Source organism: Mytilus californianus, unplaced genomic scaffold (genome assembly GCF_021869535.1).
Source record: "Mytilus californianus isolate M0D057914Y unplaced genomic scaffold, xbMytCali1.0.p SCAF_5, whole genome shotgun sequence".
NCBI lineage: Eukaryota > Metazoa > Mollusca > Bivalvia > Mytilida > Mytilidae > Mytilus > Mytilus californianus.
In genome coordinates this window covers 36,034,235-36,095,182 of record NW_026262701.1, presented here as the reverse complement: position 1 = coordinate 36,095,182, position 60,948 = coordinate 36,034,235, and the positions used below count along the sequence as shown (strand labels likewise).

Genomic DNA, 60,948 nt, shown 5'->3' with positions numbered 1-60,948 from the left:
TTTATTGTAATAAAAAAATATTCTTATAAATCATGGTTTGATATTGTCAATAAATATGCTATCGTTTTTTTTTTCCATTTAATAATCAATGTCAACAAATATAGGGTTTAGAATGGGGTGTAAGTTAGTTATACACCTCGGGATACGGCGTGTCTGGATAAGAAACCCCTCCGGCCTCCGGCCGACGGGGTTTCTTATCCAGACACACCTATCCCTCGGTGTATAACTATTACTTATATATGAATTCGTCTTAATCGCGTTTAATATTTATCTGGAAACAATTATTTTCACAATTATTGCAGCTACTCGTGTAAATTCAATTGAAACTCCAAGTCCTCAACATATTGTTTTCTGGCACAGGGTTATGTACCTTACATCAGCCTGAGGGTGAAAATATTTACAATATACTCAAAACCCCCCAATCAAAAAAAATTAGATGACCCTCCAATAATACGCCAGTTATTTCATTATTGACAACAATGAAAATTATTGTGTGTAGATGTCAATTTGTTTCAACTATGCAGCAATGACGTTTCTCACCATTCATTAATGTTTCCAAATTAATATTAAAAATATACATTTGTGAAAAAAAATCACCTTTACAGTGTAATAAATCCAAAAACGATTCATCTCGCAAATTAAATAAATAAGTTTTTCAATGGATCTTGACTATCCTCGTATTTTTGCCTTAGTTATCCCTATCTACTATATTTAGTCAAGGCGGCGATATGGATGGATAGATCGAAAATAAGTTAAAATTAAAAAAAAATAGACAATCAATTTAAAAGGTCATTCACGTCAAAATCTCTGTCACGTGACTTATTCGTTTGTCTGACCGACGGAAATTGAGTGAAGAAGACAGAATTCCTAATTTCAAGGTTTTTAATTTTTTTTTTAATGTAATTGTAATCTGAGAGGTTACTACAAACACGCACATATCGAACCAACTTAGAAATGTAAACTCCATAAGAAAGAGCCATGCAACGGATCATCATCGTCTCAAAGAAAGGAAAAGTACTAGTAAACGATCGAAAAGTTGTCCCGTTTATCAAAATTATAATACTATGGTCTGAAACAGGACATCGCCCATTAATAACGTTGACTTTAATGGTTTCATTTGAATATTTGGAAAACCTTCATTGAAGAAAATATATCATCCTATTGTATCACAAATACTAGTATAGACATTCACTTTCATTGAACTTGAGTATATATATATATATATATATCAAGAGTCTATCCTAAATTGAGGTAAATTATGTGGCCTTCCAATAAACGTTTCGATTCCTAACATCACTGAAGAGACATTAATTGTCGAAATCCGGATATGGTGTACAAAAAATCTTTGCACCTTTGTTTGCGGTATACCATCTTTGCCGCAAGTTTATTGTTTTCTGTTTGGTATTAAATTTATAGTTAAGATCCATTTATTTCACCTTGTGATCCGTTTATTTGGCAATCGCCAATGGCAGTCAGCAGGGTTTAAGAACATTTGTTCTTCGACCTGTTAGTCAAATGCGTTTTGTTAAAATATACTTTTTCACTTTTTTGGTCTTTTGGAAAATGTTGTTTGTGCTGTATTTAGACCCCTCTACCAATATTTTTTTTTGCATGCACACGTATAAAAATTGCGGTTTTTATCAAACGCAATCATAGGTTTGAACGTTGTTTTCAATTTAGACTTGTTTATATATTTTTCGTTTGGGCTTGTATTATATTTTCCTTCGGGTTTATATGATCCGTTCATCCTATTTCGACTCTTCAAAATTCAAGAGTCTATCCTAAATTCGGGTAAATTATATGGCCTTCCAGATACCGTTTCGATCCCTAACATCACTGAAGAGACATCAATTGTCGAAATCCGGATATGGTGTACAAATTTTTGCACCTCATGTTTGTGGTATACCATCTTTTCCACAAGTTCATTGTTTTCTGTTTGATATTGAATTAATATTAAGATCCATTTCGTTAGATCTGGTGATCAATTTATTTGGCAATCGCCAATGGCAGTCAGCAGGGTTTAAGAACATCAGTTGTTCGACCTGTTAGTCAAATGCGTTTTGTTAAAATAGACTTTTTCTTTTTCACTTTTTTTGGTCTTTTGGAAATTGTTGTTTGTGCTGTATATGTATATATATATATATAAACGAAATCCTTGAATCAATAATTTACCAGTACATTAATACATATTATAGATTACGTTCAATGAAATCCAAAACGTCACGACAGACACTGGCATAACGAACGAGTTGGGATATATCAACACCATGCGATGGTGCCTAAGGAACATCACCGTCCAAAAAAGGAAAATTAACATTGTCCATCTTGTAGTAAAATTAAGTGTAGACTTTCCCGTGTAAAACTGAAAATAACTAAATCTAGGAAAAGACAGTTATTATCGCTTATATTTGATTTATTTAAAGTAATTTCCTTTGTGTAAATTTTGGCAGTATAAAAGTATAACAAAAATACCGAACCCCAAGGCAAATTCAAAAAGGGACGTCCATAAAAACTGACAAAATCAAAAGCTATCAATCAACGGAACAAGTGAAAGACAACTGCTACATTTCTGACTTGGTACAGGAATTTTCATAAGAAAATAGTGGGTTTACCCTGTTTTATAGCTAGCTAAACTTTTTGAGAAAAATGACGAGACGTTCTTTGACAACACCCGACTAATTTTTTTTTTTGCCCAGACACCAATGACGTTTCACAAATTATGAGTAGCAGATGCAAGCTCTTGGATATCGGATGAGACAGTGTTGAGAATTGTATATTTCATACGCTGGTAAAATCGGTATATTGCTGCTAAGATGAGGAAAATTTATAATTCAAAATTGAAATCGTCTCTTTTATCGTAAATTCTAGGACTGAGATGACCGCTGTTGTCAAATTTGAGGTAAATGTTTAAATATGATGCGGAGGAAGCTGTACCTGTGGTTTCTTTAATCTCTAGTTCCAGATGATATATTAATGAGACCCAATCAAAAAAGTTTGGATTGTTAATGGAAAGAACATCATCAATATAACTATATGTGCAAATTAAATAATCTAGCTTCTTTAATCTTTTTGTTTTTTATAAGTGTCTGAGGGAACTTCGACTCATATGAAAATAAGAAAAAGGCCGGCCAGCAGAGGTACAGGTGGTTCTCATAGGAATGCAGAAAACCTGCTGGAAAATTCTACCTCCAAATTCAACAAATATTGATACTGTTCACATGTTCTTATGTGTAGCATGTTTTTATTTTCGGGCTCATATTAAAAAAAAATATATGTAGAATTATATCTCAAAACAATAAATTTGAAGCGTATGGTACCATTTTTATGGAGGAAAGCATTGTGGATTATTTCTTTAAGACTGGGTTTTAATTTTTCATGTGGTATGATGATGTCCAGGGTGGAAAATCGAAGGTTTTGATAGAATTTATTTCAGAAAATGACAGAGATTTTAAATTTACTAAAAATTCTGTTGAGGTCTTAAGAATCCTTATATGGTTAATGCCACCACGCGAGTAAACAGTATCAGAGTATTTCTGTAATCCCTCTTAAAGTGCGCGGACAACAATTTTGGTTAATATAATGGACAATTCTTTTGTAAAACATGCAGATGTGCCGGCAATGTATCGTTGTTTGTACGGAGCCTAGGGAAGTTGAGGTATCCAGTACAAACAAGGTAAGTCCTCGGATTTGTTGTTCATTAAAATATTCAACGAGGCCATGGAGGACTTGTGGTTTGCCAAGATCTCATCCTTGTCAAAGGTTAATTTTTGTACGTGGGATTATTCGAGTGTTCATTTGTTCCTAGATTTAGACTTATTTATATATAATATATAAATATAAATAAATTTAGACGAATTATATATATATATAAACAAGTCAAAATTGAAAACAACGTTCAAACCTGTGATTGCGTTGGATAAAAACCGCAATTTTTATACGTGTGCATGCAAAACAAATTTCTTGGTAGAGGGGTCTAAATACAGCTCAAACAACATTTTCTAAAGGACCAAAAAAGTGAAAAAGTATATTTTAACAAAACGCATTTGACTAACAGGTCGAACAACGGATGGTCTTAAACCCTGCTGACTGCCATGGCGATTGCCAAATAAACGTATCACCAGATGTAACAAAGTGGATCTTAATTATAAATTTAATATCAAACAGAAAACAATAAACTTGCGGAAAAGATGGTATACTGCAAACATGAGGTGCAAAAATTTGTACACCATATCCGGATTTCGACAATTGATGTCTCTTCAGTGATGTTAGGAATCGAAACGGTATTTGGAAGGCCTTATAATTTACCTCAATTTAGGATGACTCTTGAATTTTGAAGAGTCGAAATAGGATGAACGGATTATATAAATCCGAAGGCAAATATAATACAAGCCCAAAAGAAAAAATATAAACAAGTAAAAATTGAAAACAACGTTCAAACCTATGATTGCGCTGGATAAAAACCGCAATTTTTATACGTGTGCATGCAAAACAAATTTCTTGGTAGAGGGGTCTAAATACAGCACAAACAACATTTTCTAAAGGACCAAATAGTGATACTTTTTAACAAAACGCATTTGACTAGCAGGGTCTATATGTATCCTTTTCCATAAATCATTTTTATAGACAACAGAAACCTAGATCTATGACAAACGCGATGCTTTTAGTTATCTTTTTGTCATTTTTCTTATTCTTAAGTAACAGCATACCATCTGCGAAGGCTTATAGCTTTTACAGATCGGTCTAATTTTGGTTCATAGCTTAAAGTCAATATTAATGTTAGTATTAATAAAAGGTGCTTGGGACAAAAGTTGATAAGACAATTTAGCCACGCAATAAAATCGTAAAAGACATCGTCAACAATAGAAAAGCATATCTTTGCCATGTCAAGCTCTATATTTGTCAATAAAGCAAAGAACTAATTGTTTTAAAGTTGTCAAAATGTCCTTTTCACATAAAAAAAACATTGAAATTTTTAAACCGTTATTTAATTATTACATGTACACAAACACAGAAAGAGTATCGACGGTTCTGAGCGATGTTTTACTACATAGTTATATTAGATACTCAATTTAACAGCGTAGATTTTGGCGCCAGATTTGTCTTGTGGGAAGGTAGAACATCCAATCCAAAGGTATCCCCAATAGTCAAAACAAAGTGATTTTGGTAATGTTATTCCTATCTCATCCAAAAGTTTGCATGCAATTAATTCCCCAGCGCCATTTAATAGATGAATCGCGTGATTATTTTTGTCGGCAACAACTATGTATCCTTCTGGTGACGATACAATGTCGTAGGGTCTAAATTTACTTTTGTCCGAATTTATTTTCGAATTACCATTGTATATCCATTCTAGATCACCGTTACGGTTAAGAACAACCAACCTTCCTTCGATATGAGTTATCCAATCACCGACAATGATTACATCTCCGTCAGATATTGTAGTTATTCTGCAAGGACTGGTAAATAGTCTCTGCTTGCTCTGGTCATATTCGTAAGAGACATTTGACGTAAGAGACGATTGTTTTCCATCTGAACTTTTGTATACAAGAATTTTTCTGCAGCTTGATTCTGTTAATTCAAAAGGGTCTCCGCTTTCCCGTACACCTACATAAAATTCGCCATTCTTAGTCACGTGAATTGCTTTCACTATTAAGGGAGACACATCCAGCAACGACTCAAGCTCACAATTAAAAGAAACGCGCATAATCTCTGATGTTGATTGAATGGAAATTAAAAGATCATTGTTTTCAGTAAATGCCATGTCGAATGCATGCAAAGTTAGTTGCTTCAATGTTTCAAACATCTCTGTCAAATGCATTTTCTGAACGGAAGCTTCGTTGTTTTCAAATGTACTCACCCAAGCAGTTTCACCATCAGAAACGACTAAGTTTTCAATATTACTGAAATTGGTCGTTAAACTTCTATCGATTGTAATATTCATCGTATAAGGTACACCCAGAAGGTACATTGAACCAAACAATGCCGATATAGTTTCTTCAGATGTTGATCTTTCAAGATATTTAATCTCATTTCTCGGGATGATATTTTCACTTATACCCGATGTTGGATAGTTCATGACTTGCTGTTCAAATGCAAAAATTTCTCCTCTAGCAGATGATTGCATGGTTTTTAATATTTCTAGTTTGCTATTCAATTTATGCTCCATTTCTTTAAATCGTTTTTGTTTTATCAAAATATATTCAATTCCATTCCGTCTTTTCTCTGTTAAATCATCTCTAAGCTTGGCTGCATTTTTTGTCACAGCTTCCTTCAGTTCATCTTCTTTGTCATCAATCTTACTTCTGATGTCGTCCAAACTGTTTTCCCATTTGGTTTTTGCGATGGCGAGATCACTGTATGATTTTTGTAAACTTACAACATCTTTTCCTATTTCAGCTTTATATCGCTCAAGTTTGCTTAGTTTTTCTTCACAGGTCTTTTCAAGAGATTCCAAACAATGTTTTTGATGGAAATTAGAAATACATTCAGAACAAACTAGAACTTCACAATCTTTACAAAACATACATTGAAATTTTTTGTGATAATTACATAGTATATTATCCATTCTCACTTTTGTAATTACCGGACATAAAAGCTCCGATTTCAAGTCACATATATCATGTAATGACAGTGTAGGTACATTTTTATGTATTCCTTTACATCTTTCACATAAAAACTTATTGCAATCCATGCATTTGTATCTGATATCCGTGTCTTTTTCACATAGATCACAAGTTTTTAGGACCTGTGCCCCTCCTTCATCGTTAGACGCCATTTAAATTCAATCAATCTTTATAATTTCAAATTCATTCACATGTAATTATTATGCCAGAAGAAAGTCAAGTAAACTGGACGTATACTTATATGTCTATATATACATGTATATATTATTAAATACATATGTAAAACTGGATTATTTAACAAATTTGTTTGGTTCAACTACAAATTGATTTACAGGAAATTGTCTTTTAAATTAACCGACTTTTCAGTAGTGTATAGTTACTTTTAAAAAACTGATGTATCATGCAGTTTGAGGGTAAAGCAAAGTTCAAGTGTCCTATTCCTTCCTATTTCAATATAAAATATTATTAACTTAGCTTTTAACAAACTTATATCATAATCGGTATGTTTATTTGGTTTCATGTGAAAATCTACATACATTCTTTCTTTTAAATTAAGTTTGAGTTTAATAAAAAGAGGCTCTCAAGAGCCTGAATCGCTCACCTTTAATTTTTTGCTTAAATCTTTCATCAATGATTATTTTTGCTTTTCAATATATATTGATGAATGGCTTAAAACTTCCATTGAAATGTTCTTTGTATGTCATATTTTCTTCAAAATCAAAGAAATGCATTTTACCCCTATGTTTCATTTTAGCCATAGTGGCTATGTTTCTTGACGTACAAGGAAATAAAATACAAAATTTATACTAGATACTCTTAATCTCATTCAGCCCAAGTTTGGCTGAAATTGATTCAGCAGTTTCAAAGGAGAAGATTTTTTAAAGTAAGCAAACTAAATGAACAAATTGTGAAAAATTGATTTTAAAAGGCAACAACTCCTCAAGGGGACAATTGACAATTTTGGTCATTCGAACTTACTTGTAGATCTTACTTTGACGAACATTTTGCTGTTCACAGTTTATCTTTATCATTAATAATATTCAAGATTCAAGATAACCAAAAACTGCAAAATTTCCTTAAAATTACCAATTTAGTGGCAGCAACCCAACAATGGGTTATCAGATTCAACTGAAAATTTCAGGGCTGATAGAATTTCACCTAATGAAAATTTTAACCCCATGTCAGATTGCTATAAATGCTTTGGTTTTTGAGATATAAGCCAAAAACTGCATTTTACCCCAATGTTCTATTTTCAGCCATGGCGGCCATGTTATTTGACGAAACAGTAAATAAAACACAAACTTTATTCAAGATACCCTAAGCATCATTCAGCTTAAGTTTAGTTGGAATTGGTTTAGTAGTTTCAGAGAAGAAGATGTTTGAAATAGTTTACACCAGACGGACGACGACGGACAACGGACGACGACGGACGCCAAGTTATGGCAAAAGCTCACAGTTCCTTTGGAACGGTGAGCTAAAAAAAATAAATGTGGATAGTGTCTACATGTGGACACAGATGATGCCCCCGCTTGCAGAGCATAATAGTTATAAAGGGACATAACTGAAGAACGATAAAAGTGACACTATCCAAATTTGAACTTGATCTGAGTTATGTGGTAATAAGCATTGTGTGTAAGTCTCATAACATTTGGTTGAGGCTAACTTAAGTAGAGAACAGAAACTAAAAATTCAGCAATTTTTCTATTTGTAAACCATATAACTCTAGAACGGTTGTGTATAAGTTTTATAACATTTGGTTGAGACAAACTAAAGTTAGAGAACGGAAACGAAAAATTCAGCAATTATTATGTTTATAAAGGGACATAACTCAAGAATGGTAAAAGTCGCCACCAAATTTCGTACTTAATCTGTATTATGTAGTAATAAGCATTATGTATAAGTTTCATAACATTTGGTTGAGGAAAACTAAAGTTGGAAAACGGAAACAAAAAATTTGTACTTGATCTTAGTTTTGTGGTAATGAATATTGTGTATAGGTTTCATAATGTTTGGTTGGGGCAAACTTAAGTTACAGAATGGAAACTAAAAATTTTGCAATCTTTCGATTTATAAAGGGGCATAACTCAATAATGGTTAAAGTGACAATACCAAAATTCAACTTGATCTGTGTTTTATCAGTGGAAGTCAAAATTAAACATTGCATTGTATAAAGCATTGATTGTAGTTGATTCAACTATAATCATGATCAAAGGATGATAACTCCAATTTTAAAAATTACTTGATATTTAGAAGAAAATAAAAATTTTGCAATTTTTCCATATATAAAGGGGCATAACTCTAGAACGGTTAAAGTGAAGCCACCAAAATTCTAACTTGATCTGTGTTTTGTGGTAATAAGCATTTTTTTTTAAGTTTCATAACATTTGGTTGAGGCAAATTTAAGTTAGAGAACCAAAACAAAAAATTTTGCAATTTTTCCATTTATAAAGGGGCATAACTCTAGAACAGTTAAAGTGACGCCACCAAAATTCAAACTAGATCTGTGTTTTGTGGTAATACGCATTGTGTATAAGTTTCATAACATTTTGTAGAGGCAAACTTAAGTTAGAGAATGGAAACCAATTTTGGGACGTACGTTCGAACGTATAGACAAACAGACAAGGGTAAAACTTAATGCCCCCACCGCTACGACGGGGGCATAAAAAAACGGCTGTGTGTAATGGTATGATTATGATATCAGTGTTCTCACTGGCTGAACTTCATATACTGTTTGTCTAATGTATTTTCATTCTTTTGGTTTTATGCTATAATTTTTTGAGCTTCTCCTATAAGCTGTGCATAAAAAATACCAAAAAAGTTCGGATGCTTAAATGCCAATTTTAAATTCTGCTTTCTTTTTATATAGAGGTTCCAGATCACATAAGGTACATACATTTTTTAAATGAAATTGAAGTCATCAGGAAGACAAGGGAGTTAGATGTAATATTAACCAGTAGACTTAGCCTTAAATGGCCCAAGAAATACTTCTGTAACAAAGCCATTTTTATAATTTTTTATCTAAAATTCAAGTAAGTAGGTTAAAAACCATTTTGATAACAAAATCAATAAATATTTAAAACCGTGACTATTCTTACTCAAAACAATTGTACACAGTATTATCATTGTTTCAAACTGTTCCCAGACAAAGTTTATCTTTACAGAACAATTGTCATAAAATTCAAAATATTTATGACATCCACATTCAATCATGAGGTATAACACATACATACAGCTTAAATTCATGTACAATCTTATAATAAACTTACAAATGAATCACACATTCAACTGATAATCTATACCTTACAATTCAAATGGACACATATAAATATTATTGAAATCAATGTTAAATACTGTATACCAGACAGTGATCCTCTTTTTTAATCAGAATATGAATACACAGATATTATCATGCGTAACAATCACTAAATGAACTACTTGTAATCTAAATGGCCAAAGCTGAGATTCAACTGCCTATCTAAATGATAGTAATTGAAGTTAAATCAACATAAAAAAGATGAATGCATATAATGTATCTTTCCATCCGAGTGCAGTGAGTGGAATTATCACACCACAACTTATAAAAAACGGAAATACATAGAAATTTGTGTTTACTTAAAACATCTGAATTAAAAAAATATTAAATCTTTATACAAATAATATGTTTAAATTTTTAAAAGTATGAACAGCAAAATTTAACCATTTAAATTACAGTCTGTTCGAAATCCTGAACAACATTTTGATTGAACATTTTTCATTAGATTTTATTGTTTTTTAATTACTTAGATCTTGTTTTTTTAACTTTACAAATCACACAATGGTCTTTCTGTTTAAAGACTGTAACAAAGAAAGACTTGATTACATCAGAACCATAAATTATCAAAACACTGATTACATACGAACCATAAATAACTTATGGAATCTAAAATATAGTTTGTCATTGACATAACCGTGTCAACTATGCTAATAACTCGATAAGCCTTAAATAGTAAGACGAGTGTACAACTGCATTATTGGAAATATTATGAGAAATGTGTTATATAAACTGAATAAAAGACAGGATCAGGTTTATTAAAAGTGTGTATCCTTGGTGGCAAAAAGTCCCAATAAATCAACTGGACAACTCATTGCCATAGTTACAGGATACACAAATTAACCTCATCCTCCTCCACCACTCCTCCTTGGTGGTCTAAATGATGAACCACCATTGTCTCCCATTAATGGACTATAATCTGTAAAAGACAAGTATTGTCAATTATAACAAATGTATAACAAGAGTGCACACGCTGAAATGTCTCGCCTTCTTTACTAATCATTGATATTATGTTGATAGTCCTAAATATAAAGCTTTATTACAACTGTCACATAAACTTAACATTAACCAAGTAAACTAAATATTGACCAATGAACCATGAAAATGAGGTCAAGGTCAGATGAACCATGCTAGGCAGGCATGTACAGCTAACAATTCTTCCATACAACAAATATAGTTGACCTATTGCTTATAGTTTAAGAAAAACAGACGAAAACACAAAAACTTAACACTGAGCAATGAACCTTGAAAATGAGGTCAAGGTCAAATAAAACCTGGGTGACTGACATATAGATCATAAAATATTTCCATACACCAAATATAGTTGAACTATTGCATATAGTATTAGAAAAAAAGACCAAAACTCAAAAACTTAACTTTGACCACTGAACCATGAAAATGAGGTCAAGGTAAGATGACACCTGCCAGCTAGACATGTACACCTTACAATCATTCCATACACCAAATATAGCTGACCTATTGCATGCAGTATTAGAAAAAAAGACCAAAACTCAAAAACTTAACTTTGACCACTGAACCATGAAAATGAGGTCAAGGTCAGATGACACCTGCCAGCTAGACATGTACACCTTACAATCATTCCATACACCAAATATAGTAGACCTATTGCATACAGTATAAGAAAAACAGACCAAAACACAAAAACTTAACTATAACCACTGAACCATGAAAATGAGGTCAAGGTCAGATGACACCTGCCAGTTGGACATGTACACCTTACAGTCCTTCCATACACCGAATATACTAGACCTATTGCTTATAGTATCTGAGATATGGACTTGACCACGAAAACTTAACCTTGTTCACTGATCCATGAAATGAGGTCGAGGTCAAGTGAAAACTGTCTGACGGGCATGAGGACCTTGCAAGGTACGCACATACCAAATATTGTTATCCTATTACTTATAATAAGAGAGAATTTAACATTACAAAAAATCTGAACTTTTTTTTCAAGTAGTCACTGAACCATGAAAATGAGGTCAAGGACATTGGACATGTGACTGACGGAAACTTCGTAACATGAGGCATCCATATACAAAGTATGAAGCATCCAGGTCTTCCATCTTCTAAAATATAAAGCTTTTAAGAAGTTAGCTAACGCCGCCGCCGCCGCCGCCGCCGTAGCCGCCGCCGCCGCCGCCGGATCGCTATCCCTATGTCGAGCTTTCTGCGACAAAAGTCGCAGGCTCGACAAAAATCACAATCTAATTAAAATTAAATCCTTTAATTGCCCCAATTCTGATATGTCGCGCATCAAGGCCTTGATGCTCGACATATCAGAACGGGAGCAATTAATGAATTTAATTTTAATAAGAGTGATAACAACCTTCATTTGTCACTGCAGTCTTTAAGCAATATAACTGGCTTAACTGATTAATCTTCAGACATTCATTCAAATTGTTACCATAAACTGTCTCTGAACATCACCTCCTTTGGCAATCTATATAAATATATACTTAACATACTTTTTGTATTGTGTTTGTTGCATGTATATTCATATTTACATATTTGAATGTTTGTTAATATTGAATTTGTATGGCATGGTGAAAATCCTGTATTTGAATTTTAAACCAATTATTCATCTAATTTTATATAATATAAACACCTGTAATACAAGTGGGAGGTTTAGCTAGCTATAAAATCAGGTTTTTTAAACCCACCATTTTTCAGAAAATGCCTGTACCAAGTCCCCAAATGGCAGTTGTTTTTCACTTTCTGTTGATTGATAGCGTTTGATTTTGTCAGTTTTTATGGACTTCCCATTTTTGAATTTTCATTGAAGATCAGTTTTTTGTTATACTTTTTATGAATTACTGTTTATTTTGTTTCAATTGTAACACTGTTGCAACATAAAAAGCAATACACCAACTAAATACATGTTAGAAAGTCTTTAAAATTATTGTATACTTCTCACAATTTATACAACATGTAAATCATCTATTAAGGCTTATCCAAAATCAGAAGAAGATTGATACAGCAAGATTTCAGTAACTAATATCGAGACTTGTCCTGAAGAATCTTTAAAAAGTGCAAGTCATTGATTATACTTATTCATATTAACAATTTTAAAGTATAGCACATATTCCTTCCCACAATGCAACATACTATACATAAAGAATATCTGGTTTCCCCTTTTAATTCATAGTAAATAATTCCTTATTGCTTTACACTTTCTTTCTTTCTCCTGTTAATTTTTGAAGACAAAAGATGTTTTAATTTACTAATATACCTATTGTAAAATGGTGTTCTCTGACATGAATGTGTTCAGATGAAAAAGCTTGTTTTTTATATATATTTTAAATACTAGACAGATTTAGGGGAAGTTAATCTCCTAATTAGAGGAAGTGAGAACTAATAAATATTTCAAATAACTGTAGTAATGAACCTTCTTCTGAATGACCAGGGAATGAACTTTTACTGATCTTAAAATGATGTCAGAAAAATGATAGTTCCTATATGATAAGAAAACGTCCAAAAAAGAATATCTTCCTTTATATTATAAACCACATCGGCTGTGAACCGTGATCAATGACAGTCATACTGAAACACATCAAGATGTCATCACTAAAAGAAAGAGCAAAGACTTATACTTTTTCTTATACTTCAAAATGATTTTAGATGAAATCATCCATTCAATGGATTTATGGGACGGATCATGATTTCGTTGACTGTTGTAGAATAAACTCATCACAGACAGTAGGATTAAAATTTTGTACGCCAGACGCCCGTTTCGTCTACATAAAACTCATTGGTGATTCTCAAATACAGAAAAAAGTTTTAAAAAGGCCAATTGAAGTACGATGTTGAAGAGCATTGAAGATCCAAAATTCCGAAAGGTTTGCCAAATATAGCTAGGGTTATCTATTCCTAAGGTAGAACATCCTTAGTATTACGAAAAACTCAAAAGTTTTATAAACAGTTAATCTATAATTATTATTATGACCATATCAATGATAATTCATGTCAACATAGAAGTGCTGACTACTCGGCTGGTGATATCCTTGGAGAGAAACCTGCACCAGCAGTGGCATCGACCAAGTGGTTGTAAATTAACTAATCATAGATACCAGGATTAAAATTTTGAACGCCAGACACGCGTTTCAATATCTGTGTCACATATGACCATGTATACTTGTCATCACCTAAATCCGGCCCTCTTTTCCTCAATTGTGAAATCGCTCTTATCTTAACTTGTTTTGAACACGACGATTGCCACTAGCGGAACAGGAACTGCTTTCCTATCCATAAGTGAGTTCAAAACAGGCTTTTGGTGGGATTGTGATGCTCGATCGAAAGTTTTCTGTGTGGTATTTTCTGGACTATGGTATGTCTTTTCGTCGTTTCTTTTCGTCATGGTGTTGTCTGTTCTTTGACAATTTTTTTATCGTCCCATGGCTTCTCTCTCCCTGTTTTTACTCAAAGAAATGAACAAGCAATATCATAAAGCAACAACGGATTTTCCAAAAACTCCACACATTTTGCCGCCATTTAAACATTACTATCCACTGTTCTCGAAACTATCGGCTTTTTACACGGTTTATTTCATTCAGCTTTTGTTAAATTATTTTTTTTTCATGCAAAACAAATCATGGGTTACCATGACTTTATCAAAAGGAAAACATATCATTCAAAAGTATATAGATTTCCTTATCTAGTAACATTTACCATTTGTTCTTAATCTTGGCTTCGGTTTAGAAGGTTTGTTTACTTCTTGTTCTTCTTTCTGTAAAAGAAAAGATAATGCAAACATACAAATTATCATAGCAGTTGTAAGTTAGTAGTATCAAAATAAATGTAGGGGTATTGTCAAATGATACCATATTAAGACGGAATTAATTAGATTAAGGACCCGTCGATCATCTATAATCTCTTCTACGAGTGAATGTTGTCAGTAGGAGTCGTACTTGACCAGCATCTTAAAATAATTGTACGCACTGGAATTACAGGGGATACAAGATACATATATATAAGTTCAAACTTTTAGATGAATTGATTCAAACAGAAAGTGTAGCAATGTATTTGTGTGATTTTGGTGGACAGGTAACCTAGTATGGTTTCTGATAACATAATTCGTGTATCTTTAGAAGGTTAACTGTTAGGAAACAAAGCCATTATGGTTTTGAATTCTAGTGAAATGAGGTTATTGATTTCAAAAGCTATCTTAAAATACCTTCAATCAATCTCGGTTGATATGTTTAACTGTGTTCTTATTGTTGACTTGTCTGTATCTGTCTCGTAATGTCTAATGATTTTTTTAAAATAAAAACCATCTAGCATTAGCATCGGTACTCTGGCTTTATAATGTAGATGGTCTTTATAGAACGTTTTTTTTCAGGATTAAGAATCTCAGTGTGGAGAAATCCGGGATTCATTAAGCCACATTTGGAAGTTTTTGTATTCAATGCTTAATACAACTTCGTTACTAATTTGGCCTTCAAACTGTTTAGCTATGAGCCCAACTAATGAAGCGAATCGCACGTCTGGTTGACTAAATTCATAGCCCATTAGCCGTCATGACTTTTTCGCGCAAGATGTAGTGATAGAATTTGTATCTCTAATAATATTTAGGACGATACTTATTAGTATGTTTAAGCCTTGGAAAAATGTTAAACAACAAAGATAGGCGTAAAAATAAAATACTTAATAAATTGAGTAAATGTAATCGCCTGAGCTTAAATTCCAGTAACCAGTAAAAGAATATCATGTTCTAAATAAAAGGAAATGTGGATACACATCAATGAACCAAAATCAACAACACGAAAAAAAAAACTATATCAATACATAGGGATCAACTTAAGTCATAATTTTATATACTAAAATCAAGCAAACCACAGGTTAGCAAAACTGGATAAAATAAAATATCTGAGAAATAAATCAGTAACCGACTAAGAAATATAAAAATTAATTGACAACAATTATCTATATTACTAAATGAATAGAGTTGAAATTGGGTGTCGCGTTTTCTTCTTTCACATAAAATCCACGAATATTGTTTTATACCACAAAGGGGTAATGACCAGCGTAGTTTATTATGTGTTCATTTCAAGATCTTTTGGGGTGTATGTATTTGGGGTTTAAAATCGGGAAAAAAGCCAGTTCGGATCAACCGTCCTTCACGACGTTAAGCTCTGAAATTTACGTGCCGTCATCATTTCCGTCATTGCACATCTGCCCGGCAAAATTAAATTTTATTTCGTAGCAGATACGATAAATATTGACATTACACACAAACACTTTGTGATACACATTCCCTTGACGCTCTCAGCAATTTAACAACAGATTTTTACACGCCAAGAGCTTTTCCTTCCGGGGAACCGCATCAATTCAACATGAAAAGGGTGGGGGGATTACTTCAGTTTTCAGTAAAAAATGGGTACCGAAGTGCGGCTGCAATGTGAACCACCCCCATTCATATATAAATGCAAAAAAATTTCAGCCCACTCATATATGGGGGTGGTTCTGAGCACGGAAACACCAGAAATCAGGTGCGGATCCAGGATTAAATGTTAGGGGGGTGCAAAAATACTGTTCTGCGGAACGGAGCATGTTGCGAAATATTTTTGGGTAAAATAGCTAAAATTTACGTGCCGTCATCATTTCCGCTTTGTCTGCAAGTATTATGGTCTGCTCAGCAAAAAGTATACCCTAAAGGGTGGGGGGATTACTTTGTTAATATCGCCTAGCACCAAAACTATATATCTTCAAATTATGAACCAAAGTATATTTCGCGGGTATTTTCTAGTAAGTACTATGTGTCTTGTTTTTCTTCCCGATTCCTTTTTTCCTAATATTTTAAAAATCTCCAGATACCACATAAGATTCTTAGAAGGAAAATGTTTGTCTGGTTAATATAAATCCATCCCCGTTTATGAAGTATTCCATTTTATTACACGATTCTAATGAAATTATACATCTTTATAACTAATAACACATAGATGTTTAATTAAAACGGAAATAGTCTATAAAATAGTTACATGAAATGGTATTTTTACGATGGATAATAGAGAGGCAGCGGACATATCTATCATCAATGAACGACAAGTATTTAATTGACACGTCCTTACTTAGAGATAATCAATTTCTATTTCATGGTTATTACAGGGGGGATTTTTATAATCGGCAGCAAAACGCGAACTGAATCTGGAAATGGTAAAAACAATGGTCTGTCCATGTATAAAGATAAGAAATCGCCATACAGAGTTAAGACCAAATCTTATTTTGTACTAAAACATACTCTGTCTTCCAAATGACAAAATCAACCAAGTCATCTGCAACAGGTTAAATCAATTTTTAAACAATTTTAATTAGTATAAAGATGTTTACAAACATCATTATCGGTACACTTTGATGTCGACCATGTATACACCATGTCTTGGTTGTCTTTAAATATGTACGTATGAAATTCATGCTTCTTCCACATTTCAAAGTTATAACACTTTATAAAAAAATTTACGTTTGTGACATCAACGAATGAGATTTGAGACCAGAATTTTACATTCCATGAATGTTACACGAATGTAGAAACAAGTGGATGTTTTTGGTGGTGTTTGCGTTGCTCGATCTTAGTTTTCTGTTAAGTATTTTGTCAGTGAAAGAGAGGCGAAGGATACCAAAGGGACATTCAAACTCACAAGTCGAAAATAAACTGACAACGCCATGGCTAAAAAGAAAAAGACAAACAAACAACAGTACACAAAACAAAACATAGAAAACTAAAAACTGAGCAATACGAACGTATTGTTTATCTGTTCGTTTTTATTTCTTTGGACCATGGTGTTGAAAATGTTTCTTAATTTCATGGTTTTGTATTGATCCCTGGTATATTCTTTTTTTTTTCACTGCTGGCAACATAAAAAAAAATTTCATTTCACCGAGACTGATATTAAGATCTACATCCACATTTTTCAATATCGGTGGTATCGTGGTAGAGTGCTTTCTTCGGTTGATATTCAATCACAGGATAATAAAACTGTCTTTTGACATCACGGCACCAAGCACACGGTATTAGGCACTAATGAGTTGTCGGATTGAAGTAAGGATAACATTTCCCGATAAGATAACGCTCTCCTGCGAACCGTTACGCAATAAGCTAGCAAGAACGAAATCAACTTTACGTGTTTTTTCTATGATACATCCGATTAAATTGAAAATTAAATCATCATAGATACCAGGATTAAAATTTGTACGCTAGAGTAGACGCGCGTTTCATCTACAAAAGTCTCATCGGTGACGCTCGAATCAAAAAGGTAAAAAAAGGCCAATAAGTACTCAGTTGAAAAGGACCCAAAATTTTGATAGGATCTTTAGTACTTAATCAGATTTTGCATGGCGAATCAAATGTTTCTAAAATAATCAGGTTAACGTCGATTGGAAACGTATAAGAAAGTTCATACCGAAAAGTTTACTGCAAAAATAAAACTAAGTTAATTCATCAGTAAAATACAGAACAAGAGACTGTCAAAATGACAACAAACTGGGTTTTTCTTGGTATCATTGCTAAGTTATCAAGGACCATATCTCAATAAGAGCAAATGTGACAATCGTTAAAATCAAATCCTGATATCCATATCGTCATGTGAAGTAGCATAAGAAACTTGGAAAAGGATTGATTCAAGCGTTCTCGTGTTGTCGAATGAAATCGACAAAAAGCGCCATTTCCCAATCTATTATAGAACCATAATTGTTAAACGGCAATAGTGAAAATCATTAAATTCAAACTTGACTTCTATTTTGTGAAGAGAAACAATATTTAAAGTCGAAAACCATTAGTTGAACGGTTCGTAAGTAACTGCATGGAAAAGACACCAAGTACCATTCTCCAATCAATCATGGACCATAACTCCCGAACAGCAAAAGTGAAAACCATCAATTTCGAATTTGACTTTCATTTGGTCATCATTAATAAGGAAAAGTATGAAAAGGCTACTTTTCTAGCCCGGGAATTCCAAAATCAAAAACTTTTTGATTCTCTCATTTGTTTTTTAATATTATAAATCTACAGAACAATATCCGTGTGACAGATATCAGGATCTATAGTTTTGAATTTGGCCTTTTTAAATCAAGAGCAAAACTCTAAAAACTGAAAAAAAAAATAACGATTAAAAATGAAAAAAATGAAAATATTAAAATGGATACTGTCTTTTCATAATGAGGAAGCTTCTGCCGAAGTTTCGTACAATTTTATGAAGTTCTATTAACTGATTGACGTATAAAAAAACTTTGACTATAGACCTCTGTCGCAGGCGAGACAAAAAATTCAGACATGATTTAAGTATTAACCAATCAATATAATGAAATGATCGTTATTTGTAAATTGATATCAGTTGTATAGAATCTTAAGTAGTCAAAAGCCTTCTCTGCTACATCAAAACATGAATATAAAGAACGGATTCTAATATCAATACACAGCATAATTAAACACAGTTTATAATGTTAATGGATACAAGAAAAAACATATTTCAATACCATTTTAAAAAATATTTTCTTCTAACATCCTAAAGCACTATCAAGTACATATTAATTCATAAAAATTATCAAAATTATTTTTCTTTGTCTCTCTGTACCTCCTTCCGTGTCAATTGATTACATTATCTAATTTCTATGCTAATATTCAATGATAATAAAACAGTTTTTCAGGCATGATTGATAGTTTGGAGATGAGCTTCTAATTTACAGAATATATAAACTGTTATTTTCAGATATTCATTACCAAATTAATAATAAATAATGACTTTGTAATTAAAACCGACGATCTAGAGTGGGTTATCCCTGTAACGTCATTTGGACATAAAATTCTTCCAAGTATATAACTGATGGACATTGTTTTCTCGTTCACTTGGAACCTCCTGAAAGAAACTGAACAGACAGCCACAATGGTAAGACATGTTTTTCGTAGCCTTAAATTAATTCCTTTAAATTAATATTTAATTTAACTTAATATAATTGTTGGTTTTGTTTTTGTTTTTATTCGAATTCTTTTTAAAAAAATGTTTTGTTTCTTCAAAGATTTTTAGAATCATGTAATTTTTCAAATAAATGAACTGAACATACATTTAAATCCTGTTTAATAAGATATTATATGAATAAAAATCTTATACATTTCCCAAATTAGTAATTGAATTATTCAACGTTTAAAAAACTAGTCCAATTCTATACACAAAAAAAAAAACTTTAAAAGAAAGGCATCTCAAACAGAATCTTAAGCAGTTCGCTCAAAAAGAACGAAATAATTCTTATATGTGGAAGGATGAATTGATATTGATATTAAACGTTATAGATGCAATCATTCCGGCAATATTACTACATCCCCTTATTTTCTTATCAAAGACAAGAAGTTGATTCGATGTCAATATGAAACCTGTCTTGATTGTGTCGAATTTTAAATTTTAATCCAAAGTCTACTTACATATTTGAATGCTTTGTTTCGAATGAACAAGTAAAAAAAATTGCTCTTTTAAATGAAATAGGATACAAAGAGTATCATAGAGTTCATGGTAGATGGGAATTTAAAAATGTACTGCATAAATATATAAACAAAACACAACTAAAAAATTTCAATAAAATACTTTCAGTTTTCGACATAAGCTATAGGCGATAATTTCTCCACACGTTCAAATAAAAAACTAAATGACAAAATGAAAGATAAGTAGAATTTTCATGCTAAAAAATATGTTTTACAAACAACTCAATTTCTACGCAATTATAAACTTTAAAACCTTAAAAATACAGTTATATAATTAAGGTCTCCAAATCTTCATCAGATTAAACAATAAAATAAGATTTTGACATTTGCCATCAACACACATACAAAAAATATAAAAAAAACTTTATAAATTGCATGCGTCCGAAGAGCTTTTCTGGATTAACCTTCACCAGGAACGCTCAAAGCCGGATATTTGAAAGACAAGGATGTATAAGAACCGAAACAGTTGAAGAGCTGTTTGACCAAAAAAGACCTAAAAATAATAGCCAAATCCATCTATGGTCAACTTTGCCTAATGGAGTTCAAGATTATTAATTTAAACCACAAATTCCCTAACAAGCTTATTTCCAGCTTCTCCGGTATACACAAACGAATCCTATATCAAATGTAAATGTTTTTTTGCCAAATGCACTATTGACAATTCACTTTAAACATTTTGTGTACTCAAAGCGCTTTTCTTTTTTTAACCTTCATCGGGAAAGCTCAAATATAAACAAAAATTAAAGCCAAGGATGTTCAGTTGAATATATACTTATATACTTGATAGGCTATCAGACCAGAAAGGGATATAAAAAGTATAGTAAAATTCACATACGGTAAAGTTTGCATGTGAAGGTTGTTGTGTAGGACGTTAAACACTACAACTAAATCACTAAAAACAGGGAGATAGAACCTTAGTTTCTTCATAATCTTCAAACCTATCAACGGCGAATTAACAATATATACCATAAATTATGATTTACTTGATCGAACGTGTAAAAAGGGAAAAAATATTGCATTTTGTTTGGTGCGACCCAGGCCCTTTGTTCCATAGCCAGAAGCTTTATGACCAAAAAATAGGACTAACAAGAACATCACAATTTAATCTATGTCAACTTTGCCTGATTGAGTTTGAACTTTAGTTTCGTAATAATCTCATTACCCATCAATGAGGATATTAAGAAATGTATGTTAGAAATCGTGTCAGTCCAAAGCAGACTCATGAGATGTTGACACTAACGGGAACTAGCAGTCCACCAGTAGAGCTAGAAAAAATGAAAATGACCCTTAATAAATTAAGTGCGTCCGAATGGGTTTCTGGAAATTAAGTGACATTTTTTTTCACGTTATACAGACGTAATGTACTGAGGTGTGCCCATAATGCAACAACTGCCTAAGCAGTGTTGTGAGGAAGACCGACTGGAGTCGACAAAAACTAGTTTTACGGTCACAATCACGACTTTGTTGACCGATACGACGTGTTTGCGTCTCAACTCACGCGAGACATGTTTATACCGTCTTACATCTTCAGATACTAAATAGTCGTCTGATCTGTAAATTAACCGATCGAGACAATTAAGCCTGAATTCGAATGGTGGTTCATACATGCAGTATGATGTAACATGAGTTCGGTACAATGTTGACACACCCGGTCTCGTTTTCCATTTAGGGATCATGTGATTCTCTTGGTTGTTTTCGCTTGATTTGTTTATATTTTGAAAATCGGTAAACTACTGTTGCCTCATATTTGTACCATGATATTAGTTTTTCATTGGTAATCTCTATACAAAATGTTTTCTATACAGTAATGTTTCTTTATATGGTGAACATGTTCCATCGACTCCTTCTTATGGAAAAAAACAATTATTCTTTGTTGTAACAGTTGTTTGTTTTTATAGTGATTAAGATTATATTACAATGTTGACTGCTGTACCCAAATTTTTGACGTTTTTACCTATTATTTTTGTTTGTTTTGCTCACACATTGTTGTCAATATAATGGAATTATATGCGACTGTCATACAAGTGAAAGGTTTAGCTAGCTATAAAACCAGGTTCAATCCACTATTTTCTAACTAAGGAAATGTCTGTATCAAGTCAGAAATATGACAGTTGTTTTCCATTCGTTAGATGTGTTTGAGATTTTGATTTTGCCATTTTATAAACGACTTTCCGTTTTGAATTTCTCACGGAGTCCGGTATTTTTGTTATTTTACTTTTTATAAAATGGTTCAACTGATACATGATTACAGATTAAAATGTAAGCAATATTTTATTATTTAAAAATTCCACTGCAAGGTAATAAGTCTTATAGTTTGTCAAAACTATTACTTATTTTCATATTACAAATTAATAGATCAATGTGTGTATGTGGGAGTTTTATTGAGCTTTATGTTAATAAAAAGCGGTATTTTACATCAACTGTACTTGCAAATATTAAGAATTAGCTTCAAATCTTCTTTTCTTTCTATAATGCATACTTATTAGTTTAAAATAAGGAGATGTTGTATGATTGTCGATGAGACAACTATCTATCAGAGTTCAAATGAGGTGGATGTTTTCAACTATATTGCCTTCAACAATGAACAAAAGTTCTTTCAAACTGAACATTAACATCAACATTTGTTAAAATATAAATATTAAATATATAAATATTTCATATACAAAGGTAAAAAGAAGTATGATAGTTTCATAAATAACTAACATTTACTTGAATGTATGTATGAAAAAAACTGTATAACTAATTTTAGTAAAACAGTATCTTGATATATAAAGGGCACCAGAAGCTAACCAATCTTTAAAACTTGTAAATCAGTCTGATTAAAATTAAGATCTATCAAAATTCACGTGCTCGATTTATCAGCATACGAGAATAACGAAATCAGAGATCGATATTTTAATTAGATTGCTTGTAAATGAATTTGACAACACAAACCAACAGTAAAAACTTAAAGAACTACACATACCCTTAATTGAGCGATGAGTAAAAAGCTGTTCTTGGTGTACTATTTTTTAAACATATTATGCTTATTTATTAGTCGTTATAATTACGACGATAGTAACGGTTTCAAAATAACTTCCCAGTGTTCTCCAATATATATACATGATGCATAATAAACGAATTTGGTTATTATCGTTATTTGCAGGGAATATACATATTGATTCCCTTATCAAACTGCTGATTCCTAGGGCTTTTTTCGTACCGCATGGACATTAATCGAATACTCGTATAAGATTTACGTAATTACTCACGGATTTGACAAATATATTTGGATATTATATTTGAAAATCGTTGTTTTAGCGTCTTAATATGCAGCAACGGATGGAGACTTAAGGAGACCTTTTATGTTTAGGTTGTATAAACATTTTCTTAAACTGTATTAAATTTCATTTTACAATTTACAATTCGCAATTACTTGCGAATATTAACCCAAAAAAATGGCCTTGTAATTTCACAGGCCTCAAATAAAAAATCCGGTAATGACGAGACATACTATTTAATTATAAAATTATCCCCAAAAAGTATAAAAATACACATTTTTCTTTTATTAAAAAAATGATTTCCGATCACCAATAAACCTTTCTAGGTGAAAACTTGCTATATTTTCCATAAAAGCAATAGAGTGCATTTGATATTAAAACAGGAAAAAATCGATTATTACTATATTTAAAATTGACAAATGGAAGCTGAAATCGTACCATGTGACATGAAATTTTGCTATCGGAACCTAGGCTGTCGTCCCTCCACTAGTTTTATAATATCATGTTTGTGTTTTTCTTCATGATACCAAATCAATAGACCACTTTCGAGTTCGTTGCATTTCCGTCAAAAACTTTAGTTTAAGTTAACATCATTCGTGCGTTTAGGGGCATCGTCACTTCCTTCCCATGTTGACCGAGCGGTTGAAAAAATATAATGCTATATTGCACGAAATATTCGGCAAATTAAATTCTTATAATTGATAATCAGCACTGCTGTCATTAGGGAATTGTGATCAAGTACCTACGAAACAAACATTATTTCTAATTTATCCTGCATAATGACGATCACGAAGACGCTTGATGAACTTTAATAGTGCAGGGATACAGGCGGTCCCCTCTATCTGGTAATTGACGTCATAAAGCCTCGCATAATTGACGAACTTTTCCAGTGAAGGATATAACTCGAAAGTGGACTATTAAAATCAAGAATGTTCTAGTTATGGGTTTTCAATAATCCCAGCATGCATTCCAAGACATGAACATAATTCGTGTTTAATCACATCCAACTTATTGTCTATGAATGTTTTTTTCAGATTAATTTTGAAAAAAAGTAAAGTTTTCTGCGCTGTTATATACGAGGCAACATAAGTTTACCGATGTTCAAAAAGTCAAAAATTCATTTTGATTACATTAACAGTGATCGTTTTGGTATTTTTGTTGTATTTTACTTTTTTCTGGATACAAAAAAAATGGAAGTACGCAGCTGACACTCGGAGTGCAAAAAGCATGACTTTTATAGTAGAAGAGTGTGTAATTTGAGTAAGGTTTCTGAAACAGTCAATATTCTTTGATATGATTTGGATTAAATTTGGTTTACTTGTAGCTTTACTTTTATCTTTATAATAGTCACTAAATGGTCTATCAAATTCTTTCACAATGTATCTACTTTCCCGGCTATTGATAGTAGGACAATAAAAAACGTAAGACACTAATATTGAACCCGTGTTTTAATCGGTAGTCGACGTGTTTTTGGTTTTATAGTGTTTTGACGCTGTTGTAAAACTGACATAAACAGTACATTTATCGCATAACAAACCAAACTGTGTCACGTAAACTATAACTTCTAACTGTTTTCTTAATTAAAAATCATATCCTACGATAATTCAAACATACACGTTTTATAAATATATAAGTAGTTAAATGCTAATCGGTTAAAAAATCAGGATCACTTCCATTTCCCCAGCACCCTTTCCGATATGCATGCAGCTAAATTCCAAAAAAGGAATGAAATTGACGTATTCATAAATAATTTTAAAATATAATCCCTTGATAATATTGTATCTGAATTGCTAAACTTTAATCTTCAAATTACTCTTGTGGCTCTAACAAATTGGTAAAGTATTAAGGCTAATTTGAAAGGTCAGCAACTGATGGACAATGCGTAGGCTAAACGCCTGATAAAGGTTATTGCAATATATAAATAGGTTTCAAAACCGATAAACTTATTGAGAAATTACAATATTAGCTCCATCTGATCTATCCTTTTTAGACTATTTACATGACAAATTGTTTTATCTTTGTTGCTGATGTTTGCTTCATTCCTCCACGGAGCTATATTGTTTTGTTGGACGATATTTACCAGATTACACCAATGTTATACAAATAAGTAGATTTGGTATGATTGTTTGTGTTCACATCTTTATTGCTCCATGAGGCTTTGAAATGGTTTAGCAGACTCGTTTATAAGTAGATAAGAACACCAAAACTATTTCGAAACAGTTGTGTGTCGTCTATTTGTGGTAATAATAGAATAAAGATAAATAAAGTTCACATAACGTGTTACTTTATCTCCAATGCATTTGAAAATATATAGATACCCAAAGTTTATACAACATAAAATACTTTAAAGATTGTTCATCGTTTAATTAGTAGTAAAACAAAAATAACTTGCTATGCATGTCTAAAAATTGAGTTTCATGCCATTAGTCTATGTGTCCCTCCATGTGTCTGCCACTTATATCATGGCATGCTTTAAATATTTTTAATTTTTTATGGTATAATATTAAAAAAATATTCATTTCATAATAAATAATATCTATTTTAAACAAAAGATTCTCAATTCAGTACAAGGTCAATACAATAATGAAGATGCTTTCTGTTTGAATTTTGAGCTGTTTGTACTGGTATATATCATGATTAGTGTCTCAAATGATGAAATATCGAGTTACAAAGGGACAGATTTAATAATTATATATAATTTAATGTCCAATAAATATACATACTGTTGTCTCATTGGCAATCATACGACATCTTCTTATTTCTATAGTGAATGTCTGAACTACCGGTAATATAGTTCTAATATACTTATAATTATATAATTATTTTATATAAGAAAGTTTAATTTTGAAAAACACCAACACGAAAAACAGGAACAAAAACAAAAACACCTAACTATGGTTTATTTTCTCTCCTTCATAACTTGGTATATTGTAAAACATGTGATTATGAAAACACAAAAGCACGTGTAACTATATACTTAATAACCCAGTTCAGTGATATGCAAAATTGCAAAATAATTCGTTACCTACTATTCCAAAGAATGCTTTCAAACGAATTTTCTGTTACAGACTATGCGTCTTTCATGACAAAGTGTTTATCGTGAATATTTATCTCAGTTTGTCCTTATGTGAGCTTAACAACGTAATTTAGAATAAACAATTTGCTGATGCCAAATCTTACAAACGTAAAAAAAAAATCTAAATTAGGATAATGTAAAAATTATTTAGATATTGTAACTTAGTGAAGTGGTCAATGAAATGAACCGATAAAACCCATGCCAACATTCTTTTAGGGATGAAATCATCTTTTTGGAAGTCGTGATTTGTTTTTTAGTTTATTTCTTAGAGTTCAATAAACAAACCACTTAAGCATTTCCTAGAAAAAAATAGTATGTCTTTTCGTTCAATTTTCAAATATTTGTTTTATTGTCGAATCCGTACAACCAATTAGAAATTAAAAAAGATCAGAAGAAACAAATGGTGACATGTTTCAATATTCATAAAAGCACTGAATTGATTTAAAGATTTACTTTGCTACTTAGAAAAAATAATACCTTCTTATCTATGGCTACAGACACTAAAATATGAACAATAAAATAAGAAAATTTACAAAAGAAAATGAACTTTCAAAGTCACGACAAATTAGTACTTATTAAATTTGATTATAGAAATGGATTCCATTTTTCCATTTCACTGCCTAAAAACAAGATTTGAAACATTTCACATTCTTGTCAGTCGCTATCATGAATTGGTTTATCGTTCCTATATATCAGTTTCTCAACGCATTAGTATCAATCTAACTCTATCGTAGATCATACTTGTGCACTTATGTCAATCCGACGTTATTACTGGTTCTGTCGTGTTTCATACTTCGACATTTAATTCTGGTACGACTTTAATATTGTGAATTGGGAGATAAATGTATAACAGGAGCTATAAACAGAAGACAAATGAGAATCGAACATAAACTCCTAACAACAAATCCACATTTAAGATAATGACTTTTCAAATATGACTACCGAGAACAGACCTTTAAGAGAAAGCGATACCTGAAGAATGAAGCGTAAAAACGAGGACGAAAACATAAAAAAATATGTAAGGTATTTAGTAATAGGACTCTGTAATAAGTTGTCTTATTAATAAATCAACTTTGTATTTCATTTGGTCTTCTGTTTTGATTTGAACGCCACTGATTATTCTGGTGTAGACGAAACGCGCGTATAGCGTAACAAATCATAAGCCTGGTATCTTTCATGACACTTTTCTGAACTGTAGTAAAAATCTTCATGTAAAAATAGGCCCATAAATTTGAGCAAGCAAGACACATCTTCCGAGCAGGAAACACAAAAATAACTTAAAAGTTGAAAACTAAACTCTTTTCTTAATACCCATATTTTTTTAAGAAGAGCATTATATTACGTTGGCACTTTCAATGAACATATCTGATCGAGGTTCCGATCCGAATTGTGTTATGTATCTGCATAACTTAAATTTTAACAAATTCCAACGTACGGCTTTTCGAATTAAATGCTATTCTCGTCATTTTTTTATTCCGGCGTGGAGTGAATCAATCAAAAAAATTGAATCAATGGCAAAACATTTCACTCAAAATTGAACCTGGCAAAATATTCTCTTAACTAATTTAGAAATTTCTCTTCTAATTTCAGAAAGTTGATATAGTTTTACAACAATGCTTCCTGTTATTTGTAACGATGTTGTCTATTACACTTGTAATTACCGAACCTGTTGATTTGGAAACAGACGTAGCAGATGAACCCCCTTCTGAATCAGAAGGACATTTTGTCTATGTAAACACAAATCCTTCAAGACAACGAAGAAATGGACTGTCTTTACTTGCCCCACCAAATATGTACCAGCAAAAGTTTGCTCCATTTTTACACAAAACGCCAGCTAAACGAGATGGATTTTGGATTTGGATGCCAGCCCAAGGATACGTGTCCGTTCCAAGACAAGGTGCAGCAGGAGCAAATGGTAGAGGAGGTGCAAATTCAAACCTTCTTAGATACGGATAATGTGGAGGCTATTATTAACATTCAGTACAAGCAATTGAAACTCAGGATGGTTCACCGAAATTATGTTACCGCTAGACATTTTTATGATACTCTGTGATCTTCTTCTACTTTTAGAAACCGACATTAGATGGAATGCTTACCATTCAAATAGAATATGACCATTAACGATTACATCAATTTTAATAAAATCTGAAAAAAATGTCTACTGTAAATAGTTCATTGTTGATTTTTTTCTGAGACAATTAAAAGACTAATACATGTATAATCAAAACTGCTATCACTGACAACACTTTTCATTAATATCAAAATGTAATATTTCACCTTTAAAAGAATAACAATAAATTGTAAGTTTTCTTATTTTGTTTTTTCCCTTCAACTTAGAGTATCAAACAGAAGACCAGGGATGGTCACTGACTCACCAGATATTAGACAAATTCAAACAAAATTCTATATCCCAGTTGGAAAATCGTGCCCATCTAGAAAATGTCTTATCACACATTGTGACAGAACGTGGATTATCACAATTAGATGAACCAATAAAATGAGAAATATTAAACTGTACTTGTTTATTTCTAAATAAGTTTAGATAATGGAATGACACATACAATTACATATTAGAATCTAACAATACATCAAGTTTCATTAAATACAATAAACAATTTAAGAGGATGACAAAGCACAGAATTTGGGAACATTATAAAGGTAATTGCAGGTATTCGACTCCTTTTTTGCAGCCATAAATGTGTCTACATTTTCCAGGAAGTTCTTCTCACTTAAAGCAAACCAAAATAATGAAAGTTCTAAAATCAGGATTTAAATCTTGTCATATGGAAAAGACGTTTGTCTTTTGTTGAAAATAGTGTGTTGATCTCAATATGTCTTTGAGGTTTTTGTGTGCTGTTGGGCTGATGACTCATTTACTTGTACCACAAGCCTCTATCTATGTAAAATCATCTAACAACACTTGTAACTACAATCCCGTCCACTTCCTCCAAATGTGACCTGCCGAGTTGGACATTTCACCGGGTTTGTACTTACATGAGCAACTCGACGGGTGCTACATGTGGAGCAGGAACTGCTTACCCTTCTGGAGCACCTGAGATCACCCCCAGTTTTTGGTGCAGTTCGTGAGTTTCATTAAATACAATAAACAATTTAAGAGGATGACAAAGCACAGAATTTGGGAACATTATAAAGGTAATTGCAGGTATTCGACTCCTTTTTTGCAGCCATAAATGTGTCTACATTTTCCAGGAAGTTCTTCTCACTTAAAGCAAACCAAAATAATGAAAGTTCTAAAATCAGGATTTAAATCTTGTCATATGGAAAAGACGTTTGTCTTTTGTTGAAAATAGTGTGTTGATCTCAATATGTCTTTGAGGTTTTTGTGTGCTGTTGGGCTGATGACTCATTTACTTGTACCACAAGCCTCTATCTATGTAAAATCATCTAACAACACTTGTAACTACAATCCCGTCCACTTCCTCCAAATGTGACCTGCCGAGTTGGACATTTCACCGGGTTTGTACTTACATGAGCAACTCGACGGGTGCTACATGTGGAGCAGGAACTGCTTACCCTTCTGGAGCACCTGAGATCACCCCCAGTTTTTGGTGCAGTTCGTGTTGCTCAGTCTTCGTTTTTCTATGTTGTTTTGTGTAGTGTTGTTTGTCTGCTGTTTTTTTTTTCTTTTTTAGCTATTGCGTTGTCAGTTTATTTTCGACTTATGAGTTTGAATGTCCCTTTGGTATCCTTCGCCTCTCTTTCACTCTCTTTGAGATAAACAAAAATCTAGAAAGCATTCTGATTATTGATGCTGATAACATTTACCCCTGAATGTCTGCATAGGTATATCATGCAAAGAATCTTGTGCTCCCTATATTTAATTGATAGTGCAATTAACCCAAATGGTGGGTAAAATATTTAAATATTCCTATTCATTTAGAAGCACAGCTCATTGTGTGCTGGACTTCACAAATATTTAATTGAAAAGTCATTGCTCCTCAAAAATAAATTCTTATGAATGAACATAATAATCAACAAATAGATTGGCTTAACAAGGGCATACAAGACACATAGACAAAGAATTATTATGTTTATTGGAAAAGTATAGCATGTGCTGTTCAATTTTCCAAAACGTTAAGATAACATCAGAGGCTCTTCAAGTGATTAAAACTTTCTGTTCACACTGAATATATGGTTCTCTCAGTCTCTACAATTTACTTTGTATAATTTTATTTTCTAAAATCATATGTTATTGTATTATCAAGTTTCAACTCCTTAAGAGAATGTTGACAATATGTACCCTTCTTTTTAGACCCAAATGTTTGAAAGCTGCCAACCTTTTTCTTGCATCCAGCTTTCAAAACTTTTGGCCACAAGTCAATGATGAGTAGCTTTTTGGCAGATATATGTGTAAACTGAAACTGTTTCAAAGTTTTAAATGCTCTTCAACTTGGTTTGTCCTTGATTTGGTTTTCTTACTATTTTGATTTAATCGCTACTGACGAGTCTTATGAAAACTAAACGTTTGCCTATCTTACCAAATTATAAGCCTGGTTTCGTTGTTGAGTTTTCACAATATAATGACCAATAGGTCGATAAGGCTGGTTGTAGACTATAGGTTATTCATTGGTTACATTCCCCAGTAACCAGTGCTTCTAAACTGGCATAGTTTAAATGAATAATTTCAATTATAAAATGCACTTTCTCAATTATACTATCTTTATAATTCTACTAAAACTATGGTAAAGGAGACTGTAGACAATTTTTGGTCCCTTTTATATCTTCCAAAACTTTTTATGCTTATTTTACTAACTTAATAATTTTTCTATTCACTGCACCAAATAAAGTTATTCCATAAACATGATTTGTGTATAGTGAAATAAGCACCACAACCATTTCTTTTCCACATCATAAAGATTTCCACTCATTTATATCCAAAATTACATTTTTTAAAGTTTTCACAAAGATCTTCACTTTGATATTTACATTTTAATACAAAATCTTAAAATAGTTCGAGGTTGTCATCAACTCTTCTGGTGGCCCATAATTAAATATGATGTCCTGTCAATCGGTAACCCACATTTCAGAGAGCACTTGCATCTCATATAACCCAGTGAACTTAAGGATACTACCAAAACAAGAATGTCCACTTCATATCTATATCTCTTTTTTAAATTTACATAAGGGAGCTACCATTTGATTTTTATGGGGGGCTAGGATGAAATTTGAAAAAAAAAAGACAGGACAGGAGTTTTGAGTAAAAAAAAAGGCAGGATGAGCAACTTGGTAAAAAAAAGGCAGGATGACAATTTGTGTAAAAAAAGTCAGGATAAACTAATTAAAAAAAGGCAGGACCGATTAGAGTAAAAAATAAAAAGGCAGGACAGAGATTACAACTAAAAAAAAAAGCCGGACAAAATTTTTCATCCTAGCCCCCCCATAAAAATCGAATGGTAGCTCCCTAAAGTGACTACACACTAAAATCTTTGACAAACATATGTAATTTTAGTTTCCCAATTGTAAAGTTCTGTTTCTCAGTAGTAACATATCATCTGACCCATTAAGGATGTTTGCTACTCTGTTTGAAAATAACAAAGCTTTGAAAAGACTGTTATAAATTAAAAGTATCTAAATATATGGACTGAAAAAGCAGAAAAAAATGAAAGGTCCTTGTGCTTGTTTTTGAGATAAAAGCCATTGAAAAGTTGGTGGGAAATGATTCTCTTTAGTTTTTTCATACATTTAACATTGACACCTTTTTTCTTTCTAAAACTATGAAAAATAACAAGGATTTTATAAGATTTTCAAATATGGCTTTTTTAACTTTATGTAATAAAATAATGAAAAGAAAAGTAGGGGTTAGCTAGCAAAATTTTTAATGGCACCACATAGATAAAATCAGAGGATTCAAAATATCTGGCAATAATTCAAAAACAAGAGGAGCGAACATCCTAAATATGTCTCATGTAGAGAAAATGTTAATCTGCCGAACCACATTATAAGCCCGGTATTACTCAATGTAGATCTATTACATGATTCAACCTTTTGCTGCCATTTAATTTTGATAAAAAAAAATATCAATTCATTTAGTTTACCAAGTCTACATATCTGAACAAAATAAGACTGCAGTTGTGCACCTGATTCTACATAGATATAAGAAGATGTGGTATGATCATGAGTGCCAATGAGACAACTCTCCATCCAAGTCACAATTTGTAAAAGTAAACCATAATAGGTCAAAGTACGGCCTTCAACACCGAGCCTTGGCTCACACCGAACAGCAAGCTATAAAGGGCCCCAAAAATGACTAGTGTAAAACCATTCAAACAGGAAAACCAACGGTCTAATCTATATAAAAAATTTGTAAGGGTTCCACGGAACCCAGTGTCTCGCTTACTTTTGCTGTTAATCGCAGGCTCAACAAAAATGAGGAAAAAAATCAATAAAAATATTCCTTTAGATACTATCTTTTGATTGTAAGAAGCTTCTATCAAAGTTTGGTATAAATCCAGGATAGTTTATGAATCTAATAAATGTTTTAAAAACTTTAACTGCAGACTGTATGTAATGTTAACTGGAAGAAAAACTAAGTCCATTTATAAGTAAAATACGGATAAATAGGTACAAAATTTTAACAAAATTTCCTTCTAGATACTAGCTTTTGATCATTAGCAAGCTTCTGTCCAAGTTTGGTACAAATCCAGGACAGTTTAAGAAAGTTATCAAAATTTTAAAAACTTTAACCACAGAGTGAATGTATTGTTTCGTGGCAGAAAAACTAAGTCCATTTAAAAGTAAAATACAGAAAAAATGAAATTTTTTTTTTTAACAAATTTACTTCTGGATACTATCTTATGATCATAAACAAGCTTCTGTCCAAGTTTGGTACAAATCCAGGATAGTTTAAGAAAGTTATTAGAATTTTAAAAACTTTAACCACAGAGTGAATGTAATGTTTCCCGGCAGAAAAACTAAGTTCATTTACAAGTAAAATACGGAAAAACAGGAATTTTATTATTACAAAATTTACTTCTGGATACTATCTTATGATCATAAACAAGCTTCTGTCCAAGTTTGGTAGAAATCCAGGATAGTTTAAGAAAGTGATTAAAATTTCAAAAACTTTAACCACAGAATGAATATTTGTGGACGCCGACGACGACGACCACGCCGACGGAATGTAGGAGCGCTATGTCTCGTTTTTTTGACTAAAGTCGAAGGCTCGACAAAAATGAGAAACGAGAAACACTTATGAACCACATCAATTAACGACAACCACTGAACATCAGGTTCCTGACTTAGGACAGGTGCAAACAAATGCAGCGGGTTTAAATGTTTAAATAGGCGCCAACCTTACCCTACCTGAAACAATAGTACAACATAGAAAGATGTTCTTGGAAAAGTTTTGAAGATTCTCTGCTTTTCCTGAATTTTTTAAAGTTGAGTTGTATTTGGCTTTGATAACGACACATTAAAACCGAAATTGACACATGCTCTTCAACATTAGACAAACACCTATTCATCTTTGATCCATTAGTACAAAAGCAATGACTTGTTTTGTATTATATTTTCAGGAAAGGAATATCATTTTTAGGAAATTTTAAAATAATGTGCAACCTAACATTCAAACTGATGACACAGTAATTCAAAATCTTATTCAACTCAAAAAACTACTACAGCACAATGGTGTGGTAATCTACTGATATTAAAACTTCAGGCCTTACAATACAGTTTTCATCCCACTGTGAGTGTTTGACAAAAGTTATAAAACAAGCTATTTTTCACCTAGTCAATTCAAATACATAATAACAAATATACAGCTGAAGCCCACATCCGAGTGCGGAATTTTCTCGCTGTGTTGAAGACCCATTGGTGGCCTTGTGCTGTTTTCTGCTCTTTGGATGAGTTGCTGTCTCTTTGACGAAATCCTAGTTTCCATTCTCAATTTTATTACATGTTCTACTTTTAGAGATAAATAGGGTTGCTGTTTTTAACATTTGCTCAAAATTTTAGTTTCTTGGACATTTCTATCTTTTGGACAGACACACCTAGATTGTTTGTTTTGAAAGACAAACTTAAAAGTATTTTTGTAAAAACCTTTGAGATATCTTCTTTATATAAGTATGCCTTAAATTTATGTAACAATTCTTTGTAAATACCACATTCTTATTAAATTTTTCTGATTTTTGAAAAACAAGAGTGCACACGCTGAAATGTCTCGCCTACTTTACTGTCCATTGATTTAATGTTGAAAGTCTTAAAGATAAAGGTTTTACTAAAAGCATCATATAAACTTATCATTTTTAAAGATCTATGACAATGAGGTCAAGGTCAGATAAATCCTATCAGACAAACATATACACCTTACAATTTTTTCATACACCAAATATAGTTGACCTATTGCTTATGGTAATTGATAAACAGACAAAAAACATGAACCATGAAAATGAGGTCAAGGTCAGACTATACTTGCCAGACAGACATGTACACCTTACAATTATTCCATACACCAAATATAGCTGACCAATTGCTGTTAGAATTTGAAAAAAGACCAAAACACAAAAACTTAACATTGACCAATGAACCAAAAACATGAGGTCAAGGTCAGATGATACCTGCCAGATAGACATGTACACCTTACAACCATTCTATACACCAAATATAGTTGACCTATTGCTTAAAGAACATGAAAAAACAGACCAAAACACAAAAACTTAACATTGACCAATGAACCATGAAAATGAGGTCAATGTCAGTGATATCTGCCAGACTGACATGTACACCCTACAATCATTCCATACACCACATATAGTTGACCTATTGCTTATAGTACTTGAAAAACAGACCAAAAACAAAAACTACACATTGACCAATGGACCATGAAAATGAGGTCAAGGTTAAATGAAACCCGCCAGACTGACATGTACCCATTAAAATCATTCCATACACCACATATAGATGACCTACTGTCTCATTTCAATGATTTAAACCAGTCTAAAAATGCACCTTTTTCAAATATTTCACAGTCTGAAGTCGCAAAAAATAACATTTTATTTTAGCAACATTATCATCTAACCTGTACTGTATCGTATGCCGTTAAATAGTTTGACAGATTCCTCAAAAGTTGATTGATCTGAGCTGTGTCAAGATATTTCAAATCTGTCAGTGGTATTGTCCCTCTGTCTTTATATTTGTTTTTGTCATGTTCCTGGCCTAGATGCTTTCTACTTGATAAAACCTAGGAATGTGTGTATTGCAAGGCAAGATTCTGTTGATTTTGTTGATGTAATACCTTTGGAGTTGATGCAAATCAGAAGTTTTCACTCCCAAGTTTGTTGTGTATACATGTATTTGTGATTAATTTAACTAACATAAAAATATAACTCTCATGTTTGAATCAAATATCATTTTGAAAGTTATAATACATATCTTTCATGGTTACAATTACCATGACCTATCACTTAAGGCAAGTGAAAATCTTATCTATATAATCTTTTAACTAAGATCAATCAACTATAAATACAACATTTACTAATTTATACATCTTAAAACATAGTTTTACAGATTACTACAAAACAAATGTATATAGTTGACAATTTAGGAATTTCCCTAATCATTAAAACTGGGTATTAATCATTCAGAAACTGTCCCTGAATATCAGGCCAAGGACAAAATGTACCAGTTTGTTTTTTAACCTGGCATGAGTACTTTGCAATGAATTTGTCAACACATTTAACATGTTAAAAGTGATCCTTCAGTTTATTTACAAATATTCAGTAATACTGAATGCAAATATTTCAGAGTTATTCAACTGCTATACGGAGTTCCAATATAATTGTATAAACTGATTATAGACCAACATCAAGTCTAAATATTTTAGTCATTGGGTTCCTGTCTCCTTTGATGTATCCTCCACATTCCATTTCATTCAATCGAGGAATTTTCAGCCAATTCATATTAGATTCAGATATTCACTTTCTGAAAATTTTACAATATCATGGAAAATTTAGACATGGATTTCAGAAAGTCATAGAAATGAGGGTCAAGAACAATGTCCTCATCTTCATAACACAAGGCAACTATGGACTATACAGAGACTACCTAAGGAAAAGGAAATTCTTGAACATCTTTCTTCAGTTTTTTTTTAAATGCTAAGGTAGGCTGCAAAAACAGGATCAGCTAGGTGACCATGGTGATAATTAACACCTTAAAGAGGACAACACTATATGTAAAGTGATAACACAAAATGTGGGCTAAAAAACAAATATGATTTCTGTTTGCCCATCTTGTTTATGTTGTTTACAGATAATGATAGTACTAGAAATAGGCAAGCTCAAACACATAGATACTCAAGGTTGTAAAAACACATGGATTGGTTACAGCAAGTTCTATGTTGTATTTTAAGGTGTACAAACCATACACAATTCATTCCAAACATTTTTAGTACAAACCATACACAATTCATGTCAAACATTTTTAATAAGTATAATAGGTCCTGAAAACAAACCTGCATGTTAGTCAAATTGGATAAATATATTATACTGGTAATACAAGTTACAAGTTTAAAGAAATGAACTTACTGGTTTAACTTTAGATCTGTAACCCTTTCCTTGTTGGTGATTTTCCCAATCTTCTATTTTTAGTTTTCTTTTTTCTTCCTCTTTCTGAAATACCATTAAAGAGTTATTTAAAACATGTACAATAAAACACCTGTTTAAAACTCAAGGCAGTCAAGCCAATAAAAAAAGAACAGAAAAGAAAGAAAAACATGTCACTTTACTCAAGAGTTCATTTATATATAACCTTCTTTCAATGATTGATTGGTGTTTAACACCAATTCTGCACTATTGTGCTATTTAGTGGTGCTCAGTTTTTATTGGTGGAGGAGGTCAGAGTGCCCAGAGAAAACCATGACCTTTGGTAGGAAAACTGGCATTCCTAGTCAATTAAGATTGGATTCAAACGCACCTGCCAGATTGGAACTCACAACCTCAGTGTTGACAAGATAGTGATACAGTAGTTAGACTACTTAAGACCTCTCTGCCACCGATGCCCCCTTTCATTAATGAGAGTGATATGTGTTAAGGGCTACTTATATACAGTGACTTGCTATATAGACGAACAGTGCACTTACTAATCCAAGTCTATCGTAAGAGTATCCCATTCTTTCATATGGGCACCTCTTCCGCAAAGGAAATTCAGTCTTGAAATAAGTTTCTATTCATTGATTCAAGTACAGTGGTTTACCTTATAAAGCTATTCCTTTCAGCCTAGCAATGCTTTCCTATTTTAGGGTGTACCTGTGGTAGTCTACATGAAAAAAGTTACCAATAAATGCTTACTGGTGCAACAATCAGTTTTACACAAACTTCTATAAGCTGGTTTATGTAAGGCTTATAGGCACTCTTTTAAGAAACTTGTTCTTGGTCCTACTACATTGTCAGGTTTGTGATTAATCATGAAGAGACTTGGATTTAGGATGGGGTGGTATGTACAATAAAGGTGGCCTATCAAATCAAAGCTCTCCTGCAATTTGATGTATACCATGGGGTTTACTCTCTTCTTTCAGGTATATTTAAATTAACCATGAATTAGCTATATGGGGATACTGTAAACCAACTTATTTTTGCTGATACTTTATTTCGCGTTTTACCCTTTCTTGACCTCTTCCCGGCTATTTAAATTCGCTATTTTCTGATTTACTTGATGAAGTTAATTAAGGAAAGATCCAAGTTTTACATATTCGCGACGATTTATATTGCCGTAATTTTTCTTCTTGCGAAAGTCGCGAAAATAAGTTGGTTTACAGTATATGAATATACTTTTCAACAAATGGCCATGAGTTTAATGGACACTTTTGAGTAAATAAATCACTTCAATGGTCAAATTTTGCTGTCTTTTTATTTTTCAATCACCTCTAGGTGTTATTGAAGGAACACTTGCAAGAGAAACCAATAAATTGCTAATAAAACTGGTAAAGGATTCCTACAAGTTATATCATTTATTGCCCCAAATAAGCAGTTAAGCCACATTTCTTCTTCCAAAGGGTAAAAATAATGAGTGGGGTCAACTGCATTTCATCCCCCTTAACCATGGCCTTCTCAATTACAAGATCCCATTTTTTTTTCGAATGAAGAGTAACTAGACCTTATGAAAAGGACACTATTGTATTGTACTTAACAAAACAAGCAATCAAAATTGTTTAAAAATTCTTCAGAAAGACAACCTGTTTATTTACTTTTGACTTTAATTATTTATCCCTTGTAATTTTTTATTAACTGTGTATTTGCATTCAGGTGTCACAGGTCAAATTTATTCGTTCATTGTGTGTTAATTTACGTTTTTTGATTGAGTTAAGCCTTCCAATTGATATTTTATAGTGTGTTTTTCTATGTTGTGATGATATACTATTGTTTCAGAAAAGGGAGAAGGTTTGGTACCATTAAAACGTTTAATCCCGCTGCAAATGTTTGCACCTGTCCTAAGTCAGGAATCTGATTACAGTAGTTGTCGTCTGTTTATGTAGTTCATACATGTTTCTCGTTTCTCGTTTTTATATAGATTAGACCGTTGGTTTTTACGTTTGAATGGTTTTACACTAGTAATTTTTTGGGGCCCTTTATAGCTTGCTGTTCGGTGTGAGCCAATGCTCCGTGTTGAAGGCCGTACCTTGACCTATAATGGTTAACTTTTATAAATTGTAACTTGGATGGAGAGTTGTCTCATTAGCACTCATACCACATCTTCCTATATCTATATATGTTTTTCAGTATATCTAGCTGCTTCAGCAACATTTTGTCTGCCAAACATCCAAAGGGTCAGAATAATGACTGAGTGGGGGGTCAACTGCATTACATTCCCTTTAACCAATGGCTTCTTCAATTACATGATCAGATTTTTTTCTGATGAAGAGTAGCTAGACCTTCTGAAAGGGTCACTACTGTATTGTGTTAATGAAACAAATAATCAAAATCCTTCAGAATGACTTACAATTCTCTGCTTTTCAGCATATCTAGCTGCTTCAGCATCATGCTGTTCTTGTAATCTCTGCCTGGATCTTTCCATCTGTTCCAGACGTCTCTGTGCCACATCTGGATCTGTCAAATAAAAAATACTCATTTAATCAGTTGAAATAAAATAATGTGTGCCCATTGCTCCAACATTGCTATTTATTCCTCTTTAAATATACCCCCAAAAGGCTGCACTGAGCAACAAGATATTTAATACATTAAAAATTCTATTGGAATTCTTTTGATTTTGTTTATCTTACAAAAAAATTTATTCTATTCAAAAACTCTGTCAAAAAAAGTCCCACTAAATTATAACAAGTTCTGTATGTAATTCTTGCAATACTGTATCTGTACACAACCTTTTGACAGCTCAAAAAGAAAGGAAACATATCCTTAAGAACTCAGCTGGTGGAATAAAAACTTATATGTAATTAAAAAAATAATGCAATTTTTGGGATCTTTTGTAGCATGCCTTAGCTGTTACAAACTTAAAGAATCTATAGTAACAAATGAAAATGTATACACATTAATTTCATAAAACACATTCAAAACATTTTTAATGGCTCTATATAGAATTATTGTGATAAAATATACAACTGTAATATGTTCAATTTTGAGTTGGAAAATTTTAAAAATTAAAATCAGTTGGTGAAAAAAGAACTAGAAGACATATTTACTCACCAAATTTCTTTTGTTCTATCACATCTTCAGCTTTCTTCTTTACTCTTCTGATATGAGGATCTAACTTTACCTTTATATAAATCAGAACCACAATACCAAATAAAACAAACCAGCCATATTGCTGCAGAAATTCTATCACTGAAAAAAATTGAGCAAACTATCAATACTGTTTCAGGTAATATCACCATGATTACTAAATACGGTAAGAAGGGCAACCAATCCATACATATTTGATGTGAAAACTACACACAGTAAACCAACTTATCTTCAAGGACACTTTTTTCACAAATATCTGAACTTTATGCAAATTTACTTTCAAGCTTTTCTAACTTTTTTAATGTTCATTAAAAAGAAGATTCAACTTTAACATATTCGCAACAATTTATATTCTTTTTATAGCAAAAGTTGGGAAAATTAGCTGGTTTACAGTATGTTCTTCAGAAGAATTTTTCTGATCAGAAAAATTAATTTCAAAAGATCAGGTTCCTTAAGTTCAATTCATTAGTTCTATAACCCTTAGAAATCCTTAGATCAAATTATATAATGATTGTAAATTTCTTAATTTGAAACTTTCTGATTTCTGAACTCGGGCTCAGAAAGTAAAAAAAAATACATTCTAATCAATTTAAGCATGTAAATCTTTTTCATAATTACACGGTACACCTTTTATAGTATCCTGGATTGTTATTGGTTGATAACTGGTGTATTTTTCATGTATTTTCTATGAAAAGATTAATATTTTTCATATTTCATCATTTCCAGGGTACACTTTTTACCCTTTCTGTTGTGGTATTTGCCAAGATGTGTTTGCCTTTTTTTGTACCCTTAACAAATAAAATTGAGAATGGAAATGGGGAATGTGTCAAAGAGACAACAACCCGACCACAGAACAGACAACAGCAGAAGGCCACCAACAGGTCTTCAATGCAGCGAGAAATTCCCGCACCCGGAGGCGTCCTTCAGCTGGCCCCTAAACAAATATATATACTAGTTCAGTGATAATGAACGCCATACTAAACTCCAAATTGTACACAAGAAACTAAAATTAAAAATAATACAAGACTAACAAAGGCTAGAGGCTAAGAACATTTATACAGTTGTGTTTTTAGTTCTTAGTAATTTAATAATTTGTGTCAACTTTTGTCCACCTGTAGCCTCTATTTAAAATATTGAAGTAATATAATCTAGTGAAAACAATATATATATAATGTGTGCTTAATATAATAGCACAACTGTAACTGAAGATGGTCCACCATTTCCAGATACATAAATGACTGTGTTTTGCTTTTCTTACAATGGAGGTCTGTTTTACAATTAATTGCTTGTACTGAAAGTCATGAAAGTATGATTGTAAACCATATATGTAAATTATTTATAACAGAAGTGGAACTGACCTCTGTCTCGTTGTGGGAGTTCTTGAATTAACTGTGGATACCTGATTTTAACTCTGTACAGTTGTGGCTAACATCACATATTTTTTCTCTTTCTTGTAAATACATACATGTGATAGTTTTTGTTTATTCTTAACCTGGCAGGTGCTGGTTGATACACACACACACACATAGTTTATCTGTATTATGGAAATTTTCACCAACTGCAGATTATCCACATAGATTTAGAAGTATGGACCAAATCTACTTGCACCAGAGGACTGGATCAGGAATGACTCTGGCTTGATAGGCTTTGGGCCAGAACGAACATGAAACCTATCAGCAATCTTTTTAATTGCCATCATGGCCATTGAGCATATCAAAAGTAGACATTCATGACATTGTAGAGGATCTATGTCTGTACAATAAGATTAGCAGAAATAACATTATCAACAACAAATGCCAATGAATGCCAAGTAACAGACCCTACTGAAATTGTATGACTTATTCCAAATCTATCAAAATTGAAAGACTACTAAATATTCCACGGATTTCAATTTTATAACGTTATGCCTCAAGAACTATTGACTAGGTGTACTCGTATGGCAAGCAATTCATTCAATTTAGAATCACTAGAAGAATCTAGAAGATGAGAGACAGGATATGTGTGAAACATATATTCACACAACAAATGTCAAATATAATTCAAAAACAGACAATGCATTCCAATGAGTGAACTGCAGACTAGAGGTCACAACTATAAGCTAGTAAAGCATTTTGCTAGAACTGATGTTAGGAAAAACTTTTTCTCAAATTCGAGTAGTGAAGTTTTGGAACTCTCTTCCCTTCTCTACTGTCGCAGCGCCTACTTTGGACATGTTCAAAAAGAAATTGAAGTCCCTACCTGATGACTGAGGGATAGATCATCAAAGTAACAAAGGATGACTAGCAGTGAAGTTTAAAACTGAAAGTAAACATTACGGATGACGGACTCATGGACCTAGATCTACTGCATAATCATAAATTATAAGTCCATACCAGACGAAAATGTTTCTGTCACGAACTCTGGATTACGATTTACTGGTGGCTCTTGTTCTTGATTTTCTTGAGGAGCATCACCCATTGTGAAAGTAAGAGTCAAATCGATTAAATAAAGATTACGTGGTCATAATTTTACACCGGAAATAAAACAATGGTCTCTAAATTTCAAAGTCAAATACGGACCTAAAAAACAGTCTCGCCAATAACCAGAATGCAATCGAAAATATGTATAAACCTGCATGAACCCAAAACGTGAGTCTTTTGAACACTTTCATAATTCATAAAGTATTATTTTCATTTTCAAGAAAATAAAAACCATAAGTCGTGAAAGACAGACAACATTATGACCAAACTTAGTAATTCATGCATCCACATGAGTATAAATTATAAATTATGAACTTGGTGCGTCCAAAGCGCTTTTCTGGATCTACCTTCATCTGCCTCATGAACGCTTAAACCCCAAAAAATGAAAGCCAAGGAGCTGTATGACCAAAGGATTCCTAAAATGAGTTAATACCCCGGCCAAATCCATCGAAAGTCAACTATGCCTGAAAGAGTTGGAACCCGCGTAGTTTGTTAATTATTCCTATATTTATCAACGGAAAACTTAGTTTATGAAGATTGTGTTATAAATCATGACAGCTCTAAAACACTGACTATACCTTCAGGGACTGCCAGTGGTATCAACCCGGTGCTAGAAAATTAAGATAACACTTTATAATTTTGGGACGTTCGAAGCGTCTAAGGGTCTTAGGCCCATCACGAAGTTACTAAGTCGGTCATTCAATGTGGTGACAAAAACCGATATATAGAACATATATACAACTAAGGACAGAAGACCATAAATGAATAACGGCAAATGAATTGGCATTCAGAATTTCCGAAAGACCATTGACTCAAATAAGAATATACAGACAAGGAGCGACCAAAAGGCTATTATAGTCCGGAAAAAAAATTGTCCGAAAAAGGAAAATTAACAAAGGAAACGAAAAATCGTATTTTTGGTCATTAAACTTTAGAATAGAGTTTTATGTCTGAAACTGAAATATTCAAATCAAGAAAAGAACAAGTATTGATGTTTCTGTAAGATTCATTTAAGTATTACTAAGTTCAAAGGGGAAAATTCCGCAGTATGATTAGAAAACTCTAGATTATTTAAAGCATATTTTAATTAAGGAATACGTAACCTGTCGATAAATGTTATTGCCGAAACGTACATACACTCTAGTAGATAGTTGTCTCCTTGGCTATCATGCCACATCTCCATATTTTTATATATAGAAGTTGTACAAGAAAAACTTCAATCATCCGTCACCTTATTTCAAGTAAGTTTTTCTATCATATCTATCTTTTTCATTACAGATGAAGACTATGAATAACGGCAAATTCATTGCATTTAGATTTTTCGAAGAACCATTTAATCAAATAAGAAAACTTTTGTTTGATAAGGTTGTGTAAAAGTGTTGTATAAAGAGCCGGAAAGACATAACTGTCAACCAAATCGAAAGGACAATTTAAAGAACGCAATTAGGTGTAAAAAGTAAAATAACAAAAATACTGAACTTGGTACAGGCATTTTCTTCTGTAGAAAATGGTGAATTAAACCTGGTTTTATAGCTAGCTAAACCTCTCACTTGTATGACAGTCGCATAAAATTCCATTATATTGACAACGATGTGTGAACAAAACAAACAGACATAATAGTTAAAAATGTCAAAAATAGGGGTACAGCAGTCAACATTGTGTTATAATCTTAATCACTATAAAAACAAACAAATATGTAACAAAGAAGCACAAAAAGGCATATAGACAAAGCATATTAGCAAAAAATTGAAAGACAAGAATACAAAAATTATAAGCGAACAATGACACAATGACGGGATGTATAAGTACAGAGCCACGTCAAATGGATATCAACGTCAGTACCCAGAATCTATACTTCAAGACCATCGTGTATTATTTGTGAAGTTGATACGGAATATTTATCAACAAGGTCTTGGTACCTTCCGATAAACTTTTTTAGAAAAAGGACGAAACGTTCTTTGACATACCCCTGGTTCATCAATGACCTGCTCAGACAATGAATCGTTGACCACTTTGCCTCATAAAATCTCATTAAGAAAAATTGATTTACCTGAATAAAGATTACCTCAATTAAATGTCAGAAGTTCAAACTCTTTTAGGTAATTTTTTCAGATAAACAAAAGAACTATGTCAACTGGACCTGCTGTGATATGATAACTGCACTTGAAATTTTATTAGATAACATTTTTGTTCGCTTCCGCATATCACCAAGATATCGGAATTCCAATGGGGACTAATTGAACACCACTTATTGCGGACCTGTTTCTGTATTGTTAAGAATCACAACTTATGTGTAAAATCAGAAAAGACCTATCGAAACAACATCTGGTACAAACATTTGAAAACACTTTTAGATATTTGGATGATATTTTGACTCTCAATAATGACGACTTCAGTATGTACACTAAATAGATTTATCCTATTTAACTTACGTTAAATAAAGCTAATATATACTAACAATGAGCATTGCCTTTTCATGGATCTATATATCGATATATCAAACGGGAAGCTGAATACTAAACTTTACGATAAAAGAGATGTTTTTTTTTCATTTCCTTTTGTTAATTATCCGTTTTTAGATGATGACCGTCCCTTGGTAACATCGTATGGTGTTTATAGAAATATCTACTTATTCGATTCGCTCGTGTGTGTAACAACGTATTTGATTTTAACAAAAAAAAAAAATGTATTACTGGAAAATTATTACACCAGGGTTTTCGATATCAGAAACATGTCAACAATTTTACCAAATTTTATCATCGGTACAAGGACAACATTCGTAAATATAAATCAACGTGCAGACATCTTATACGTTCAGTTCATGTATTTCACGTCCCATTTTTTATGGTAATATTTTATACAAGGCTCAAAAATGTCGTCATTCACCTCGAAAGCTTACCAAACCTTTAAACAGAATTATTCAACTATACTGATGTCAAGTCATTAAAGATGGCATTTTTTGGAATTAAAATTGATTCAATCATATGGTCTTTGCATCGGAAAGAAACACATTTATTCTAAAACCAATTACTGACATGATAAGGGTTATGGTCGACTTTCATATGGTGAAGACATAATCTTTCGATCAGTTTGATTGAGGTCTGGAGCTGGCATGTCAGTAACTGCTAGTAGTTCTTTAATAATTTATGTTCATCCGATTGTCATTTTGCTAAGTTTGTCCTGTTACCTATTCAAACACTGGATTCGAACTTCTTTTAAACTGAGTTTTACTGTGCGTATTGCGTATTGCTATGGGTTTTTTATTCCACATTTGCTAGAGGTATACGGGTAAGGTTGAGATCTCACCACCCCCCCCCCCCCCCCCCCCGCATTTTAGCGCCTGTCCAAAGTCAGATGAGTGGTAGTGATATTAGTGTCTACTCTCTTGGAGCGTATGGTTTTGAATATGGGACACTAACACCGTGACATTCAATCATAGGACACCTAGACATGTAAAATAGCTGACAATACAACACCGGACAGAACTGAGGCAAACCCCAAAACACACACACACAACCACATAAACACAAAGTCTGTAAACACGCTGGTAATGCAAAACCGGAATTAACGATACCGAATGACGTTACGCCACGAGTTATCGTTCCTTACGTTATCGAATAACGTTCACACATACAAGCCAATGCAGCAGGTTCTGCAATCACAAAGTGATTAAATAATAAAAAAAAATATTTTTGGTAATTCATTATGTGACATTTTTAACGGTAACTTTCCCTAGATGTAGAGTGCTGAGAGTTTTGATGCAATACGTAACGGTTAACTTATTTGACATAGATTGCTTTATCGTTTTCCGGCAATTCTTCTGCTCATTGTTAACCTTTAAAAATGTATTACTTTACTTTTAAATATTGTGTTTCTTTAATATTTAAGCATCTGCACGATTTATCTTATATATGTTTTTATGCATAACAGACTGAGTTTTAACACTTTATTTTATTCTTGGTTTATTTTTGCAATAAATACTTATTCATGATGCGCGCCGTATCGCCATGAAATTTTGTTTTGAAAGTCGAAATCTAATCTATAGACACTTGGGATGATGTGTGAAAAAACAACTATTAATTTATGTTAAAATGGTCGTCAAAAACACCGCTCGGGCAAAATGGAACAAGGAAATTTATCGGAATGAGAATACTGATAGAATTAGGCGAAAAAGCACAATATAAGCAGACTTTGATACTCATACAGAAAGTAGTTTGTTAGTATGGAATGTAAAAAACGTGGTTTAACTTGCTTATTTTGCCGAATAACTTTCCCTATGTTCCAAGTGTAAACAGTCTCTGAAAATCATTGGTTTATACAGAGTAAATCCGATATAGTTTCGGAAACATTTTAAAAATAAAGTGCTAGCTTTGTAACCCTATAGACCAAGTCTACACAGGGCAGACAGCAACATCGGAATGAGGCCTGAGAAAGTTAACGTAGGCTGAGAAATACATGGGAACTTGATTCGGCAAAAATAAAATAAAAAAAATTCAGGTCCCGTTACAGTCTGATTAAAGCCAGCTCCAAGTATCCACTTGCGTCTATAAACGCAAGTTGATAGTTCGGGCTTGCTCTAGTCAGACTGGTTCAGTTACAATTTTTTTCTTTCGAAATTTACAAGCAAACGACTGATTAATTATTTTTCAAACGGCAGAATGAGACTGAAATAGCTTGATCTTGAAATCATTTAGATTTTATATTCGTGTTAATTTACGCTTGCATGGGTATTCGGTGGTAGTGTGGTTTTTTTGGTGTGATTTGAGTTGGAAATAATTTACATTTACAAGTTCGGAGACAAAACGACTGAAAGAGAATAAACATAGTTGCCTTTTGAAGCCCTGAGGGACATATTGCTCACATACTAGGCGTCAGGAAAAGCCCGAGGAGTTTCACAGTCTTAAAAGGAGTTTTTAGAACAAGTATAAAAGTATATCTATATACATGTAAAAAAGAAGTGTTTTTATTTCTTTGTGTGGATAAATATACTATATACTAGTATATATATGTACATTGTAATATAAAATGTATGTGTACGAGCTTTAGAAACACGATGAAAAGCGAGACTCGCCGATCTTTTCACTTGTTTCGTAGTGAGTACAAATACATTGAATTTTATATTTTTGACAATGTACATAATTTTTATATTTTGTTTTTATTCTACAATTTACACCCCAAGGATGACTAGGAAATAGAAATATGGTCACTTGGTCTTCTACCGACCTGCAGTCAGAAAATGCTTCCAAAGTGGGGCGTCCATTTGGCTGTGCGGGATGTATCAAGTTTGCAGCCACGTCCGGTCAGAATGGGGACGTTAAATCCGATGCCTCGTGTAAAGAGAGTTCTACGCTCTTTGAACATCAAGAACCCTTGAAACAACTCTTTGAGAGGTCCGTAGGTGGCCTGTTGCGAAACAAAATGTCTGTCCCTATCCAATATACCCTCATTTTCCAGTGTCAGTCCAAATTTTCTCGACCATCATCCCAGATGGCCTCTATTACAAAACCTAGCTATTGTATTTATTGTTAACTTGTTCTCGTCCTGAACATGCATGAATTATTTGCCACTGGACGTTAAGCAACCAACAATCAATCCTATAATTTACACCCGTCACTTATAACTTTAATTGTTAAAATTTAAATCATTGCCTCTAATTTTTTCAAAGCAATCGACCGCTTGCTCATTATGGAAGTGGGGTAACATGAGACTTTATTTGTAAAAGGACAAGTACAAATAAAACAAAAAAAATATATGGTACATGTTTTTTGTACAAAAGTTGACTGTTATAATGATAAATGGAGATATGGGATATGCAATTTATAAGATAGCAACATCTGGACATTTAACGACATCAAAACCAAAGACCTCAAGAAAATTGTGACTAATGCTAATTGGACGAGTATCTTTTTATTTCTAATTTGTAGTTTTAGTAAACGTTGGTCCCCTAAATTGGAAAGTATGTGTAGTATAATTATCACAGTAACATTTCAGTATCTTAATACATATTTGTTAAGTCTTAAAACTTTTGTTCTTCTTGAGAAAATTCAAACCATAATAAAATAAGGAGATGCGGTAAGATTGCCAATTAATCAACTTTCCACCAAAGACAAAATGACGGAAATGGTAGCTTGCTTACATTGCTACTTCATTTTAGATCTCCAAATTACCATTCCATTATATGAACTGCATATTCAAAAATATGTTTTGTCACCAAAATTCCAATAGAGCACATATCATCATATTGTTTCACCCGTGTCCGTTCGACCGTCAATCCCGCACTTGACATATATACATAGGGTTTATACATACGGCTAATTATTTAGGACTACAGTCTTTTTGCTTCAGGTTTAAATTATTTACCTGGTGTTACTACTCATATTAAAGGTACGCATGTCGTCTGGATTTTCTTTATTTTTTGTTCATGACAGGTTGCTGGATTAGGCATTTTGATAACATATAAAAGGAACGCAGTGTACAGACTCCGGCTTACATCTCCTACATGTGGAATTTCAAGCTGGAACTTTTATATTTCGCGGTTTGCATTACTTATAAAGAATGAATATATGATCTCAAGATTTGTTTTGTAAATAATTTTCCACAAATGACAGACTGTTGAACTTTGTGAAATTTTGCATACAGTTTGCAAGGTTTGTCCGACTTGCTCAACCAACCAACTCACACATTTACACCACGTAGAGTACACTATACTAATATATGTACCAAGTCAAGAATATGACGGCTGTTTATCATTCTTTCGATGTATTTGAGCTTATGATTTCGTCATTTGATAAGGGACTTTTAAGTTTTGAATTTTTCTTTTGAGTTTTGTTATTTTATTTTTTAGAATGTGTATTTTATCAGGATCATTATTTTCCCTCATAATTTTCACAACTAACAGAATGTTTAACCTTTTTTGACTGGTGCATCAAATTTGTCTTTTATAAACAACTGTTTTCCAAATTGTATTGTATCGTCCCGAACATGCATGAACTATTTGCCACTGAACGTTAAACAACCATCAAAAACCAAGCAATTATAAATCTGTTAACTGAATCAAATTTTTAAAGTACTCTATTTCTGCATGGATGCAGCGATGACACCACCATTGTCTTAAATGACGGAGTTAAAAACTCAGTAATTCAAATGAACCACACGTGAAATTTTTCATGTTATTTTCACGTGAACTTTACAAACATTTGGAGGTATTTTTCATGATTTTAATTAAATTTAGAATAAAGATATTATTTGAATAATCTTATTATAAAAATTTACGTGAATTCAACGTGTACCAAATTCCGTTGATTTATGCATGAACTATTATCATAAGATTTACGTGGAACCAACCAGTTCAAGCAAGTTTCAAGTATATGCTCGTTTGGTGTGAAATTCAGACGAGATTAATGTTAATTCATGTGAGTGAAATTTCCATGTGCAGGACGAAATAAATTTATATCAGTAGAATTTCATATTGCATAACTAGGAAATTTACGAAACCCGACAGGGGAAATGAAAATAAAAAAACAACATTCAGATCCTGACACATATTTTGTTTTCCATATCTCTGAGTAGGAATAACGTTATATTCTGTATTCAATAACGTCATACGTTTTCGGTCAAATTCTAGGCATATCGATCAACTTTGAAGCCATTTATCTCAAAAACAAGGATGGTGACATATGAGTTTTTTTACGTGTATGGATTCAGTATGCAATCCTGGATATTATGTTAGTTTTTTGTTTTTCTCCGTATATAAGAACATATCCATCCATTGGAAAATCTAAAAAGGAAAGCCGAAAAAAACCATTTCTCCTATATACCTATGTAAATTTGTCGCCAAAATTGACGTATTCCTATCAAAATACTAAGAAAACAAAAATGGTGACCCCCATTTTTTATTACATATTCCGATGTAATTCGATTCAAAGAACACGTGTGTCAAAAAGTTTGGAAATTGGGAGATATGCCATTCGGTATCGTGTTACCTTAAGACAAGACAAACACACAATCAACTATTAAAACATTCAGAAATATTAAAAAGACTAAAGCTTGCGCAATGTGTATTCCCATAAAACATCCAAAATTCAAATAACTAAACAAAATGATATTCCATTGTAGTGTATGGATAAAAACAGTATTAACGATGTAGTACATATTTTATTTAGTCAGTAACATTCACTTAACAAATATAATATCATGCAGCACTAAATATACAAACAAAAAAATAAGATTGTTGTAAAGCACAGAATGTTATTTGAAATTATTCCTCCAAATTAAATCATCTAATAGTCTATTTCTGTTTTGATGAGTTATCTTCCTTTGCTCCATTTTATATTTCTTCTTTTGAATTGGCAAATCTAATTTTTCACTTCTAGTAACATTTAAGCTATGCCTTCTTCTCGGAATAAGATACAACTCGGAATCTTCGTCAATTTTTTGGACTGGTGTTCTAGGATAAGTATTAAAACGGAACGGACTTTTACTCACTCGGAACAAGCTTGGTGAAGAGATTCTATTTTGAGACTGTCTTAAAGACTTCAAAAGTAAACATTTGTGGTCTTCATCAATTTCAGAATGTCCTTCACAAAACCCACTACTGGCGTCCGAATCTGATACGTCCTCATTTTCTATAGTAAAGGCATGTAGTGAGTTTTTTAGTCCTTGAAGCAAGCGAGTTTGCTCGGTGTTGTCTATGAACACACTGCATTCACTACCCGACTCAGATATAGCATCAGACTCAATACCTGTGTCACTATCTTCTATTTCAGAGTAAATATTACTTTCATCTGAAATCCTACTCCATCTTGAATCGCAGTTTCTATCTGCTGAGAGACCTTCTTTCTTGTACATCTTTTCATAAAATCTCAAGTGAACATTGCTTAAATTGCTAGTATTGTCAAATAAATCACGTTTAACTATTAGATTCTTTCTGCAATCCCAGGGTTCATTATAAAATGGTTCTGATGGTTCCTCGTCGTCTTCTGTGCTTACTGGAAACTTACTGTTCCTGGCGAAAGACGGCAGAGAAAATGTTCTTTCTTTAAACTTGTCCTGGTTTGCAATATCCCTGCAACCACTGACAGAGACAGAGCGGCCTCCTGTTGAAAATGTTCTTGCTGGAAGATGAGGTGGTTGTGGAATGTTATCAGAGGCACAGTTGAATCTAAAATCCATTCCTACTATCCTGGAAAACTGAGGTGGTAAGCCTGGTAAATCGTCAATTTCTTCATAATCGTGCGGTTTGTTTTCTACCTCACACTGAGACATTGCATCTTTCTTGTAAATGAAATCGTCTTTGTAGAATCCATAATCACTAGAGTTAGCTCCCCTTGTGTCTTTCGATTTTAAAACTTCTAAGATTTTTCTGTGTTTCTCCTGTCTCCTTTTCTCTCGCCTCTCCTTCCTTCTTTCAAGCCACCGAAACATTTTGATATATTTTTATCTAAAAACAGAAAATGTATTTGAATGTTTTCATGTTTTTGATATATTTGTTATCTTGAAAAAGAAAATGATATTTGAATAAATATAAATAAATAAATAAATAAATAAATAAATAAATAAATAAATAAATAAATAAATAAAAATTAATAAATAAATAAATAAATAAATAAATAAATAAATAAATAAATAAATTTTGCTCAAGTATTGAAAACAATATACAGTTTGTAGTTTACCGAAAATATTTGGGTTTTTCAGTTTTACTTACAATAATTGTTACTTCTGATTATGAGATTCGTCTTGCATAAACTTTTATTATCCACAGAAAAATCTGTGTGTCCTTATAATATGTTGTCTATCTCCTGACTGATATTTTGAAGTATGGTTCAAATTCTACTTTGACGTTTTTATATATTCTTGTTTCGAAATCTGCCTAAGGTATTGAAACAATAGTTTTACTAAGATTTCAGTGAAATAATACAATTTAACAAGATACCGGAAAATTTATAGTCTGCGCATGACAGCTTGGGGCTAGAGAAACTCGTGTCAGAGTTGTTCTGAACACTGTCGGAACTTCTCACCCAATATGATTGCATCTAATGGGAATTCTATGGTCTAGCTTTGACTGTAATCATATCTTTAATTACAATTATCATATTGTTTTATGAGTTCGTCAATATTTACTCTAGTTATGATTGAACAATTTTAACATTCGACATGATTGAGTTGTCTGGAAAAATCTGAAAACTTAAACTCATAAAAATATCCATTGAAAAAAACGAAAATTATTATTTTCTGATTTTTTTATTCTAATTCATTTAAAAAAAATATGAATAATATTTTATACAGTTTGTTTTTGAATTCTAGCCGCTTTAGTAGGTCACTTCCGGTTGTTGCGGATGGATGTTATCCCAAATTATGCTCCCACAAAAAGTGAGGATAAATCGTTTTTTATGCTGTTTCTGACACTTGAATTTTGCAAGGATACATAAATTATATAAACTTACAAAGTGGTAAGAATTTTTTTATTATTTATCACGACAGTAATAAATATAGAAGTTGTTTTCTTTCGAGGAATTGAGACGTCGCTTGGAATATATAAAAGTACAATCGTCGCTAAGGACAACGCTATTGTTCGCAATGTCACAAGAAGAAGCGAAGATATTATTGAAGAAATCTGAGCAAACGTTAAAAGATCTAGATAAGCATGGGACATCTTCTAAAATTTTAACAAATTTATTAACAGTGATTACATCATTAGATGGAAGAATGCAAAATATCGAAAAGGGAATTGCAAAAATCGACTCAAAGAAAGAAGCCATGGATGGATTCATTGGAAGAATCGAAACGGTAGAAAAAAACATAGATGAAATGAAAACGCAACACCTAGAAGTAGAATCTGGAATGGAAGCAATGAGCAAAGTGGTTGACTCAGTTATAGACTACTGTTCAAGTAATAAAACAGAGAAAGATACACTAAACACAGGCGCGGATCCAGAGCTTAAAGCGGGGGGTTTTTGTCTAGCTTTGACTGTAATCATATCTTTAATTACAATTATCATATTGTTTTATGAGTTCGTCAATATTTACTCTAGTTATGATTGAACAATTTTAACATTCGACATGATTGAGTTGTCTGGAAAAATCTGAAAACTTAAACTCATAAAAATATCCATTGAAAAAAACGAAAATTATTATTTTCTGATTTTTTTATTCTAATTCATTTAAATTAAATATTAATAATATTTTATACAGTTTGTTTTTGAATTCTAGCCGCTTTAGTAGGTCACTTCCGGTTGTTGCGGAGGGATGTTGGCCCAAATTATGCTCCCACAAAAAGTGAGGATAAATCGTTTTTTATGCTGTTTCTGACACTTGAATTTTGCAAGGATACATAAATTATATAAACTTACAAAGTGGTAAGAATTTTTTTATTATTTATCACGACAGTAATAAATACAGAAGTTGTTTTCTTTAGAGGAATTGAGACGTCGCTTAGAATATATAAAAGTACAATCGTCGCTAAGGACAACGCTATTGTTCGCAATGTCACAAGAAGAAGCGAAGATATTATTGAAGAAATCTGAGCAAACGTTAAAAGATCTAGATAAGCATGGGGCATCTTTTAAAATTTTAACAAATTTATTAACAGTGATTACATCATTAGATGGAAGAATGCAAAATATCGAAAAGGGAATTGCAAAAATCGACTCAAAGAAAGAAGCCATGGATGGATTCATTGGAAGAATCGAAACGGTAGAAAAAAACATAGATGAAATGAAAACGCAACACCTAGAAATAGAATCTGGAATGGAAGCAATGAGCAAAGTGGTTGACTCAGTTATAGACTACTGTTCAAGTAATAAAACAGAGATAGATACACTAAACACAGGCGCGGATCCAGAGCTTAAAGCGGGGGGTTTTTGTGAGAAGCATTTTTGAACATTAAAGAAGTTTTCTTAATTGTTAACCAAATCTTATGTTTTCAATAATTGGCACACTTTTTGTTTATCCGTCATATGGTTACTCAAAATTGAATTTTTAGATTAATTTAATTATTTAATTCCAGATAAAAATACTTCAATAAATGAAAATTGGCAAACATTGAATGTACAAAGTTATCCTAAAAAGTCTATTGTTGATAATTTCATTCTGATGTTATAGGCTCTAGCATACTGATCGATCACTCGTCTGCACTTTTGACAATTTCCGTGCTGATATGAATATGCATGAAAGCAAGGCCATTGAGTCTCGCGCTTGTGATGGTTGATTGCAAACAGGTCTTTAAAAGTTTGAAAGAGCTGAAAGTCTTGTAATTCTCTTAATAAGGCTGTTTAGTGGTATTCTGTGTTTTCGTGAAATTTACATTCACCATTTACCTTGACCTTTACCAAATTCTGTGTCCGAGGTTGTGGTCAGTAGCGAACAAAACGCAAAATTTGCAGTAAATTCCGTCGGTGAAGTTAAAAAGACAATCCATGGGTAATAGTGCAGCCACGCATATTTGAAGCATCTTTTAAACCCGTACATTTCTCGTTTAGGAAAAGGAAAAAAAACTATGATAAGTGGTTGCCAGTTTTCAATTAGAATGCTATACATATCAGCACTAGGTAGAGATGTGGAAATAAAGTTTGCCATATCCTTGGATTCAGCAGGTGTCGCAGCAGTTGCAGAATTTAAAAAAAATAATAAAAAAAATCTTATGGATAATTACAGAAGTCCATTACTAGTCTAGTAATGGACTTCTGATAATTATTATAGAGTGAGAAAGTATTTTTCTTCAAATCAAGCTATCAGAAAACGTCGTTTTAATTATTAAACCAACAAAGTAATAAAATATAGGATAGCAGCCTTGGATGGTCTAAATTAAATCCTTTGATCCTCTAATTATTTTCCCCCCAGGCCAATGTAATTATGACATGTGTGTAGCGACAACGTGTCACCCAATTAAGTGCTCACTGAATATTCAATTTTTAATAAAGATAACATTAAAAAAAGAAATGATTTAGTGATTGTATCTTTTATGCTCACAAAAAATATTTCAAGATTTTCAAGCGGGGGGGGGGGGGGGGGGGGGGGGTTTCCCCAACGAAAACAGAAAACGAAATAGTCAAACAGTATCAGCAACATATATCAAGCCTTCAAGAAAATATTACAGATCTCCGCTGCCTGTTAGGTTATCAGAACAGACAGAAGAATGAAAACGTAGAGGAAAAACTAAGAAGCTGTATACTAAACGAACTTAATATAGAATATAGGATACATTTCGGCAACGTGCACAGGTGCGGGAAACCGGGTTTTAATGGAGCAAAACCAATTGTCGCACGTTTCATCTATAGAAAAGAGCTTGAAGATGTATTAAAACATGCCTATATGTTGAAAGGAAAAATGTATGGAATTAATGAACAGTTCCCGAAGGAAATTGAAGAAAAGAGAAAAGAACTTTATCATGTGATGAAAAAAGCAACAAAAGATGGAAAGCAAGCGACACTTGTAAGAGACCGCCTTTTTATAAACGGGACCAAATATGAGCCTCGTTCTAACACAGGCAACATAAACAAGAAATCATTGAGGGAATATAGAGATGTTCTGCTGACAACAGCTGACAGAGATAACCAGTCTAGTCCACCAATACCACCGAGATCATTTAAAAGAACCTGATTTAACTCGGCCGCATCAGAACCTGTATCAAATATGGAAACAGAACCCACGCATAGTAATGCAAATAAGCATTCACAATACAGCCCACGAAAATACTCCCAAACGTTTTACAATAATGGACGTGAAAAGAATATATGTAAAACAAATGTGAATCTGAAAATTTTATCTCTTAACTGTTGCGGGGTAAAATCAAAAAGTAAATTTCCGGACTTTATAGAACTAGTACAAAACAATGATATTATATGTCTAGTAGAAACAATGATATTATATGTCTAGTAGAAACAATGATATTATATGTCTAGTAGAAACAATGATATTATATGTCTAGTAGAAACAATGATATTATATGTCTAGTAGAAACAAAAACGGTTGATTTGGATGTTATTGAGATTCCCGGTTATAAATTTCATATGAAAAACAGAAAGAAATATGCAAAAGTCAGGTCAGGGGGTGAAGCCTTAGGCTATAAAACAGAACTAAATAACAAGGTAAACGTCCTCCTATCTGATAGCAAATAGGTTCTTTGGTTTAAAATATCGTCTGAATTAGTTAATCTTGAAGAAGATATTGTTTTCGGAATAGTCTACATTCCCCCCGAATCTACATCTTATTCCTCAGTTGACTGCTATAATGAAATAGAAAATGAATATTTAAAATTTTCTCAAAATTATAGATATATTGCATTACTCGGTGACTTAAATAGCCGTGTTAGTAATGACGACGATTTTATCGTTGATGACGAATATTTATTTGGAAATGAAGCCCATCAATTTACACCAAAGGATTTTCTTGTTCTAACTATGCTAGATATCCCATTAAAACGAAGCTCTCTCGATAAAGGAAAAAACAACTATGGTAAAAAACTTCTCGAATTTTGCAAGTACAACAACTTTTTCATTTTAAAATGGTAGAATTGGTGCAGATAGGGATATCGGGAAACTTACTTGTATGAATGCAAGTACAGTTAATTTTTGTTTTAGTAATTGTAACTTATTGAGAGTTTTTAAAGATTTTGAAATCCTCGAAAAATTCCGAAAAAAATTATAAAAAACAATTGAACAAAGCAATAAAAGTACATACAAAGATAATGTCTCGAGAAGTGGAAAAAATAAAGTCCGAAAATCCAAGGGAGTATTGGAAATTGTTTAAACATGGAAAAGATAACAAACAGCCAGAAATTCCAATATCTAAACTTTTTGATTTTTTCAAAGATTTAAATACCGCTCCTGAGAACGAAAATGAAGGTCCAGTAAACTCACTTCCCATTGAACAGACGAATATTGCTAACATAAATGAAAATCTAAATAGGAAAATTGAAAAAGACGAAATTCTAGTTTGCATTAAAAAACTAAAAAATAACAAGGCTTATGGCGGTGATTTAATCATTAATGAGTATATAAAATCAACTTCAAATATATTCATCGATATATATATTCTACTGTTGAATCTAATACTAGAAACAGGAATAATTCCTGATAATTGGCTAATTGGTGATATTAAACCATTCTATAAAAACAAAGGTCATAGACAAGATCCCAAAAATTATAGGCCAATAACCATTTTAAGTTGCTTAGGAAAATTGTTTACCGCAGTCCTCAGTAATAGACTTACAGAGTTCTCTGATGAATTTTCAATTTTATGTGAAAATCAGTGTGGGTTCAGAAAACATTATTCCACATTAGATAATTTGTTTGTATTGCAATCTTTTTTTCATATCTTACAATCAAAAAAGAAAAGATGTACTGCGCATTCGTAGACTTCGAAAAGGCTTTTGACACTGTCTGGCGAGACGGGTTATGATACAAACTTTTAGTAAATAACATGAATGGGAACATGTACAACGTCATAGTAAACATGTACAAAGATACAAAATCCCGAATCGTTTATAACAACGAAGTATCAGAATATTTTCCCTGTTTAAATGGAGTACGACTTTTTCTTTTTCGCCTTTTCTTTTTGCTATTTACCTAAATGATCTTGATAATTTTATAAAAAGCTGTAACGTTAACGGCCTAACCTCAATAAGTGCAGAGTTTAATGAAAAATTAGAAATTTATGTTCAATTATTTGCTATTCTATACGCGGACGATACTTTTATTATGGCTGAAACCCTCTCTGACTTTCAATTTCAGTTAAATGTGTTCTCAAGCTATTGTAAACTAATGGAAACTAAAGGTAAATGTAAACAAAACAAAAATAGTAATATTTTTGAGAGGAAGAATTCCAAGAGGAATAGAATTTCGATATAGGGGAAATATTATAGAGACGGTTAAAGATTATAACTATCTAGGAGTTTTACTTAACCGTAATGGAAACTTTAAAATAGCAAAAGAAGAAGCCTCTCGTAAAGGCCTAAAAGCCATGTATGAGGTTTTAAAGCTAGGAAGATTACACAATTTGTCTATTAAAATACAGTTAGACCTATTTGATAAATATATTAATGGTCGTGCCCGCTCTTTTGTACGGTTGCGAAATATGGGGAACAGGTAACAACGATATCATTGAAAGGGTTCACTTAAAGTTTTGTAAGATGCTTTTACAACTTAAATCATCAACACCATCTTTTATGGTATATGGCGAACTTGGAAGGTTTCCTCTCGAAATACATATAAAAACAAGAATTGTGTCATTTTGGACAAAATTAATTGAGGGTAAAAGTTCGAAACTGTCCTCTATAACATACAAACTGATTTATCAATTGAATATTGTAAATAATGTAGGGTCTACATGGTTATCAAGTATAATGAGTATACTCAATGGTTATGGATTGGCATATGTATGGAACACACACACTTTTATTAACAAGGGATGGTTGGTAAACACAGTTGTTCAAAGTATGAAAGATCAATATGAACAAAATTGGCATAGTGAAATGGAAAACTCGTCAAAATCACTTTGTTACCGGCTATTTAAACAAAAACTCGAATTCGAAAGTTATTTTGATATTTTAGAAACCAACGAAATAGTAGAACTCTGCAAGTTCAGGACAACAAATCAAAAGCTACCTATTGAACAAGGAAGATGGCAAAATGTCCAACGTGAAAAACGAATCTGCACATTATGCGACTCGAATGAAATTGGTGACGAATTTCATTACATTATGTCATGCAGGAAATTTGCTAACATCCGAAATTTATTTATTCAAGAAAAATTTTCAAAACGTCCAAATACACTTAAATTTAGTAATCTTATGACCTGCAAAAGAAAATCGATACTTTCGAAACTCTGCAAATTTATTAAAATTGTTAATAAAGGGTTTGGTGATCCGGGCTGACATCTCTCTCATACATGTTGACTTGTTATTAATATTATGTGTTCTCTGTACCATTCCAATGTAAATGGTTTATTGAGAAATAAAGATATATATATAGTAATAACTGTGTTGAATTGGCTTGCAATGCAACTCTCAACCTGGAAAACCGTGAACCGGTTTTCTTTTTTCCCGCCCATGCAAACAAACTACATTAGTGGGGAGTTGTCTCATTGGCAATCATACCACATCTTCTAATTTTTATATGAAAATGGAATTTGAAAAATGATGTTGCAACGATAAGGAAAATTCTACAAATTCTACCCTTGATGATTTAACGCTAGGAAAATATTTTTAAATATATTCAGTCTTTACTAAAATTTACAGTCTCAAAGGTTCACGTGTGAACTTTTAGATTGTAGCAACATTGTGTCGTATATTTGCATCTATTGAATAAATAAAACTGCTTTAAATGACGCTAAATTGCAATTTTGAAAGATTTTGACAACTTTCGCGTATTTATCCACCAAAAAAACTGAACGAGGAGATCATTCTTAACCAAAACCAAAATTGTGTGGGAATTAAAACTATGTATTGTCTTTAAAATATTGATAAGTTACTTTATTTGGCTCTATATGAGAATCTCCATCAAAATTTCTCACTCCATGAAAACATGTAAAATTGGCAATATTTTATCAAAATAAATTCAAACAACCATGTATAGCACTGAATAACATGTTGATTTTATGGACCTGTTGAATTGTTGCAAAATCTTTCAAGTGTATCATTCAGACGTTTCTATATTAAAAGTCCACTAGATACTGTGCTATAGAAGTCTCGGGTTTCGTCAATTTTCGAATTTTTACTCCATGAGTAAACGACAAATGTAGTAGATATCAGCTATATCCTTTTTTTAATGTGTCCGGAAAAAATCATTAGCTTGATGACTATCTTTTAGATTCAATATGTGTCTTTACCTCTTTCTTATTCAATTCCAATCACTGAAATAAGGAGACAAACAATAATAATGTCACCAAACCAGATATTTTCTGGATTTTCCGTATTAGTACAGACCAAGATAAAATCTATGAATTTACACATCAAAGTCTACTAGTTTTACAAACCGGTTTACTGTGCAAGCCTTAAGGAAAATATCGTTTGTCGATTTTTTTCAATATTTTTTAAATTTTGAAAACATTTTGT

The 60,948-nt window shown here is 32.4% G+C and overlaps 2 protein-coding genes and 1 long non-coding RNA gene across 3 annotated transcripts; 1 reads left to right on the top strand and 2 right to left on the bottom strand.

Annotated features, from left to right (window-relative positions):
* Positions 1–4,969: 4,969 nt before the first annotated feature.
* Positions 4,970–9,508, bottom strand: LOC127701636 (uncharacterized). Its single transcript, XM_052205617.1, has one exon. It carries the CDS (start codon positions 6,773–6,775, stop codon positions 5,057–5,059), a length of 1,719 nt encoding a protein of 572 aa, XP_052061577.1. The 5' UTR covers positions 6,776–9,508; the 3' UTR covers positions 4,970–5,056.
* A 116-nt stretch (positions 9,509–9,624) lies between these two features.
* Positions 9,625–42,979, bottom strand: LOC127701637 (selenoprotein S-like). The gene is made up of 6 exons (XM_052205618.1): positions 42,813–42,979; positions 40,405–40,542; positions 39,704–39,810; positions 37,294–37,377; positions 14,620–14,677; positions 9,625–10,852 (listed from the first exon to the last, which is right to left on the bottom strand). Exons 1-6 carry the CDS (start codon positions 42,895–42,897, stop codon positions 10,779–10,781), a joined length of 546 nt encoding a protein of 181 aa, XP_052061578.1. The 5' UTR covers positions 42,898–42,979; the 3' UTR covers positions 9,625–10,778.
* LOC127701638 (uncharacterized) lies at positions 19,693–28,920 on the top strand. Its single transcript, XR_007982128.1, has 2 exons — positions 19,693–19,829; positions 28,343–28,920. It is a non-coding gene; the product is annotated as an uncharacterized LOC127701638 (long non-coding RNA).
* Positions 42,980–60,948: the final 17,969 nt, after the last annotated feature.

Excerpts from the sequence above, each read along its gene's own strand:
- LOC127701636 (XM_052205617.1), bottom strand. The coding sequence starts at position 6,775 with ATGGCGTCTAACGATGAAGGAGGGGCACAGGTCCTAAAAACTTGTGAT.
- LOC127701637 (XM_052205618.1), bottom strand. The coding sequence starts at position 42,897 with ATGGGTGATGCTCCTCAAGAAAATCAAGAACAAGAGCCACCAGTAAAT. Across the intron at positions 37,378-39,703 it reads ATGCTGAAAAGCAGAGAATT|AAAGAGGAAGAAAAAAGAAA; the intron begins GTAAGTCATTCT and ends ATGGTATTTCAG. Across the intron at positions 14,678-37,293 it reads ACAGATCTAAAGTTAAACCA|AAAGAAGAACAAGAAGTAAA; the intron begins GTAAGTTCATTT and ends TTTCTTTTACAG.